This window comes from Triturus cristatus, chromosome 12, assembly GCF_964204655.1.
Source record: "Triturus cristatus chromosome 12, aTriCri1.1, whole genome shotgun sequence".
NCBI classification, from domain to species: Eukaryota; Metazoa; Chordata; class Amphibia; order Caudata; family Salamandridae; genus Triturus; species Triturus cristatus.
In genome coordinates, this window is record NC_140595.1 from 676,756,471 (window position 1) to 676,828,559 (window position 72,089).

The following is a 72,089-nucleotide window of genomic DNA, read 5'->3' on the forward strand; positions in this document are numbered from 1 at the left end:
AGCCCAAACGGCTGAACAGAATTACTTGAAATTTGGCAGAGAGGTAGTCCTCAGGTCAGGGATGTGCCTTTTGCATATCTGGAGTCAATCTGTTCATTCGTTCCTGAGAAAATTGCAGTTAAAAGTACATACATATCTATAGGCGCGCATCGTGCGCGAGCGCAATTCTGATTGGTTGTTAGATGTCAGTAAACATTCAAATCGGTCGAAATCAGGAAGTGCCGGCCGCCATTTTGTCTCTCGCAGTCTGAGACAGTGAAAAACAAAGGTGGAGAACGTGAAAAGGGGGCAGGGTGGACATTTCCTGACCCCCTAGCCTTTGTCAGGGGGTCACTGAAGGACCCCCAAGGGTGAAAAAAACCTTCTTTTTATTTTCAAAAATGCGCTGGGTGCGCGCACCGTGCGCGCACGGCATGCTCAACGCATCGTGGGCGCTCGGTGCACGAAGCGCACCGTAGCGTCCAGAGCGCGCGCACGGTGCGCGCACAGTGAAAAACCTGAAAAAATATATATATATTGATAAATACATAACTTAACATTTAAAAAAACTTACAAATTCACTTAAAAAACCATAGGTTTCACACACGTTATAGTTAGGAATTAGCATTTAAAAAACCTTGCAAATTCACTTAAAAAACCATAGGTATCACACATGTTATAGTTAGCTGGACATTTCCCTCGTAAAAAACCAATGAAATTCCCCCGTTATAGTTAGTGCAGGCAACTATAACTCACGCGACCGCAATCCTCTGCTGATGACGTCAGATATTACATCACTGATTACATATGTGTCTTTCTGAAAAATAAATATTTGTAATATATGTATAGCTAAAGATTAATGGAAGAAGACATGGGTAAATAGGTGTCTAAATACAGTGATGTAATATCTGACGTCATCAGCAGAGGATTGCGGTCGCGTGAGTTATAGTTGCCTGCACTAACTATAACGAGGGAATTTCATTGGTTTTTTACGAGGGAAATGTCCAGCTAACTATAACATGTGTGATACCTATGGTTTTTTAAGTGAATATATATATATATATATATATATATATATATATATATATATATATATATATATATATATATATATTACCTACTGGCGGTCGCCAGTAGGTAGTTATAGTTAGGACCCTGTTTCCATAGGAATACCGCAACATTCTATTTTGAATAACTTTGGCGCCGGTCGATGAATCCTCGCGAAATTTTCAAAACAAATGGGGCGCTACGCTCCGCTCCTACCCTGAAAGTCTCGGGGGGATTCGTCAAGCGGGGGCTGAGAAAAAAGGGGTGTCCCAAAACGCGTTTTCCCCATGCATTTTTCCATAGGACCTTTAGACACAGCTAAAGCCCGAACGGCTGAACAGAGTTATTTGAAATTTGGCAGAGAGGTAGTCTACAGGTCAAGGAAGTGCCTTTTGTAGGTCTGGTGTAAATCTGTTCAGTAGTTCCTGAGAAAATAGCCTTTAAATCAATATATATATCTGTGGCAGCTTACGGTGCGCTTACCGTGCGCTTACGGTAAGCTTACCGTACGCGTACGGTGCCGTGCGCGAGCGCGATTCTGATTGGCTGTTAGATCTTAGTAAACATTCGAATCGGTCGAAACCAGGAAGTGTCGGCCGCCATTTTCTCTCTCGCACTTTGAGGGGGGGGGAGGAAAAACAAAGTCGGATAACATTTAAAGGGGCAGGCTAGACTGCTCCTAACCACCTAGTCATGGCTACGGTGTCCCAAAAGAACCCACAAGGCCAAAAATTTAATTTTTATTTTTTTCGAAAAATCGCCGATTACGCTTACCGTACGCGTACGGTAAAAAATAAATTAAAAAAAAAACAATATCCACGTTTTTCCCACCCCGTGTGCAAAAAGTGTTTTGTGCATGGCATATGTAACTTACAGAACAATTAATAGTCAACCGTTAAAAACGAAGCGCATAATATGTCCTCCGTGTGCGGACGGTGCGCGAAGCGCATCGTGCGTACATGGCCCATCGAGCGTAACGTGGGCACGCGGTGCGCGTAGCGCACCGAGTGCCCACCGTGCGTGCACGGCACTAACTGCGTAAAGTGGGTGCGCAGTGCGCGAAGCGCACCGCGTGCTCACAGTGCGCGCACGGTGCGAACATCATGTCATGTCATGTCATCAGTGATGTCATTTGAGATGTCATCAGTGATGTCATGAGTGATGTCACTGACCATGTCATGAGTGATGTAATATGTGACGTCATCAGCAGTGCATTGCGGGCGCACGAGTTATAGTTAGCTGAACTAACTATAACAGGGGAATTTCAATGGTTTTGTACAAGTGAAAAGCCCAGCTAACTATAACACCCCTGAAACCTATGGTTTTTTCAGTGAATTTCTGAGGTTTTTTAAATGCTAATTCCGAACTATAACGTGCCTGAAACCTATGGTTTTTTCTGTGAATTTCAAAGGTTTTTTAAATGCTAATTTGTAACTATGCCTACAGAGATAGGACATGTGAAGAAATAAGAAAAAATGCACAGAAAGAAAAAAAAGAAGTGCAGAAAGAAGCAACAGAAGTCCTCAAAGACGAAGAAAGGTGCAGGAAGAAGGATAACGTGCAGAAAGAACAAAAAGAAGAGCAGAAAGAATCCTTGTTGCAAAATCATCCTGTACCCTCAACTTTTTCAGACGGATACTGGTGGTAACTGAGTCTGACTAACCAGTCCTAGAGCCAGTGCTATGTTAAAAGACACTTAGAATACAGTGAAAACACCTACATACACTAGGGAACATTATGCGTTGGGGTCCCCCTGTGATTAGCATGACCTCCTCTGTAAGCCCCTAGTATATAATAGGGCAGGGGGATTAAAACTACCTCTTAAAACAGGCTACAGGGCGTTTTTGCATACGTTAACTCAGGCCCCGTCCCCTCCCTTCACCACTGTGTAAACACGCCCTGTGTCCGTTTTTAGTTGGGAGATTAAGTTCATTTGAATCCTGAGGGTCCCTAGGGTCCAACTAGCCCACTAGGTACCTCCAGTAAGTGCCACAGAGCTGCGTTGCAGAGAGGAGTAAAAAGTGGCACGGCCTGCACCACCTCTCTGCAACGCAGAGCAGTGGTGCTTACTGGAAACACCTGGTGGGCTAGTTGGACCCCAGGGTCCCTCAGGATTGAAAGGGAATTATTTCCCCAACTTAAAAACGCGCCACAGGGCGTGTTTGCACACGTCACCTAAGGCCCCGTCCCCTCCCTTCACCACTGTGTAAACGCGCCCTGTGGCCGTTCTGAGTTGAGAGATTAAGTCCCCTTGAATCCTAAGGGTCCCTAGGGTCAAACTAGCCCACTAGGTACCTCCAGTAAGCACCACAGAGCTGCGTTGCATGGAGGTGTAAAAAGTGGCGTGGCCTCAGACCACCTGTCTGCAACGCAGCTCCCTGGCGCATACTGGAGATACCTGTTGGGCTAGTTGGCCCTCAGGGACCCTCAGTATTGAAGGGGAATTAATTCCTCAACTTACAACTGGCCAGGGGGCGTGTTTGCAGAGTGCTGCAAGGAGGGGGCATGGCCTCCGGCGCGATGCCGGTCTTTTATTTATTTATTTTTAAGAAGGAGGGCTGTGTGGCCCCCTTTCTTTTTCTAATTTATTAGCCCTGGGGACCCCATCCCCCAGGGCCTGCACCCTAATTTTTTGTTTTTGAAAAAAATTAATTTGGCCCTCCCAAGGCCTTAATCGGCCCCGGGGACCCCAACCCCCGGGTCATGGCTTTTTTTTTTTTTTTTTTTTAATTCTTTAGGAGGGGGGCTGTGTTGCTGGACAAACCGTATGTACCTATCACCATGACGATTTACGTGATATTCATTAAAAGGCGACTATGCATACAATGAATCCACGTAGAATGTATTCACACCGCTAGTGAAGCTCTGACATGTCTGACACCCTACCGTGCCTAATCCCGGCGCCCCCGCTGGTGGGTACTCTCCAAGTAGACGCCCTTGTCGTTTATTTATACAAACATGGGTAGCTATTGACGGGCACATTTAATACACATGCACACCAAACCATTCAAAGGGGATTCGACAAAAATTCGACCAAACTATGCAAGAAACCCCCTCACAGTTAATAAAACACACATCCACCGCCGGATGTGTAATACTTTTTATTTTACTCTCTGGAAAGGAGACAAACCTCACTTGAGAGTCACAGCGTGCTCCTGGCTGAGCCCAATGCTGTGTTACACCCACCATTGCCTGCCGAGTGCCACACACCTCTGTGTTGTATTCCACCATCTAGTGCTTATGCTATGACACTCTCTAGCCCATGTGCACTGTAACACCACCCCGTGAATATGTCATGCCACACTTGCCTTCGCACGGGTTATATTGCCCCATATAACGTGCCTTCCTCGATGCCTATGTTATAAAGCACAGAGCTATGCCATACTTATTACAATCTGGGATCCATATCTTTGTCACAGTGCATATGCAATGTTACACTACCCAGCACATATTTTATATTACAACTTTAGAGACTACTTAGGTTACACAACACTGCCCTGTGCATATTACACTCCAAGGCGCATATCACATAGCAAGCGCTAGTGCCTGTGCTATCTCGCGCTCTCCAATGAATCTGTCATTGTGCACAATGTATTGCATATTATATTTCACGCCCCGGTTCATCTTATATCACACTTTTTGGTGCATAGTTTATACCATATACTATATCTAGTTTTCATTTTCAATCGTGCTCTCAGGACTATGTTCTATATAACACTGCGTCCACCTACCCTTTTCACGGGCATTACATTTTGCGATGGGGGGTGGAAGGTCAGGGGATGTTTCTGCCAAGTGAGCCCGGAGTCACAGTCCCAAACGTTCTCTTCTTCCTGAATAAAAGTGAGATTATGCTGCATACTTGTTCATATTTTAAGTAGTTCGCACAGACACACATTTTAAAAACAATAAAGTTCCTAATACCCACATTCTATGAACAGTTAGCTTGCTGCCCCATCCACCTCCTCCCTATCCTCTCTTGTCTGAATCCATGGACTAGCCTCCTCTCTCCTGCCATGCATGGTCTGATGTGCTGCCACTGCCCTCCATTTAGCATGATGTACCAGTCCACTCCTCCTGCCCTCCATTGCCCAATTCTATGGGCAATCATTTACCTCCTGCTTAGCCTCTGTGCTCAGCTTGCTGCCCCTATTCTCCTTCCCCCTGCCCTCCGATGTCTTTGTGCATGCCCCTGCTCCATCCTTTTTGACCACCATGTTCCATGGACCTGCCACTCTTATCTACTCTGAGTGTTCTGTTGAGCTGCCACTCCCCTCCCACCTGCCTAGCATAGTCAGATGACTGTAACCTGTCCCTGCCACCTCCACCCTGTCTGTCCGCATGCCATGCCCCTATCCCCTTCATCCTGTCCTTCATGGTCCATTTTACTGCCACACCCTTCTGCCCTCCCTGGTCTGTTGTGCTGCAACTACTCCTCCAGCCTGCCCCCCGCGGTCTGTTGTGAGGCCCCTTCCCCTGAACTCTCTTGTCTGTGCCCAGGTTCTTGTGGTAAATATTTTAATTACCTGTACTATTTTTGATGCGGTATAATACAATAAGAATAACTCAGTAAAATAAGAGGCAGAATCCGTGGTATTAGAGGTTCTGAAAGGCTTTATTCCTTACAAAGGAATTATGGTCCGGACCATGGCAATCAAATTCCATCACCACGAAGGTTCAGGAAGGATAGGCAATACATTATTGACAAGTAACAATATATATATGAAAAGCATTTACATTAAGACAGATGCAGGAGGCGTAACAGCTGATAATACAGATAAGAATACACATACGTAATGAAAAGAGGCGTAAATATAGGCGTAAACTAGAAACGTCATTAAACATGATGTCACAAGTGGGTGGATCCATAAGAGAATCCTGCAGTGTCAGCAGAAATACTTGGCAGAGATGCGCACGCAGCCGCATGACGTATGATTGACGTGCAACTAGAGAGTGAAGGAGACTTGACATTTAGCTCTGCATGTGGAGACAGAAGTCTGGGGGGTCAGGTCAACCTAATCCCAAATCATATCTAATATCTTGTGTTTAAGGAACTGTATTATCCAAAAGGAAAGGTCTCTCGGGCAGAATCTATTCTATGCTGACTGTTAGTGCGTGTACAAGCGTCTAAGTATCTACGTGAGATGCGAGGGGGCAGGAATCTTCCATGGTAACAGGGGCTATGAATTACTTGCATGAAGACTGTGAGGCCGGGCCCTTTGCTCGGTAGCTGGAAGGATGTTTACCTAAACTACTAGACAGGAATGCATTGGATGAGGAGCAGAGCAGATAACTTGAAGGTGAAATACAGATTTTGGCAGGCAACAGGCCGAGTCAGGCACCGTTAGCCGCGCAGGGAGTAGGACAAAGTTCATGGATACAGATGCAGACTCAGGCTGGAGCTTTCAGAAGTAAAAGACAGAAAAAGGCTTGATGGCAGAATTCAGGGCCTACTCGCCTGAACTGTAAAACGTGGAAAGTGAACCACACAAAGTCGGTGGCCTTTCATACTTAGGAACGGAATATCCGACCCATTCATGGCGGATCTGAAAGAGGACATGTTGATGTTGGACGCACATGTATTTGCGTCTTCATAGCTGGAACTGGAGGGAACATACATGTACTTGTAGCGTATACATGGAGCCGTTGGGGTCTAAGATAGGGGACACAACTGATCATAAAATTCATATTTCCTCATTCCCTCCTTGTCCCCTACGGACCCTTCATGAAATATCGATCTTCAGCAATCCATCAATCTGTTCATATAACATCATCTGTTCTTCTTTCTTCTTCCGGGATTTTGAATGAAAACTTGAACGTGGAATACACGAAGTGGCACACAGGCCGCAAATCGCTGGTCCACATTGTAGACATAAGCAGCAACTGAATAGTATGAGAAAGCCAATACCTAGGAAGGATAGGATCCTCCATCCCCAGGCTGACAACACGCTCCAGAGCCAACCGGACCATGTCCAGGTGCCTGGATTCTGGTGTATCTGGCTTACAATTTTATGAAGGCGAGTTATTGCTTTATATACTGACGGCGCGTTTTCCGGTATGAAAACACAGCAACTTGATCCGATGACCCTACAAGCTCCGCCCCTATCGGCCAGGATGACGTCAAGGACAAGACGATTTTGAAGAACAACAATCCGCATCGCAGACTGCTCCTCTGTTAAGTTGCCAAGGGCAGAGGTAGTTTCATTCACTACTGCTTCAAGGGTTCTGGTTAATCTACGTATCAGCTTACTATTAGTGACAACACCTAAGTAGGGAAAGAAACCTTTGTTGAAATCTGTGTATTGTTCCCATGCCGTTTCAGTGTAGTCGACAATCGGGATATCCCTTTGGGGTCTATTGTGTACTAGATGGGTATTCCTATGATAATCAGGAGGGGCTAGGAAAACAGGTGGCAGAAGGAATGCAATGTAACAGGTACCATCCCAATCTAGAGGTAAGCGTATATATGCGGTCTGGCCACATATGAAGTAGGAATGACGAGAAGCTCTAAATGTCGATTTGCTTTGATCACTGAATTCTATTACAGTGGTACATTTACTATGGCCCATGTGTATTGAACCATTCTTTCTTACACATAATTCACCTCTAACTGGAAATACTGACATAGCAGGCAAGATTAGTGTAGCTTCGGATTCAACATTCAGAATCATGAGATTAATGGTAAAATTACCTAATCCATATACTTCATTTTCTAGATCAGTTCCTGTTCTTTTGGGAAGTCCCTCCTTGTTAGGGTAGCAGACTTTAAGTAAAACTAAGTTCAGGTGTCCCCATACCCAGTTGTCTTGATAAACTACTGAATTTGAATCTAGGGAATTGATCAAACTAAACCATGCTCCACAGGAGCCATTGTGTGTGAATGGATACGGAAAAAGAGGCAAAACTCCCTTGTATTTCTGATAGGGAGGGAGTCGGCAACATATCCAACAATTTGTAGCATTGCTGGTCTGATGGGAATGATGTAACATACTAATGAAAGTGTTGTTGCGCAGCGCAAATCTATAGGACAATTCATGCGGGGGTAATTCACTAAAAGAATGTTCAGCAGTAACATTGGAAGCACCCTTGGAAATAGGATAGTATATGTGTAACAGTATACTTGCGGAAATAATCAGAATACATAGAAAAGACATAATCAATAATGTCACTATACAGTGACTACGAAGTGATTTACAGTACGCATGTTGTTTCAGCTGTCTCTGTCTATTTCTCTCTCTATTTCGGTCTAGAGGATACATGTCAGAGACAAATTCAACCGATTCACCTTGGAGAGGACTTAAACAATCAAATTGTCTGACTTGCTAGACCTTAGTTTCAGTTTATAGTTCTCCTTTTCTGATTTTTCAACCAGGGGGAGTTTTGAATCAGTCTGTGAGGGAATGCAGGGCTGAAAGTTCAGATCTGAAGGTAGTCCATGAAATTTCTTGATATGGCTCGAGTGCAACCATCCTTTACGTCCCTCAATCTTCACGGCTGTCCTTGTTGTCAATAAGACGAGTTTAGGCGACTGCCAGCGAGGCTCCAGTTGGCTCCTCCTGTCGAAATTCCTCACAAGCACAAGATCGCCTGGAACCACTTCATGGGGCTTCACCTCAGTGTTATCGGGAAAAGCTGCAGCTACCTGTGAACGACAAGATTGTAGTGCAGACATCAAGGAAGCCAGGTAATCTGTCAGCATATTACAGTCAACATCAGTGATTTTACGAGGTATAGGCGTCCCCCACATATTTGGTGGTCTACCGAAGATCACCTCATACGGGGATAGCCCTGTTCGAGAATGTGCTACCATTCTCATGTAAAAGAGAGCAACTGGTAAAGCTACTATCCAGTCGATGCCTTTTTCTCTACATACTTTGGACAATCTAATTTTCAGAGTTTGATTATGGCGTTCCACGAGACCTGCTGCCTCGGGATGCCGGACACAGTGGAATTTCCATTGATAGCCTAATAGGAGTGAAACGTGTTTCATTAGCTCGGATGAGAATGGCTGGCCGTTATCTGAGTATACAACACGCGGCAAGCCATACCGTGGGAAGAATTCTCGAACTAACTGTTTGGCAGTAGTCGGGGCAGTGTAATCTGAGACTGGATATGCCTCTGTCCAACGGGAAAGAGCGCATACAACTACGAGAACATATTTGAATCCTCGACAACGTTCCATCTGGATATAATCCATCTGGAGGACTTCAAAAGGGTGATCGGGAGGTTGAAATCCACCTTGCTCTACGGGAATGCTTTTACCTGGATTAAACTGGCAACATATCATACAGGTACGTACTTTTTGTTTAGCTGCTGCTCGCAAATGTTTGTTGAACCAAATGTGTTGAATGCTATCTAGCATAGCTTTTTCTCCTAGGTGCGCTGGACTATGTATTGTGTTAATGATGACTTGAACCATGGAGTCGGGGAGAAACCATATAGATTTTCCCTTCGTCATCCATCCTTGATCCGTTTGGATCCCTCCTAATTCAGTCCATTTCTTTATTTCATCTGGTGTAGCATGTGTCTGTATGTCAATTACATCAAGAGCGGGATCCTTAATTGTCATGCAATGTGTTAGTATCGGAACTATTGTCTTTGTCGTGTCAGTTGTATGAGTCTGATTCTGAGCAGTCTGTTTAGCTGTTCTGTCAGCTAGGTCGTTACCCTGGGAAATGATATCGGTGACTTTTGTATGGGCCTTGCACTTCATGATAGATATCGCAGTAGGCAGATGTATTGCATCTAGCAGAGCTTGAATGAGGGGACCGTGTTGAATGTTAGCACCATGGGAAGTTAAATAACCTCTCTCTTGCCAAAGGACTCCGAAGTCGTGTACAACTCCGAATGCATAACGTGAATCTGTGTATATGTTAACTTTCTTATGTTTGGCTTGAATACAGGCTTGTGTCAGAGCGATGAGCTCTGCTGCTTGAGCTGACAAAGTGTTAATACAATTTGTTTCAATGACTTCAGTGTCTGTTGTGACTGCATAAGCGGCCACTAACTCTCCTGTACTTGTTCGCATGCATGAACCATCTACATACAATGTCAGGTCTGGATCTAGTAAGGGAATATCTGTCAAGTCTTGTCTGGGTTTCGTCGTGATAGTAATGACTTCAATACAATCATGTGCTAATGGGTCTGTTCCACTTACTGGCAAAAGTGTGGCAGGATTTAATGTACTACAACGTCTGATTTCTATGTGTGGCTGGAACAGTGTCAATTCATAACCCGTCAGTCTTGCTATAGTCAAGTGTTGTGTTTGTGTTCGGTTCAAGAGAACCTCTACTGCGTGTGGTACTTGTACTGTCAATTGATGTCCTAATACTATGGCATCACTTTGTCTGATTGCTAAAGCTGTCGCTGCCACTGATTTCAGGCACGCAGGAAGAGCTTGAGCTACGGGATCTAATGTGCTAGAAAAATAGGCACATGGTTTGTGTGATCCTGCTTGTTCCTGAGTGAGTACTGACAAGGCAGTACCGTCACGTTCTGTAACGAAAAGTGTAAAAGGCTTACTATAACATGGTGTTGCTAAAACAGGTGCTTGACATAAGGCTTTCTTTAAGTCTTCAAAAGCTTGTGTATGTTCTTGAGTCCAAGGGAGGACAGTCGATGTCGCTGCCTCCTGGGTTGTCAACTGAATGAGTGGTTTTGCCAGAAATGCGTGTTGAGGGATCCACTGTCTACAGTATGAAGTGAGGCCTATGAAGGCCCGTACCTCCTTTTGTGTCTTGGGTGGTGGCATATTTACAATTAACTGGATGCGGTCGGGTGTAAGCTGTCTTCCCTCCTTGGACAGCAAGTGCCCAAGGTAAACAACTTGCTGGACACAGAATTGCAGCTTAGAAGGGGACACTTTGTGCCCCTTGTCGGCTAGAAATTGTAAAACCGTCAGTGATGCTTTTTCACATTCGGGTTCGCTTCGGGCGGTGATCAGCAGATCATCGACATATTGAAGCAGGGCAGTGTTAGCTGGCATGTGGATACTGTCAAGTTCTCGTTTCAGTGCTTGGCTATAGATGCTGGGGCTTTCTGTGAATCCTTGAGGTGCGCGTGTAAATTTAAAGCTTCGTCCGTTTAAACTGAATCCGAACAAATATTGACTTTCCGGATCGATTGGGACGCTAAAGAAGGCGTTCTTGAGGTCAATTACAGTAAAGAACGTGGCTTCTGAATCTATGGCGGTTAGTAATGAAGAGATATCTGGGACCACGGGATATTGTGGTACAATACATTTATTTAATTCGCGCAGATCAATAACTAATCGATACACTGGAGGTGCTTTTGGATCCGTTCTTTTAAGAATTGGAATGATCGGAGAGTTACATATATTGGAGTCAGTTTCCACAACCACTCCTTGTGCAATGAGCTCGTCAATGATTTGCAGCAAAGCCACTACAGCATCTGGAGGTAACTTGTATTGTCGTATTCGTGGTAATACTACTCCTGTTTTAAGTGTGACTCGATATGGTGTAATGTGCATACAACCTACATCAGTGGGGCCTTGTGCCCATAAATGTGTCGGTAAATTCTGTAACCGGTGATCCATGTCTCTGGACATGTAGTGACCTTTAAAGTCACGTAAAAATAATCGTACTCCTTCCGGAGAACAACATATTATAGCTCCTAGAGCTTTCAGTGTTTTTATACCTAACAAGTTTTCTGGACAGGATTTAGTAAGCAATAAATCTGTAGTTCGTGTCAATGGACCAACCGTAAGTGGAAGAGGTAGTGATACTTCATTAATAATAGGCTTTCCTGAGAATCCAAGGGAAATATTCTGTGAGCCTGAGAGGGGTGCCCCTGGAACTTCGCTGTGACTTATAGTTGTTCTGCTTGCCCCTGTATCAAGTAAAAACTTTCTGTCTTTCCCTAATATTTCACTATGTACATAAGGACCTTCCTGATCTACAGGAACCTCAATAAGGGGTAAGCCAACCTCCCTCTCTAGGCTGTTTCATGTGTATCGCTGATAATCGGGATAGTCATTTTGTGCATACTGGTACATCTGTTGTGTCGCTGCTTGTGTTGCAGCAATAGGCTGCGCCTGTGAAGTTGTTACGGTCTGTTGTGGAGCTGGCATAGGCTGTACATTCTGGGGTACTTGTGGTTGGATCTGATCCTGTCTAGGTGGACGTGGTCTCTCCTGAGTTTTTCCAGTAGAGATATTATATTTCAGGACTGCACAATCATGTATATAATGACCTGGCTTTTTACAATAGTTGCATGTCCCTTTAACAGGAATCGCTGAGTTACTGGACTGTGTCGCACCCTTTTTATGGCTGTCAGCTGGAACTGACTGGGCAACGAGCATTTTCATTTTCGTGTCTTTCATACGTCTATGTTCATGTTCTTGTTCCTCTCTAATTCTATTGTGGTGATATTGTAACATTTGTAACATCTGTGACGGGGTGTTACCTTGCCAGGTACTCTCGAATTTCAATACTCTATTCTTAACTTGGGATAGGGAATTTTCAACTAATTTTGTCACAAACAGATGTGGATACGATTCGCTATTCGCTTTTATGCCACTATTAATACCAAAACATTTTTCAAATCGAGAATAAAAATCACTAGTGTCTTCATCTTGCTTTTGTTTACAGGCTGAAATTGCACCCCAGTCTTCCTTTTTCGTAGTTAATAAACGTGGCAATACTTGCACTAGTAATCCTGGTAGTGCTGTAGTCTTTTCCCCGAGCCCTGATCCTGCAGCTCGGGCCTTTTCTTCGTTTTCTAACGCTGTCCAATCTATCTTTTGGTCTCCCACCTCCCATTCCTTTTCTTTGAGTTTCTCGTAAATACCGGCAGGCATTAATACTTTTAATATTTTCATAATGTCAGGGTAGGTATACTCTCCCATGAGTAACATGTCTTTTATCTCACGGTGGAAACCTGCTGGATCTTTGTCATGGCTGGGTACTACTTTCTTCATTTCTAATAATTCAATTTTAGTTATGGGCGTGTACACAAACACGCGTTTAAAATTATTGTCATCTCCTTTAATTGGGTGCACTTCGCGTAAGGGATTCTGTCTATCTATGTGATACATTTTTCTTCCCATAGTGGGAACTGAAACATGTTCTGGGCATACGAAGACAATGTACTGGTTCCGATATTCTAGAATTTCTTTAATTAAATCAGTACCTGAACCTTTCCATTTATTCGTGAGTAATTCTATCAGTATTTCTGGTAGGGGACCAGGATTGGAGTGTTGGCTTTTATATAATATAAGGAGGTGTTGAATCATGTATATACCAGCTAATCGCTGTTCGTCTGGATTGAGATTCAAAAACGTGTGTGCTAGCGCATCATCACTGTATTTTTCAGAACTGTCAGCCCATTGTACTGCTGACCTGGCTAATTCTTGTTCATCCATAGAATCGAGCATATGATACCCCCTTCGGTCTCGGAGTAATTTATCAGCAGCTTGGAATAGGTGTTCAGGAGACCTTGTATTTAACATAGGAGCTTGGAAATTTCTGTTACATTCTGGACGGATCGGACGTATTGGATCATTAAAGCATCTGGTATTATTAAAAGATCTTCCCTTACCTACATAAGCCATCGTTTCTAATTGTCCTGTGGGCATTTCTGATTCTTCCTCCTCCTCTCCCTCTGATTCAGTTTTGTCTGCCTCTAATCTTTCTTTATGTATCCGTTCTACTTCTTTGCGGATCTTTCGGCACATAACTACTATACACTTCTGTTTATCATGTTTTTCTTCTGATATATTCTGACCCCATCGGGTAAGTATTTGCATTTCACCCTGATCTACCCCAGGCCGATCTCTGTTTCTGATCACGCAGTTTATGAAGAAGCGTAACAGTTGTCTCTGTACATCCACTTTCTGGTATTCCATGGCTTCGTCAATACTTTCAGGGCCTCGCCCTGATTGGACAAAATGATATATATTGTCTAAATGTGCCATCATTCCTGGTAGCGTCGTTAAATACATTGAAGCTCGTCGTATACGTAGTGATGACAGCAGCATTCTGTCATTTTTACCGGGCACTGGATCATATCTACAATCCACTAGATGTTCCTTGAACATGTCGGAAGTTGCTAGTTGGGGTGTACGTTGGTATGCTAAATCTCTGAAAGATAATTTATTTCCTCGCGGTGGCGTGGCAAAAATTTCTGTAGTACCTCCTGTAGCACCGTCTGAGGTGCTGAGCACGAAAGGATTTGTTGGATGCAAGGTAGAAACTGCAGATGCAGGAAAAGCGGTAGAAACAGATGGGCTTATTGGAATGTGCGTAGGAGTTTGTTGTCGCGGAGGTATAGGCTGATAATCTTGGCGTTGAGTACCATCGACAGGCGGTGTGTGTGGCGGGGCATTAACATATTCGGGAGCTACATCGTCTAAATAGGAGGAAAGGAAAATATCTTTAGCGGTCTTGGGATGTGCTTTAATCGGGAGTAATGGAGGTGACGGGTCTTTCGGTATTTCCGGGGTAGCCTTAGGTAAACCCTCGGCCAGAAGAGGATACATACCATTCATAAGAGTGTTTCTTTGTCTGTCTACTTGTTCTGTTTTTACTCGGGTACCTTCCTCAATTAATATACTTTCTCGGGCTTTATTTGAATTCTCCCTACTTTTCTCTTCTTGTCTGAGCGCTTTCTCTGTGCGCCTATGCGATTCTTTACGCCATAATTCAATGGCATCTTTCTGTGACTGTCTGGCTTTCTTTTTCCATAATTCTTCTTCTACTCTCATGATGCAATCAGCATCCCATGTCCCAGCTGCGGGCCATCTCTGACTCTCCGCTAAATCCTTGGTGTAGTCCGCCCATAAATCAAGATATAATACGGCATCTAGGCCATGCTTATGGTACATAAAGTACCCTGGAGTGTCCCTAGGTGGAATGGGAACAGCTTCTTCGAGTACCCCCTTTCTAGTTTTGATCTGTCTTAATTTTGAAAAGAACGGCATCTTTAAACCTTGCTACTTGATTCTTACTCTTAATACCTGGACTTGAACACAATTAAATACGATAAACATAATAATGAACACTCATTCATACCACAATTTTTTAAAACATATTAAAACATTTAACATTTAACATTTAACGAACAATGATGCTTAGAAGAAAACCAGTTACTGACATAATACTTAATACTAGATAATACTGGATTATATACGAGACATACTAGATATACTGCTAAACAGTACAGATACACTGCTGAAACAGTGCAGACCGGATCTGTGTACCCAAACCCGTCTTGACTGGCACGAACTATGTGCACGTCTAAACGCCTCCCCGGCAACGGTACTCACCGGGTAGCTCGGAACGGAACAGAAGGCCTCGGAACTGAACTGGACTGGACCGGACTGGACTCGACTCGACTTGGAACTTCGGAACCTGGTGGGCCTCTGTATACCTCGGATCTTGCTCTCTCAGCTAGGCTCTGGTCGGGATACTTCGCACTTCTCACCGCCTCGTCTGGGTGTTGATCGCAGCCTCAGTCACCCCCGCTTGGCCGGAGGGAGATACAGGAAATCCTGCGGGTACGCGTAGTTGTCCGTCCAGCTGTGGCAGGAGACCGGGCCTGCAACGCACCTCCGGCGCGTGAGATGAGAAAGTGTCCCTGTTCGGGCGCCAATTTATGTGGTAAATATTTTAATTACCTGTACTATTTTTGATGCGGTAAAATACAATAAGAATAACTCAGTAAAATAAGAAGCAGAATCCGTGGTATTAGAGGTTCTGAAAGGCTTTATTCTTTACAAAGGAATTATGGTCCGGACCATGGCAATCAAATTCCATCACCACGAAGGTTCAGGAAGGATAGGCAATACATTATTGACAAGTAACAATATATATATGAAAAGCATTTACATTAAGACAGATGCAGGAGGCGTAACAGCTGATAATACAGATAAGAATACACATACGTAATGAAAAGAGGCGTAAATATAGGCGTAAACTAGAAACGTCATTAAACATGATGTCACAAGTGGGTGGATCCATAAGAGAATCCTGCAGTGTCAGCAGAAATACTTGGCAGAGATGCGCACGCAGCCGCATGACGTATGATTGACGTGCAACTAGAGGGTGAAGGAGACTTGACATTTAGCTCTGCATGTGGAGACAGAAGTCTGGGGGGTCAGGTCAACCTAATCCCAAATCATATCTAATATCTTGTGTTTAAGGAACTGTATTATCCAAAAGGAAAGGTCTCTCGGGCAGAATCTATTCTATACTGACTGTTAGTGCGTGTACAAGCGTCTAAGTATCTACGTGAGATGCGAGGGGGCAGGAATCTTCCATGGTAACAGGGGCTATGAATTACTTGCATGAAGACTGTGAGGCCGGGCCCTTCGCTCGGTAGCTGGAAGGATGTTTACCTAAACTACTAGACAGGAATGCATTGGATGAGGAGCAGAGCAGATAACTTGAAGGTGAAATACAGATTTTGGCAGGCAACAGGCCGAGTCAGGCACCGTTAGCCGCGCAAGGAGTAGGACAAAGTTCATGGATACAGATGCAGACTCAGGCTGGAGCTTTCAGAAGTAAAAGACAGAAAAAGGCTTGATGGCAGAATTCAGGGCCTACTCGCCTGAACTGTAAAACGTGGAAAGTGAACCACACAAAGTCGGTGGCCTTTCATACTTAGGAACGGAATATCCGACCCATTCATGGCGGATCTGAAAGAGGACATGTTGACGTTGGACGCACATGTATTTGCGTCTTCATAGCTGGAACTGGAGGGAACATACATGTACTTGTAGCGTATACATGGAGCCGTTGGGGTCTAAGATAGGGGACACAACTGATCATAAAATTCATATTTCCTCATTCTGACCCTCCCTTCTATCCTCCATGGTCCATTGTGCATGCCCCTGCACCCTCCTTCTTGCCCATCATAGCCATTGTGCTGCCACTAACCCTCCCGCTTGCCATGCATGGTCTTCTGTGCTGCCAAGGCCCCTCCCACCTTCCCTGTGTGGTCAGCTAGCTGCTCCTGACCCCCTCCCACCTTCCCTCCATGGTCTGTGTGTATGCCATCAGTCTCACTGTTGCTCTCCATGCTGTGTCTTGTTTCTAGTGCCCATCCTGCCTGACCTCCATGGTCATCTTGCTGCTCCTGCCCTGCCCCCTTGCCCCCAGCCCTCTGTTTCCATGTGCAGACCCCTATTCCCTCCTTCCTGGCTTGTCGGTTCCATTGTAATGCCCCTGATCCGTCCCTCCTGCCCTTTATGGTCTGTTATGTTGCAGCTTTCTCTCCTGTCTGTCCATTATGGTCAGCTAGCTACCATTGCCTCTTTCCCCTCTGTTGTCTGTTGTCCATGTGCATGGTCCTGTCCCCTCCCTATTGCTTTCTATGGATTGTTGTGCTGCACTCCCGTCCCGCATGCCCTGTGTGGTGTATTGTGCTGCTGCAAACCCTGATGCCTGCCCTGTAGGGTCAGTTTGGTGCACCTCTCAATGTCCCTCCTGTCCTCTGTTATCCGAGTCCATGTCCCTACCCCAATTCCTCCTGCCTACCATGATCCAATGTACCATACTTGCGAACATTTTGAACATGGTAAGAGGGAGATTTTGAAATAAAACTGGGGTATTGATTTTCCCCTTTGAGTTACATTGAAAAAGAGAAGATTGTAGACAGGAACCAGATCAAGTAAAGCCCATTTGAGCTTAAAAACATTGGACGTTTCCTGGCTGAAACGGGTCTGTTGGCATGTATGGTTGTATGACCACTGCCTCTTCCTTCTGCCCACAATGGTCTATTACATCCCCACAGCCTCTCTTGCCAGTCCTGTATTGTTGGTTTGTAGCCCCTGTTTCCCTTTCCACTGTCCTCCATAGTCTGTTGTGCTGCCACTGCCCTTCCTGCCTGCCTAGTGTGGTCAAACTGTTGCCTCTGCACTCTCCTACCTGCCTTCAATTTTCAGAGTCCGTGCCCCTGGCCTCTGCCTCTCAGCAGTATCCCAATGAACAACTAGATTGCTAACATTCTATATTTATTACAAAAGTGTGGACTGCCTGACGTCATCTTGATGTAATCAAAACTGTAATGCCTAGAGCATTTCCTTTAGAAATTACATATATAAGATGGTCTTATTTGCATCAAAATTATGGTTAGTGCTCTAAAAAACTAAAATGAGGACATATTTTCTGAGTTTTCAAATAGCGACAAAGAACTTTTAAATTATTTGTAACCTTAGTTTTTTTATCCAGTTGACCACTTGATTAAATGTTGCATCCAAGGGGAGAGGGTGTGGTGTTACTTCCAGAGCTGCAGACTTTGCAACTGGGGAACCAGGTTGGAGTTTCTGCTTCAGCACAACATTCTGTGATTCTGGTCAAATCACTTAATCTCCCCATGTCTACAACCAAAATGAATTTGATCTTGTGTGATGTAACCAATGCTCATGTAAAGCACTCCAATACCTGACAAGTCTGCACTATATAAAACTGGAAATACACAAAAAATAAGTGTTTTGCACACTTCTGTCATTGGGCTACATTTGGGGTACATTTGGGGGATATTTGGGCTACATTTGGGCTACATTTGGGCTCTTTTGTCTCTGGTGGCCATTTTATGAGATTAATTTGTTATGAAGTTTCCTAATTTCCTCATTTACTGCAGTCTCCTCAGTAGGAAATGCTTTCAGTTTTTTACTTTGATTCCATCAAGAAGGTATTCAGATATGTCACACATTTGCCATAAATTCTGTATGTTAGCACTCTAGTTGCTCATAAGATCACTGTAGTAAAGCTACTGCTCACCACGGAAGTCTGCTGCTAGTATTAGAAGTGCATGTTTCAGTCTGCATATCAGAATTTTTTAATGAAATAGAAGAGGATTTGAGAAGTCACTCAAAATATGCCCTAATTTTTCTTTCTTCAGCACTAATCATAATTTCTATGGCAAAATGAACCCCCTCATTGTGTTTCTTTTTAAATTAAATGTTTTAAGTGTTACCAGTTTATTCCAATCAAGATGGCTTCAGGTATGCCATACTTTTGTCATAAGTAAGACAGTAAGCGCTCTAGTTGATCTTAAGAACACTCTGGGACGTTCTGTCATTGGGCTACATTTGGGCTACATCTGGGTGATATTTGGGCTACATTCGGGCTACATTTGGGCTCTTTTGTCTCTGGTGGCCATCTTGGGAGATTTATTTGTTATGAAGTTTCCTAATTTCCTCATTTACTGCAGTCTCCTCAGTAGGAAATACTTTCAGTTTTTTACTTTTATTCCATCAAAAAGGCATTCAGATGTGTCACACATTTTCCATAAATTCTGAATGTTAGCACTCTAGTTGCTCTATTGATCACTGTAGTAAAGCTACTGCTCACCAGGCAAATCTGCTGCTGGTATTGAAAGTGCATGTTTCAGTCTGCATGTCAGAATTTTTTTATGAAATAAAAGAGGATTTCAGAAGTCATTTTGTTCCTTTGAAAATTAAATGTTTTAAGTGTTACCACTTTATTCCAATCAAGATGGCTTCAGGTGTGCCATACTTTTGTCATAAGTAAGACTGTTAGTGCTCTAGTTGTTCTTTAGAACACTCTGGGAAGCTGCAGTAGAACACAAAGGAATAAACTGACAGTCTCTGCCCTTGTTGGATGTACATGTTTTACTGAGAATGTCAGACTTCATTCTCACATGACTGAGAAAGATAATGTGAATTTACAGAAAATATGCTCTCAGTTTAGCTTATAGATCACCTTCCAAACCTCTGTGGGAAAAGCATGAGAAAATAGTTTTCTCTAAAACATGGTTCATGATATCACAGCAGAAGGCTTTTTCACATGGTAAAATCACCTTAGAACACACCACAATTCCTTAAATGAGTATGGTACCATCAACAAATGATTTATAATGTAACTAAAGTCTTAAAACCTTCTATTAACTGCAATGCTTTTTAATGAGGTGCTATCATGTATATTGGTCCCAAGATGGCTGCCAACACTTCTTGGATGAAGTGCTGACAGCCAATCAGATCTCAGGATGAGATATGTGGTTAGGCTCCGCCCAGATATATATATGATTTTACTTTTGATTTTCTCAGGAACTACTTAACAGATTGACTCCATATATGCAAAAGGCACATCCCTGAGCTGAGGACTACCTCTTTGCCAAATTTCAAGTAATTCTGTTCAGCCGTTCGGGCTGTACCTTGGACTAAAGGTCCCTATGGAAAATTGCATGGGGAAAATGCGTTTTGGGACCCCCATTTTTTCTCAGCCCCCGCTTGACGAATCCCCCCGAGACTTTCAGGGTCGGAGCGGAGCGGAGCGCCCCACCTATTTATAAAATTTCGCGAGGATTCATCAACCAGCGCCAAAGTTATTCCAAATAGAATGTTGCGGATTTCCTATGGAAACACGATCCTAACTATAACTATCTACTGGCGACCGCCAGTAGATAATATATATATATATATATATATATATATATATATATATATATATATATATATATATATATATATATATATATATATATATATATATATATATATATATAAAAATATATATGTATGTATATTGTGTATATACTTTTTATACTAGTAAAATAGGAAACCTACAAAAAAGTTCTATAATGTAAAATATATATTTAATATTAGTTGTTTTTTACAGATATGTATATATAAACATACACACACACATAAGTTTGTATGTGTGTATGCTTACATAGTATCTATTTATTTTTAATATTAAATGTTACTTAAATGTATGTACTAGACACTGTAATATAGTTATGTTAAACTGTGCATTTATTGGAAAATTATATTTTTGTTATATTTTAAACGATATTAGTGTGAACTATATTTTTATTTGATATTTTTTAACTTACCTTCATAAGTACAGGAAAATTATATTTGTGTCACTGATAATTTTGACACAATATTTCTGTGTCATGATATTATATATTGTAGTTATATTTAGGATCTAGTTCCCATAGTCTCAGTATTTTTTGACTTGCCTATAACTTTGTAAATTCAAAGAGCACATGTGAAAGCAGACACCATAGCACAATTCAATAATACACATAATATAGTGTAAAGGAGTAGGTGACATTTAGATCCTATTCACCAACCGCGTTCTCCTACATCGATTCCAGAGTGATTTTGCCAAGGTGGTTCTTGTGTCCCCCAGCTCTCCTTTCTCCTATCGATACTATCCCGGTCTTATTGGCCTTAAATAATTAAGCCATTGCACCACGTTGTTTTTTTTGTATTAGGAATTCGCTTGCCACCTTAGTCGCTCTGAGTCCCCTGTGGGACTTTTACCCTCTGCTTGCAAGCGGCATCAGTCTCGGGCATATATGTCTAGGTCCTGATGATGATCCCGGTGCTCCTTGTATGGAATCAAAATGTCTTTGACTCCTTGACAACTTGACAATATATTATGTGTATTATTGAATTTTGCTATGGTGTCTGCTTTCACATGTGCTTTACAATTAACTGATCCTTTCTTCAAGCGCTTGGAAATGCCAGAGCCTCTCTTCTTACTTTGATTCTCACAGCGTTTGTGTTTCCACTTTATTGGTTTGTTCTCTTTGAATATATAAAATATTAAAATAACTTTTGCCTGAATGGACAACACAATACAATATAGTCATACAATCATCCAGGCACTGTGCATGCGCTTATCTAATCATGCATGCACTACCCATACAGTCATGCAAGCACCCTGGCACTACACTTGCACTCATGTTTTCATAGAACCACTGCACTTGCGCTCATCCATTTATTCAGGCACTACACTTGCACTCATTCATTTACCCAGGCACTACACTTGAACATATCTGTTCCCCCAGGCACTACACTTGCACTCATACAATTATCCAGGCACTGCACTTGCACTCATGCAATCAGCATGGCAGTATACTTGCACTCATACAATCACTCAGGCACTACCCATGTAGTCATTGATTCACCCATGCACTGCACTTGTACTCATTCATTCACCCAGGCACTGCACTTGCAAGCATGTATTCATCCAGGCACTGCAGCTGCACATATCCATTCATTCAGGGACTGCAGTTGCTGTAATGCAATCATCCAGGCACTGCACATGTACTCATACAATCACTCAGCCACTACCCATGCAGTCATGCAATCACCCAGGCTCTGCACTTTCACTCATTCATTCACCCAAGCACTGCACTTGCACTTATCAATTCACCCAAGCACTGCACTTGCTCTCATCCATTCTCTCAGACACTACCCAGGAAGTCATGCAATCATCCAGGCTCTGTACATGCGCGCATCTAATCATGCATGCACTACCCATACAGCCATGCAAGCACCCTGGCACTACACTTGCACTCATTTTTTTCCAGAGGCACTGCACTTATTTACTCAAGCACTACACTTGCACTAAATCAGCCATACAATCTCCCAAACACTACCCATGCACTTACCCAATCATCCAGCTACTACCCATACATTCATCTAATCACCTAGGCACTACTCATACACTGACTCAAGCACCCAGGCACTACACATGCACTCATCCAATCACCCAGGCTCTACCCATTTACTCATGCAATCACCCTAGCACTACCTCTGCACTCAAGTGTTAACGAGGCAGTACCCATACACTCATCCTATCACCCAGATGCTATCCATGCACTTATCCATTCACCCAACCACTACCCATGTACTCAAGGAATCACCCAGGCACTACCCATGCACTCATCCATGCACTCAGCCCCTACCCATGCACTCACCCATTCACCCAGGCACTACCCATGCAGTAATCAAAACACCCTGGCACTACCCATACTCTCATCCATTCACTCAGGCAGTTCCTATGCACTCATCCAATCATCCAGGTATAACCCATGCAGTCATACAATTACCCAGGCACTTCTCATGCATTCATAGATTCACCCAGGCACAGCCCATGCACTCAACCAATCACCCACACACTACCCATACACTCATCTGATTATCCGGGCAGTTCCTATGCACTAATCAAATTATCCAGGTACAACCCAGGCACTGCACATGAACTCATGCATTCTCTTAGACACTAACCAGGCAGTAATGCAATCATACAGGCACTGTACATAAGATCATCTAATCATGCATGCACTACCCATACAGTCTTGCAAGGACCCTGGCACTACACTTGCACTCATTTATTCACAGAGACACTGCACTTGACCTCATCCATTTACTCAAGCACTACACTTGCACTAATTTGTTTACCCAGGCACTGCACTTTCACTCATGCAATCATGTAGGTACTGCACTTAAACTCATTCAATCACTCTGGCATTGCCCAATCTGCCATACAATCTCTCAGACACTACCCATGCACTTACCCAATCATCCAGCCACTACCCATACATTCATCTGATCACCTATGCACTACTCATACACTGACTCAAGCACCCATGCACTACACATGCACTCATCTAATCACCCAGGCTCTACCCATGCACTCACCCAATCACCCTGGCACTACCCCTGCACTCCAGTAATCATGAGGCAGTATCTACAGACTCATCCTATCAACCAGACACTATCCATGCACTCGTCCATTCACCCAACCACTACCCATGTACTCAAGGAATCAACCAGGCACTACCCATGCACTCATTCATGCACTCAGCCTCAACCCATGCACTCATGGAATCACCCCAGCACTATCCATGCACTCATGCAGTCAACCAGGCACTACCCATACACAGATGCAATCACCCAGGTTCTACCCTTGCACTCACCCATTCACCCAGGCACTACCCATGCAGTAATCAAAACACCCTGGCACTACCCATACTCTCATTCATTCACTCAGGCAGTTCCTATGCACTTATCCAAACATCCAGGTATAACCCATGCAGTCATACAATTACCGAGGCACTACTCATGCATTCATAGATTCACCCAGGCACAACCCATGCACTCAACCAATCACCCACACACTACCCATGCACTCATCTGATTATCCAGGCAGTTCCTATGCACTAATCAAATTATCCAGGTTCAGCCCAGGCACTGCACTTGAACTCATGCATTCTCTTAGACACTAACCAGGCAGTAATGCAATCATCCAGGCACTGTACATAAGCTCAGCTAATCATGCATGCACTACCCATACAGTCTTGCAAGGACCCTGGCACTACACTTGCACACATTTATTCACAGAGTCACTGCACTTGACCTCATCCATATACTCAAGCACTACACTTGCAATCATTTGTTTACCCAGGCACTTCACTTTCACTCATGCAATCATGTAGGTACTGCACTTAGACTCATTCAATCACTCTGGCATTGCCCAATCAGCCATACAATCTCTCAGACACTACCCATGCACTTGCCCAATCATCCAGCCACTACCCATACATTCATCTGATCACCTATGCACTACTTATACACTGACTCAAGTACCCAGGCACTACACATGCACTCATCCAATCATCCAGGCTCTACCCATGCACTCATCCAATCACCCTGGCACTACCCTTGCACTCCAGTAATCATGAGGCAGTATCTATACACTCATCCTATCAACCAGACACTATCCATGCACTCGTCCATTCACCCAACCACTACCCATGCATTCATCCATGCACTCAGTCTCTACCCATGCACTCAAGGAATCACCCAAGCACTATCCATGCACTCATACAGTCAACCAGGCACTACCCATACACCGATGCAATCACCCAGGTTCTACCCTTGCACTCGCCCATTCACCCAGGCACTACCCATGCAGTAATCAAAACACCCTGGCACTACCCATATACTCATCCATTCACTCGGGCAGTTCCTATGCACTCATCCAATCATCCAGGTATAACCCATGCAGTCATACAATTACCCAGGCACTACTCATGCATTCATAGATTCACCCAGGCACAACCCATGCACTCAACCAATCACCCACTCACTAGACTACCCATACAGTCATCTAATTACACACGCAGTTCCTTTGCATTAATCCAATTATCAAGGTACAACCCATGCAATCATACAATTACCCAGGCACTACTCATGCACTCACAGATTCACTCAGGCACCACTTCTGCACTCATTATAACATCCATGCACCAGTCATGCGCTCAATCACCCATACACAAATGATACCCTCATTCCAACATACATGCATACTTTATCTTTTTTTAACTATAAAAGGCGGTTCCAACAGAAACCGTTTTTTGTATTCTATTTTTATTTTTTTAGTGGTTTTGTAAATTTGTACATTTTGTTGGTTCTTTTTTATGGTATCAAAAATGGTAACTGCGACCAGAGGAATTCAAAAAACATGCACCGAAAATTGCGCAATAAATATAGAAGGGGAACAAAAATGAGTATGTATTGTTTTTTGCAGCATTGCTAAGAGCTGCAACACATTGCTCACTAGTACTTATAATAACACCACAGTCCATGCAGGACGTGGCCATTCTTGAAAACTCTAAAGTCATATCTGTTGTAGTATTCTGCACTTCTGAAGGAACTTTCTGCCTGGGAATAGTTGCTTGCTGCTGCCAGTGATGTAGATGGTCCTCCAGCCTCCCTCTGCTTGATTGCCAGTTGGAGACATTTTCTGTGATAAGTTTTAAGATGATATAACATGGACATTGTCCCACATGAATATTTTTTGTTCGTTCCTCTAGAGAGGGTATTGTCACAGATTGTGCATTGCATTAGTTTTACAGCAGATTTGATTCTCCAGATGGGATTTTAAAAAATCCCATGCCATACTGGCTCTCTTTTGTGGAGACCCCTTTTCTTCTAAATCTTAAGTCTCCACCTCCTCCTCATCCTGGTCCTGTTGTTGTTCCTGCTGCCCCCACCTCCTTCCTGTGTTGCCATTTTTGAAGCAAAAACAGGCCAAGAAATCTCCTCCCCAAGATCGATCCACCTGCTCAGAATAATGTTCTATGAAAGAAGATTCAAGAAGGAGGAGTGGGTGTGTACTTCCTATTCATTTTGCTGAAATGTATATTATCCAATGATATTCATTGCTTTCCCAGTCATGTCATAACCGTGGTGACCGACATAATCGCGGTTAACCACATATCCGCAGTTACCACACAAAAGCAGAAATTCAAACTACAAGTTTAAAGTAGTTTTCTTTCAAAATGGAAACAAAGGTAGAACTTTCGATAATATAATATTGAACAGCTATTCTTAAACTTGTTCACAATATCTCCATAGATATGTTTTAGAGATGTTGAAGAACACGCGGTATCCCTGAGTACCGATGTCATCACAACTTGCGCTGTCTTCGTGTAAACGAGAAGTAAATAAAAAACGATTTAACATTTTTTTTTTATAGGCAGACATGTTTAAACAAGAGAGCAGTAAATAACTAGTGTCAAATATCAATTACAATAGGTATGTATATGTGTTTTAGAGTATCTGTAAAACACACAGTGTCTGCAAAGAATGACGTCATTGTGACTTCCACTGTCGCCCCCAACACAGGAAACACAAAGTAAAAGTAATTTTGTTAAACAGTTATTATAGATAGCCAACTTTAAACAGGACTTCAGTAAACAAATAGTGTCAAACATCAATTATATAATCTGTATATATGTTTTTTAGAGTTTCTGAAAAACACTCGCAATGCCCGGAGTCAGGGCGAAAACAGAAAATAGACTTAAAAGACAAGTTTTCTGGAAACTCACTACAAAAGTATGAGTTTGAAATGTACACTAATAAAGCTCTACTTTTAAATATGCTGTAGAATATGTCTATATATATGTATTACAACTTATATAAGCCATGCGCTCTTCACGGCTACTGACGTCATCGCAATGACGTCAGTAGTTGTTAAAAATATTTTTTTGTAAAGGTGGTTTTCTCTTAAATTGGTTACAGAAAGAAAAGTTAAATCAATATCTTACTAAATATTTAGACTTAACCTCTACTTAAAAATGTTTTAAGTGTATTTTTCAGCATGTGAAATACATTTGTTGATCACAGATTCTCCACAGTAAATGTAACACTGTTGTGCCGCCTCAAAAAATTCTTAAAAATAATACCAGTTATTAATGTACTTTCTAGTGAACAAATACCAAATCAAAAAATGAATGGTATATATCATAAATATAATATACAATATCCGATTATAGAAAGAAAATATGAAAATCTTAGATGCTCACTTAAAAAAATGGCTGTTACATTTAAGAAATAGAATGTAAAAAATCCTTTGAAATTTACTGAAAACACCAAAGGTTACAGGGACTTTATAGTTAGGAATTAGTGTTTAAAAAACTTTAGAAACTCACTGAAAAACATGAAAGGTTACAAAGTGGTTATAGTTAGGAATGAAAATTTTAAAAAATTTAGAAATTCTCAGAAAAAAACAAAGGTTACAGGGATGTTATAGTTAGGCTAACATTTCACTTGTACAAAATCAGAGAAATACAGCAGTTATAGTTAGCTGAGCTAACTATAACTCTCACCCTTGCAATGAACTGCTTATGACCTAACATATTACATCTATCATGACATGGTCAGTGACATCACTCACGACATCATTGATGATGTCTCAAATGACATCACTGATGACATCATCCACAGAATCTGATGCACCCACTCACACCACAATATAATCTTTCGTACACCAATTCCAACTTCCAAAATACCATTCTCAAAACCATTGACACACCCTTTTCTGTACTTACACACCCACTCACTGATTCATAGAAATACACACCTGCCACTCAGTTACCCATACATCCACTCCAACACCAACTGTCTCACTAATATAGCTACTGATATATCCACTTATACAGCCAAACAGCAACTCACACACTGTCAGTCACTCATAGAGCTACTCACACACCAACTCACTCACCTACAAAGTCAATCAGACAGCCATTTACTCACCTATAGAGTTATACATATTGTATCTACAAATGCTGGACAACAAAACAAGCAAATATTCCTCGGAGACCTCAATCTCTACTGGAATGTCCTTAAGGATCCAGAGGTCAATAAGATCAAAGTTTTCCTCTCAGACCTTGACTGCACCCAAATCTGTAACAGCTCCACACATGATAAAGGCTCAATACTAGATTTAGTAATTTTCAAGGCTGATTCCATTCAGCTTGAAACAATCCTCCCCTGTGATTGGTCGGACCACCACATCATCACATTCTTCATCAATGAATCACTAAAACTATACTCTGCTCAACCCATGAGACCTAACATATGGAAAAGAAACCTAAAAAATGTTGGTGCAGACTTAGTCACAAATTCCAGCCCCAACTTCCTGCTTCCCCCTGAAGGACTATCCGATGTTTAAGATCTGACTAACCACTACTTTCACTACATAAACATGGTTTTAGACAAAGTTGCTCCCTTACAATTGAAGAGATCCTCCACATAAGATTCTAAACCATGGTACGATGGGAGACTCAATGAGGACTGAAGATCACTAAGATTAATTAAACGACGATGGAGATCAGCTCCCTCTTCTGACCACCTCAAACTTCTAAGATCCATGAGAAACTCCTACTACAGAAAGTTCAAATGATCAAAAGCAGACTTTTTCAGTAATCAATTAGATCAAGCCAAGAACCGTCCTAAAAAACTATTTGAACTAATCAAAACACAATCTAAGGGTATACCTCACCCCACTCAAGCTAACTCAGGCCCCTTACCCAATTTCAAAGAATTTGCCTCCTTCTTCTTTATGAAGACAAAAAACATAAAGACGGAACTGCTCAACAACTTAATAACCCATACTGACACTCTCATGGACACTGCTTCTCCCCCTCCAGGAACCTTGCCTATATTTTCACCAAAGTTTTACCTCAAAAATAGCGCCTCCTGGTACTCCTTCAATACATACAGTGAAAAAGCTATATTAAAAACGCTCATTTCACTTAACCCCTTCAGTGCCCGCCCCTTTCCCCGCCCAGTGCCGCGCTTTGTATTAGCGGGCGGAGTTCATGACGAGCTGGACTCGTCATGGGCACAGCGCCACCGCAGCCCATGACGAGTCCAGCTCGTCATGGGCACTGAAGGGGTTAATCCCTCAAGCCAAAGCCACTTTACAAACCCCCTTCCTGCAAACTACATGAAAACCTTCATTCCACTGCTACTGCCTCTATGGACCAAGATTATAAATACCTCTTTCTTGCAAGGAATCATACCAGAAATCCTTAAATCTGGGCAGGTATCCCCTATCTTAAAGAAGCCAACGGTTGACCCTTCGGACTTAAAGAATTATCGCCCAATATCCAACACTCCTACTCTGGACAAAATCTTAGAAAAATTTGTTCACACACAGCTTAGCAACGACATAGACCATTTCAACCTGCTTAACCAATACCAATCCAGCTTCCGCGCAGGGCACAGTACTGAAACAGCCATGACCCACATAATAGATGACGCACTAAAAATCCTCGACCATAACGAAGCCTGTTCGCTAATCTTGCTTGACATTTTCTCCACCTTTGATATCGTAAAACATGACAACCTTCTTGAGCTTCTGAAACACAGAATGGGATTATCGGGATCAGTTCTAAATTGGTTCTCCTCTTTCCTTCAAAATAGATCTCAAAGATTCAAGGTTAATCAATCATTGTCCAAGTCACTTTAGGAGTTTCAGAAGGGTCATTCCTCTCTCCTACACTTTTCAACCCATTCATGGAATCGCTCACCGAAATTCTTAACTCCTCCAATGTCCACTATCACATGTACGCAGACAATACACAACTATGTTTAAAAATCAACTCATTAGCAGACATCAAATCTCTCAACCTAACGCTACATAAAACTCAGACCTGGCTGGCCGAAAACCATCTGAAACTAAACACCTTCAAAATGAAATTCCTCCTAATCACTCCTCCCAACCAATCGACCATCATTCAATATTTGCTGAAACACCTAACAGCACTCAACTGCCAACCTCTTATTATCGACTCAGCAAAATCGCTTGGAGTTACTATGGATAAAAATCGAAACATGCATAAAAACGTTGGTATCAAAACAAAAGGAGCACATTTTCAGATGAACACCTTGGGAAAACTCAAACCCTTCCTTCCTTCAAACGACTTCAAAGTGGCAGTTCAAGCATTAGCAATCCCAAGAGTGGAATATGGGTGTGCCTCTCATTGCGGTCTCCCCAGATCAACAACGGACCCCCTAAGAGCTTCAATCAATGCAGCAGCTAGACTCATCACAGGCTCCAAAAGAAACTGTCACATCACCCCTGACCTTAGAGCCCTCAACTGGCTACCTTTTGAAGCCAGAATTCATCTAAAAATCGCATGTATGATGCACAAGGCAATACATCACAACACTCCAAGTTATCTGTCACAGAAATTGGTGCTTTCTTGTGGCAACAGATCCTCCAGGAGCACCAGTAACCTTCTACTAAAACCACAATGATTTGCCAAGAAGAAAACTTACAACCGGGAATGCTCACAGAAACCAGTCTGACTCTCTCTACTGTATCTTTAAAAAAAGAAGTGAAATCTATTCTCTTGTCTAAATTCACATGAACTATGTATATTACCTGTAATACTATTGTTGGTTTGCACTGAACTGTTTTATTTCTTATATTCTGCCTTGTAAAGTGCTCTGATACCCGCAAGGGTCTTGTCCACGCTATATAAAGCCTTCAAAATAAATAAATAAAATAAATACACACACCCACTCACTTATTCATATAGATATTAACACATACTCACTCACCTCTTTAGTCAAAAACACAAGCACATACTAATACATACAGCCACTCTCTCAACCAGTCACTTACACATAGTCACTCATATATTCCTTCACTCAACTATACTGTCTTTCACATATGTAGTTACTTACTCATATACCACTGACACGTCCATTCCCTCACTGACACAGCCTTACACACACTCAGTCACTTATAAAGCCCTTTTCTTACACTCACTAACTCATACACCCACTGACTCACCCACTCACTCAGTCATGCAGGTACTCACACACCCTCTCACCCACCACACAGGCACTCGTACACCCATACAGGTACTCAGACAACCAATCACCCATACAGCTACTCATGTACCCACTCACAAATCCATACAGCCACTTAGAAACAATCTGACAGACTGATACAGACATTTAGGCAACCTAGTCAGTGACCCATACACTCACTGAAACACCTAATCACTCACTTATACAGTCAGGCATGCACCCACTGAATAATCCATACAGGAACTCATACTCCCACTGATTCACCAATACACCATGGTATATATATTTAACACTCATTAACATTTTTAAAACACTCATTCACTGGATGATACCATCAATGATGTAATCCGTGATGTCATTTGAGATGTCATCAGTGATGGCACTGACGATGTCATGAGTGATGTAATATGTGAGGTCATAAGCAGTGAATTGTGGGGGTGTAAGTTACAGTTAGCTCTGGTAACTATAACTGATGAATTCCACTGATTTTGTCTGAGTGAATTATGAGCCTAATTATAACATCCCTTTTTTCATAGTATTTTTAAGATTTTGAAAATTCTATTTCCTAAATCGTCCCTGTAACCTTTGGTTTTTTAAATTCTATTTCCTAACTATGACATCCCTTGAACCTTTTGTTTTTTTAATGATTTTCTAAGGTTTTTTAAATTGTATTTCCTAATTGTAAACTCTAATCTTTGAGAGTGGGTATGTGGGTGAGTGCATGAGTGGCTTAGTGGGTTTGTTAGTGAGTGCATGAGTGTCTGAATGGGTGAGTGAGTGGGTTTTTGAGTATCCAAGTGGGCAAGGGGATGGCTGCATACATATCTCACTGGGTGTGTCAGGAGGTGCATGAGTGTCTGAGTGGGTGTATGAGAGTCTTAGTTGGTGGCTAAGTAAGTGCATTAGTGTCCGAGTAAGTGTTTGAGTGAGTGTGTGAGTGGGTGTGTCTGAGTGGCTGTCTGTGTAGAAATGTGAGTCCGTGAGTGAGTATATAAGTCTCTGACTGAATGTGTGAGTGCATATGTCACTTTTTGAGTGAGTGTGTGACTGGGTGTATGAGGCTCGGAATGGGTCTCTGAGTGGGTACGTGGGTCTCTGAGTGGGTCTGTGAGTGGGTACATGAGTCTCTAAGTTTGTGAGTGGGTGCATGAGTGTCTAACTGAGTCTGTGACTGGGTGCATTAGCATCTGAGTGGGTTTGTGAGTGGTTGTATGACTCTCAGTGGGTATGAGTAGATGCATGAGTATCTAAGTGGGTCTGTGATTCGATACATGAGTCTCTAAGTGGGTCTGTGAGTGTGTGCATGAGTATCTGGGTCTGAGTGTGGATGCATGAGTGCATATGCTGGTTTGTGAGTAGGTGTTTGAATCTCTGAGTATGTCTGTGAGTGGGTATAATTTATGTGAAATTAACATGACCATTTGATTAAAATCTTAATTTTTTAAAAAGAGTCCACAGATTTTGGAAATTTTGTACTCATCTACATTACTCTATACTGGGAAATTAGTTACTATTCTTTCATTGTTGAAATCTGTTCTGCATATTATATAATTCACCTGCATAATAGACCATTTATTTTTTGTTTTCTCTGTGTTATTACTTGTCATTTGTTTCAATGCATAAGTAAGTTTTATTTTTCTTGTCATGTTGTTTGATCTTAAGGAGTTCGGACCAAAATATAGCGACATATTTTTTGGTTTCATGGACAATTCACACAGACTGCATGGTTTAAAAAAATGTATATGTATATATGCACAGGAGATCACTTCACGGAAGAGACCGGAGGACACAGCGGGGAAGTTTGTGGCAACCCTTTATTCACTGTTGCAAGGCATAATGCATTTCGGCGTGTGCATTCCTCAGATGCCTTTCACACTGGGTAACACTCGCTCCCTCCTTTGAATCTTCAAAGGCCCTCCCATTGGCTGGAGTGTAGCTGATTCCGCCCATTATTGAATGCAGCTGCAGCCCTCTGCTAGTGACTGCATATCCCTGCATACATCTTTCCGGTGAGTGGGAAAATTGGAACCACGTTGTGCCACTGTGAGCGCTGTTGTGCCTGGCAAAGGGGGGAGAGGGCTTTATGGCTGCTGAGTGAGTCCCATAATACAAGTGTCCAAGATCGCCTCAAGTCCCCAACGCCTCAACCCCAAATCCAGGTACCAAACCGGGTAATGACGCGTAGATGCAGTGATCATACATATATATATATATTACCTACTGGTGGTCGCCAGTAGGTAGTTATAGTTAGGACCAAGTTTCCATAGGAAGAGCATTTTATATTTTGCTTATAACTTTGGCGTTGTTTGATAAATCTTTATGAAGTTTTCCAAACTAATTCTTTGTTCATATCAGCTCCTATGTTGAAAGTTTGGGGGGGATTCGTCAAGGGGGGGCAGAGAATAAAGGGGGGTCCCATAACGTGTCTTCTCAATGTTAATTTCCATAGGAAACTTTAGACAAGGCTACAGGTCGAACGGGTGAACGGAATTACCCCACATTTGGCAGGGAGAAGGGTCTTGGTCTAGAAAGCACTCTTTTGTTTATTTGGTGTAAATCTGTTTAGTAGTTATTGAGAAATATCGAAATTTACAGATATCGATATTTGGGAATTCTGCCTTCTGATTGGCTGAGGCGTTACGAGCACTAGCTTGCTGCTTATTTGTTGGGAGCGCTGTGAGCGGTTGCAACTAGGAAGTGTTGGCCACAATTTTGTAATTCTGTCGAAGCGAGTAAGGGGAAAAAAGGGCAAAAAATGTAGGAAAGAGGAGGGTAGGAGCACTGTAACCTCTGTGGGGTGTTTAGGGTGTGCTATAGAGGGGGTGCGAAGCAAACTACTCATTCCTACCGGTCTGAAAGTGCTGGGTACGGAAATTAAGTGAGGTATTGCGTAGAGTCTGTTGCCGCTAAGGTGAGCTGCTGCGGGACTCGGGGATTAAAGCGTGAGCCCAAACTGTGTGTCTTATGTTGTGAAGTCAGGTGCCCTCTCCATTGCACCACACCTGTAGAAGTAGTGTCAGCATGTGTTTATACCTACTATGAGGAACTACTGACCCCTACTGGTCTGAAAGTGCTGGGGTACGGAAAATATGTGCGGTATTGTCTAGACTCTCATGCTGCTAAGCTGAGCTGCTGCCGGACTCGGGGATGAAAGCATGAGTCCAAACCGTGTGTCCTATGCTGTGAAGTCATGTGCTCTGGCTGCTGTGCCACATCTGTGCAAATAGTGTCAGCATGTAGTTATACCTACTCGGAGGAACTTTTGTTTCGAATATTGTAAGTTGTGTATGGTGTTTAGCGGGTGTTATACATTGAGTGAGAAGGTAAATTCACTCATAAATTTGGTATTTGGAAAGTACAAACTACTCACTTGTACCGGTCTGATGGCTCTTGGGGCGTAAACTGAGCTGCTGCCAGAATCGGGGATAAAGGCGCTGAACTACTGACCCCTACCAGTCTGAAAGTGCGGGGTATGGAAACTAAGTGAGGTATTGCCTAGAGTGTTATGCTGCTAAATTGAGCTGCTGCTGGACTCGGGGATGAAACCGTGAGCCCAAACTGTGTGTCCTATGCTGTGAAGTCATGTGCTCTGGGCACTGTGCCACATCTGTCCAAGTAGTGTCAGTAATATTTTATATGTAGTAGGAGGAAGTTTTGTTTGGAACACAGTAATTTGTATATGCTGCTTAGGTGGTGTTATACAGGGAGTGTGAAGGTAAATCAATACGGTGTTTGTAAAGTGCAAACTACTCACGGCTATGGGTTTGGAGGCCCTGGAGGCCGGCGTGGAAATTATGTGAGTTATTAAGTGAGCCATTGCCCAGACTCACATGGTGCTGAGCTGAGCTGCTGCCGGAGCAGGGGATTAAACTATGAGGCCTGTGCTCTGAACTCATGTTTTCTGGCTGCTGCAGCACACCTGTCTAAGTAGTGTTAGCATGTGTGCATACGTACTAGGAGGAAGTTTTTTTTAAACAGTGTGATGTCTGTAGGGTGATTGGGGAGTGCTACAGATGGAGTGTGAAGTTCAATTCTGCCGTTTCGAATCAATGCGGTATTTGTAAAGTGCAAACTACTCACTTGTACGGGTCTGGAGGCGCTGGGGGCCGGCACGGAAATTAAGTGAGCTATTGCTCAGAGTCATAGGGTGCTATCCTGAGCTGTCGCTAGAGTCGGTGATCAAAGCGAGAGCTCTGTGCTCAAAAGTCAGATGGTGTGGCAGCTGCGCCACAGCTGTGTGGTAAATAAATTTTGGTGAGGGGGCGGGAGTTGCCGTTACCTGGCCCTAAAATAGCGGGCCTAAGTTGTCAGTTATAAGGGGGCTCTAAAAAGAGCCCTTGTGTTTATTAGTTGGAGTTACATATACGTGCGGATGCACAGCTTCAGGTTATTCCGAAAAACTAACTTTCCCTGATCTGTAAAGTGTACTCCATCACTTCTGTAGATATCAGCCATTTCAAAAAGTATGTTGTTGTTGTAGATCGACCCCATTCTGTGGCCTCTGAGGTATGCAGACACAGCTTTGTTGACGTTCTTCCTAGATTTTTCAACCTGAGGACAAAATTGGTTTGACCATTTCCACTTCTGTCTTTGGCATATATTGGAATATACAAAAACAGTTTGAGGCAAAAGCAACATCAATTGTTGAAAGGTGTCCTTCATTAGCATTTCCAAACCTACCCCAGTCAATGTGCCTAGGCCGTTTCCACCACAATGCACAATCATGAGGTCAGGGTGTTGGAGATGCAAACAGGTTTTAACCAAAGGCAACAATTGGTGCCACTTCAATCCTCTCTGTGCAAACCATTTAATGTCCACATTTTGTAAACCTAGGTCTAAGTCAATACATCTCTGTTCTGCATACCTCTTGCACCAGAAAACATCCTACGATCCACACTGGCATTTTGAAGGTATGGCTGGAAGGTATGGAAAGATGTCTGTAACTCATGCAGTTCCTTCATAGAGTAAGAGATATGTTTAAAGATGGGTAAAAATCTTTTTTTTTCCACAGAAAACGATAATTGATTGGAAGATAAGAAGCATTGGGTACTAAAAACTAGGGTGCATATTAGTTGCCTGAAAAAGCATGTTTGTCATTGGTTAATAAAGAGCAGTCTAAACGTGGAGTCCATACGATAGGACGAAATGTGCTCAGCTCAACCAGACGTGCTACTTGCATTTGGAAGGTACATTTGGAACTTAAAACAATGGTGAACTTTTAACCCACAAGTGCTGTTAAATGTTCGAGAATATGCTGAAAAATAAAACGTTACGTTTAAAAAAATCATGAACTTTCAACCTGCAGGTGTCGTAGAATGTTCCAGAAAGTGTGGTGTTAAATAGGTTGAACTTCTGACCTGTATGTGGCGTGGAATATGAAGTAGCTTTTCAGATGGAAAATTCAAAAATAACCAATGGAGATAAGTTTTGGAATGTCGATGAAGGAATTAAGTATTCTGATTTGTTCTTTACATGTATTTATATGTAGAGCGGCAGAGAAATTGTGCCATTACTGGTTCTATTCATGATGAAAGCAGTGCATTATATGTACTGTGTGACAAAGAAAGAATTGCATGCGTGTGTGACATTTGAAATCTGCATACCAACTACAAAGGTGAGGTAGAAATGAACACGGTGTGTTATGTGTTCTTTAGTAGTGATTAAGTATTTGAGGTGATATTTTTAAGTTTGAAAGTATTTTTTATTTCAAAATAATATACTGTTAGTAAAGTGTGGTGTTTCATATTGGTTCCTACCGGTCTGAAAGTGCTGGGTACGGAAATTAAGTGAGGTATTGCGTAGAGTCTGTTGCCGCTAAGGTGAGCTGCTGCGGGACTCGGGGATTAAAGCGTGAGCCCAAACTGTGTGTCTTATGTTGTGAAGTCAGGTGCCCTCTCCATTGCACCACACCTGTAGAAGTAGTGTCAGCATGTGTTTATACCTACTATGAGGAACTACTGACCCCTACTGGTCTGAAAGTGCTGGGGTACGGAAAATATGTGCGGTATTGTCTAGACTCTCATGCTGCTAAGCTGAGCTGCTGCCGGACTCGGGGATGAAAGCATGAGTCCAAACCGTGTGTCCTATGCTGTGAAGTCATGTGCTCTGGCTGCTGTGCCACATCTGTGCAAATAGTGTCAGCATGTAGTTATACCTACTCGGAGGAACTTTTGTTTCGAATATTGTAAGTTGTGTATGGTGTTTAGCGGGTGTTATACATTGAGTGAGAAGGTAAATTCACTCATAAATTTGGTATTTGGAAAGTACAAACTACTCACTTGTACCGGTCTGATGGCTCTTGGGGCGTAAACTGAGCTGCTGCCAGAATCGGGGATAAAGGCGCTGAACTACTGACCCCTACCAGTCTGAAAGTGCGGGGTATGGAAACTAAGTGAGGTATTGCCTAGAGTGTTATGCTGCTAAATTGAGCTGCTGCTGGACTCGGGGATGAAACCGTGAGCCCAAACTGTGTGTCCTATGCTGTGAAGTCATGTGCTCTGGGCACTGTGCCACATCTGTCCAAGTAGTGTCAGTAATATTTTATATGTAGTAGGAGGAAGTTTTGTTTGGAACACAGTAATTTGTATATGCTGCTTAGGTGGTGTTATACAGGGAGTGTGAAGGTAAATCAATACGGTGTTTGTAAAGTGCAAACTACTCACGGCTATGGGTTTGGAGGCCCTGGAGGCCGGCGTGGAAATTATGTGAGTTATTAAGTGAGCCATTGCCCAGACTCACATGGTGCTGAGCTGAGCTGCTGCCGGAGCAGGGGATTAAACTATGAGGCCTGTGCTCTGAACTCATGTTTTCTGGCTGCTGCAGCACACCTGTCTAAGTAGTGTTAGCATGTGTGCATACGTACTAGGAGGAAGTTTTTTTTAAACAGTGTGATGTCTGTAGGGTGATTGGGGAGTGCTACAGATGGAGTGTGAAGTTCAATTCTGCCGTTTCGAATCAATGCGGTATTTGTAAAGTGCAAACTACTCACTTGTACGGGTCTGGAGGCGCTGGGGGCCGGCACGGAAATTAAGTGAGCTATTGCTCAGAGTCATAGGGTGCTATCCTGAGCTGTCGCTAGAGTCGGTGATCAAAGCGAGAGCTCTGTGCTCAAAAGTCAGATGGTGTGGCAGCTGCGCCACAGCTGTGTGGTAAATAAATTTTGGTGAGGGGGCGGGAGTTGCCGTTACCTGGCCCTAAAATAGCGGGCCTAAGTTGTCAGTTATAAGAGGGCTCTAAAAAGAGCCCTTGTGTTTATTAGTTGGAGTTACATATACGTGCGGATGCACAGCTTCAGGTTATTCCGAAAAACTAACTTTCCCTGATCTGTAAAGTGTACTCCATCACTTCTGTAGATATCAGCCATTTCAAAAAGTATGTTGTTGTTGTAGATCGACCCCATTCTGTGGCCTCTGAGGTATGCAGACACAGCTTTGTTGACGTTCTTCCTAGATTTTTCAACCTGAGGACAAAATTGGTTTGACCATTTCCACTTCTGTCTTTGGCATATATTGGAATATACAAAAACAGTTTGAGGCAAAAGCAACATCAATTGTTGAAAGGTGTCCTTCATTAGCATTTCCAAACCTACCCCAGTCAATGTGCCTAGGCCGTTTCCACCACAATGCACAATCATGAGGTCAGGGTGTTGGAGATGCAAACAGGTTTTAACCAAAGGCAACAATTGGTGCCACTTCAATCCTCTCTGTGCAAACCATTTAATGTCCACATTTTGTAAACCTAGGTCTAAGTCAATACATCTCTGTTCTGCATACCTCTTGCACCAGAAAACATCCTACGATCCACACTGGCATTTTGAAGGTATGGCTGGAAGGTATGGAAAGATGTCTGTAACTCATGCAGTTCCTTCATAGAGTAAGAGATATGTTTAAAGATGGGTAAAAATCTTTTTTTTTCCACAGAAAACGATAATTGATTGGAAGATAAGAAGCATTGGGTACTAAAAACTAGGGTGCATATTAGTTGCCTGAAAAAGCATGTTTGTCATTGGTTAATAAAGAGCAGTCTAAACGTGGAGTCCATACGATAGGACGAAATGTGCTCAGCTCAACCAGACGTGCTACTTGCATTTGGAAGGTACATTTGGAACTTAAAACAATGGTGAACTTTTAACCCACAAGTGCTGTTAAATGTTCGAGAATATGCTGAAAAATAAAACGTTACGTTTAAAAAAATCATGAACTTTCAACCTGCAGGTGTCGTAGAATGTTCCAGAAAGTGTGGTGTTAAATAGGTTGAACTTCTGACCTGTATGTGGCGTGGAATATGAAGTAGCTTTTCAGATGGAAAATTCAAAAATAACCAATGGAGATAAGTTTTGGAATGTCGATGAAGGAATTAAGTATTCTGATTTGTTCTTTACATGTATTTATATGTAGAGCGGCAGAGAAATTGTGCCATTACTGGTTCTATTCATGATGAAAGCAGTGCATTATATGTACTGTGTGACAAAGAAAGAATTGCATGCGTGTGTGACATTTGAAATCTGCATACCAACTACAAAGGTGAGGTAGAAATGAACACGGTGTGTTATGTGTTCTTTAGTAGTGATTAAGTATTTGAGGTGATATTTTTAAGTTTGAAAGTATTTTTTATTTCAAAATAATATACTGTTAGTAAAGTGTGGTGTTTCATATTGGTTCCTACCGGTCTGAAAGTGCTGGGTACGGAAATTAAGTGAGGTATTGCGTAGAGTCTGTTGCCGCTAAGGTGAGCTGCTGCGGGACTCGGGGATTAAAGCGTGAGCCCAAACTGTGTGTCTTATGTTGTGAAGTCAGGTGCCCTCTCCATTGCACCACACCTGTAGAAGTAGTGTCAGCATGTGTTTATACCTACTATGAGGAACTACTGACCCCTACTGGTCTGAAAGTGCTGGGGTACGGAAAATATGTGCGGTATTGTCTAGACTCTCATGCTGCTAAGCTGAGCTGCTGCCGGACTCGGGGATGAAAGCATGAGTCCAAACCGTGTGTCCTATGCTGTGAAGTCATGTGCTCTGGCTGCTGTGCCACATCTGTGCAAATAGTGTCAGCATGTAGTTATACCTACTCGGAGGAACTTTTGTTTCGAATATTGTAAGTTGTGTATGGTGTTTAGCGGGTGTTATACATTGAGTGAGAAGGTAAATTCACTCATAAATTTGGTATTTGGAAAGTACAAACTACTCACTTGTACCGGTCTGATGGCTCTTGGGGCGTAAACTGAGCTGCTGCCAGAATCGGGGATAAAGGCGCTGAACTACTGACCCCTACCAGTCTGAAAGTGCGGGGTATGGAAACTAAGTGAGGTATTGCCTAGAGTGTTATGCTGCTAAATTGAGCTGCTGCTGGACTCGGGGATGAAACCGTGAGCCCAAACTGTGTGTCCTATGCTGTGAAGTCATGTGCTCTGGGCACTGTGCCACATCTGTCCAAGTAGTGTCAGTAATATTTTATATGTAGTAGGAGGAAGTTTTGTTTGGAACACAGTAATTTGTATATGCTGCTTAGGTGGTGTTATACAGGGAGTGTGAAGGTAAATCAATACGGTGTTTGTAAAGTGCAAACTACTCACGGCTATGGGTTTGGAGGCCCTGGAGGCCGGCGTGGAAATTATGTGAGTTATTAAGTGAGCCATTGCCCAGACTCACATGGTGCTGAGCTGAGCTGCTGCCGGAGCAGGGGATTAAACTATGAGGCCTGTGCTCTGAACTCATGTTTTCTGGCTGCTGCAGCACACCTGTCTAAGTAGTGTTAGCATGTGTGCATACGTACTAGGAGGAAGTTTTTTTTAAACAGTGTGATGTCTGTAGGGTGATTGGGGAGTGCTACAGATGGAGTGTGAAGTTCAATTCTGCCGTTTCGAATCAATGCGGTATTTGTAAAGTGCAAACTACTCACTTGTACGGGTCTGGAGGCGCTGGGGGCCGGCACGGAAATTAAGTGAGCTATTGCTCAGAGTCATAGGGTGCTATCCTGAGCTGTCGCTAGAGTCGGTGATCAAAGCGAGAGCTCTGTGCTCAAAAGTCAGATGGTGTGGCAGCTGCGCCACAGCTGTGTGGTAAATAAATTTTGGTGAGGGGGCGGGAGTTGCCGTTACCTGGCCCTAAAATAGCGGGCCTAAGTTGTCAGTTATAAGGGGGCTCTAAAAAGAGCCCTTGTGTTTATTAGTTGGAGTTACATATACGTGCGGATGCACAGCTTCAGGTTATTCCGAAAAACTAACTTTCCCTGATCTGTAAAGTGTACTCCATCACTTCTGTAGATATCAGCCATTTCAAAAAGTATGTTGTTGTTGTAGATCGACCCCATTCTGTGGCCTCTGAGGTATGCAGACACAGCTTTGTTGACGTTCTTCCTAGATTTTTCAACCTGAGGACAAAATTGGTTTGACCATTTCCACTTCTGTCTTTGGCATATATTGGAATATACAAAAACAGTTTGAGGCAAAAGCAACATCAATTGTTGAAAGGTGTCCTTCATTAGCATTTCCAAACCTACCCCAGTCAATGTGCCTAGGCCGTTTCCACCACAATGCACAATCATGAGGTCAGGGTGTTGGAGATGCAAACAGGTTTTAACCAAAGGCAACAATTGGTGCCACTTCAATCCTCTCTGTGCAAACCATTTAATGTCCACATTTTGTAAACCTAGGTCTAAGTCAATACATCTCTGTTCTGCATACCTCTTGCACCAGAAAACATCCTACGATCCACACTGGCATTTTGAAGGTATGGCTGGAAGGTATGGAAAGATGTCTGTAACTCATGCAGTTCCTTCATAGAGTAAGAGATATGTTTAAAGATGGGTAAAAATCTTTTTTTTTCCACAGAAAACGATAATTGATTGGAAGATAAGAAGCATTGGGTACTAAAAACTAGGGTGCATATTAGTTGCCTGAAAAAGCATGTTTGTCATTGGTTAATAAAGAGCAGTCTAAACGTGGAGTCCATACGATAGGACGAAATGTGCTCAGCTCAACCAGACGTGCTACTTGCATTTGGAAGGTACATTTGGAACTTAAAACAATGGTGAACTTTTAACCCACAAGTGCTGTTAAATGTTCGAGAATATGCTGAAAAATAAAACGTTACGTTTAAAAAAATCATGAACTTTCAACCTGCAGGTGTCGTAGAATGTTCCAGAAAGTGTGGTGTTAAATAGGTTGAACTTCTGACCTGTATGTGGCGTGGAATATGAAGTAGCTTTTCAGATGGAAAATTCAAAAATAACCAATGGAGATAAGTTTTGGAATGTCGATGAAGGAATTAAGTATTCTGATTTGTTCTTTACATGTATTTATATGTAGAGCGGCAGAGAAATTGTGCCATTACTGGTTCTATTCATGATGAAAGCAGTGCATTATATGTACTGTGTGACAAAGAAAGAATTGCATGCGTGTGTGACATTTGAAATCTGCATACCAACTACAAAGGTGAGGTAGAAATGAACACGGTGTGTTATGTGTTCTTTAGTAGTGATTAAGTATTTGAGGTGATATTTTTAAGTTTGAAAGTATTTTTTATTTCAAAATAATATACTGTTAGTAAAGTGTGGTGTTTCATATTGGTTCCTACCGGTCTGAAAGTGCTGGGTACGGAAATTAAGTGAGGTATTGCGTAGAGTCTGTTGCCGCTAAGGTGAGCTGCTGCGGGACTCGGGGATTAAAGCGTGAGCCCAAACTGTGTGTCTTATGTTGTGAAGTCAGGTGCCCTCTCCATTGCACCACACCTGTAGAAGTAGTGTCAGCATGTGTTTATACCTACTATGAGGAACTACTGACCCCTACTGGTCTGAAAGTGCTGGGGTACGGAAAATATGTGCGGTATTGTCTAGACTCTCATGCTGCTAAGCTGAGCTGCTGCCGGACTCGGGGATGAAAGCATGAGTCCAAACCGTGTGTCCTATGCTGTGAAGTCATGTGCTCTGGCTGCTGTGCCACATCTGTGCAAATAGTGTCAGCATGTAGTTATACCTACTCGGAGGAACTTTTGTTTCGAATATTGTAAGTTGTGTATGGTGTTTAGCGGGTGTTATACATTGAGTGAGAAGGTAAATTCACTCATAAATTTGGTATTTGGAAAGTACAAACTACTCACTTGTACCGGTCTGATGGCTCTTGGGGCGTAAACTGAGCTGCTGCCAGAATCGGGGATAAAGGCGCTGAACTACTGACCCCTACCAGTCTGAAAGTGCGGGGTATGGAAACTAAGTGAGGTATTGCCTAGAGTGTTATGCTGCTAAATTGAGCTGCTGCTGGACTCGGGGATGAAACCGTGAGCCCAAACTGTGTGTCCTATGCTGTGAAGTCATGTGCTCTGGGCACTGTGCCACATCTGTCCAAGTAGTGTCAGTAATATTTTATATGTAGTAGGAGGAAGTTTTGTTTGGAACACAGTAATTTGTATATGCTGCTTAGGTGGTGTTATACAGGGAGTGTGAAGGTAAATCAATACGGTGTTTGTAAAGTGCAAACTACTCACGGCTATGGGTTTGGAGGCCCTGGAGGCCGGCGTGGAAATTATGTGAGTTATTAAGTGAGCCATTGCCCAGACTCACATGGTGCTGAGCTGAGCTGCTGCCGGAGCAGGGGATTAAACTATGAGGCCTGTGCTCTGAACTCATGTTTTCTGGCTGCTGCAGCACACCTGTCTAAGTAGTGTTAGCATGTGTGCATACGTACTAGGAGGAAGTTTTTTTTAAACAGTGTGATGTCTGTAGGGTGATTGGGGAGTGCTACAGATGGAGTGTGAAGTTCAATTCTGCCGTTTCGAATCAATGCGGTATTTGTAAAGTGCAAACTACTCACTTGTACGGGTCTGGAGGCGCTGGGGGCCGGCACGGAAATTAAGTGAGCTATTGCTCAGAGTCATAGGGTGCTATCCTGAGCTGTCGCTAGAGTCGGTGATCAAAGCGAGAGCTCTGTGCTCAAAAGTCAGATGGTGTGGCAGCTGCGCCACAGCTGTGTGGTAAATAAATTTTGGTGAGGGGGCGGGAGTTGCCGTTACCTGGCCCTAAAATAGCGGGCCTAAGTTGTCAGTTATAAGGGGGCTCTAAAAAGAGCCCTTGTGTTTATTAGTTGGAGTTACATATACGTGCGGATGCACAGCTTCAGGTTATTCCGAAAAACTAACTTTCCCTGATCTGTAAAGTGTACTCCATCACTTCTGTAGATATCAGCCATTTCAAAAAGTATGTTGTTGTTGTAGATCGACCCCATTCTGTGGCCTCTGAGGTATGCAGACACAGCTTTGTTGACGTTCTTCCTAGATTTTTCAACCTGAGGACAAAATTGGTTTGACCATTTCCACTTCTGTCTTTGGCATATATTGGAATATACAAAAACAGTTTGAGGCAAAAGCAACATCAATTGTTGAAAGGTGTCCTTCATTAGCATTTCCAAACCTACCCCAGTCAATGTGCCTAGGCCGTTTCCACCACAATGCACAATCATGAGGTCAGGGTGTTGGAGATGCAAACAGGTTTTAACCAAAGGCAACAATTGGTGCCACTTCAATCCTCTCTGTGCAAACCATTTAATGTCCACATTTTGTAAACCTAGGTCTAAGTCAATACATCTCTGTTCTGCATACCTCTTGCACCAGAAAACATCCTACGATCCACACTGGCATTTTGAAGGTATGGCTGGAAGGTATGGAAAGATGTCTGTAACTCATGCAGTTCCTTCATAGAGTAAGAGATATGTTTAAAGATGGGTAAAAATCTTTTTTTTTCCACAGAAAACGATAATTGATTGGAAGATAAGAAGCATTGGGTACTAAAAACTAGGGTGCATATTAGTTGCCTGAAAAAGCATGTTTGTCATTGGTTAATAAAGAGCAGTCTAAACGTGGAGTCCATACGATAGGACGAAATGTGCTCAGCTCAACCAGACGTGCTACTTGCATTTGGAAGGTACATTTGGAACTTAAAACAATGGTGAACTTTTAACCCACAAGTGCTGTTAAATGTTCGAGAATATGCTGAAAAATAAAACGTTACGTTTAAAAAAATCATGAACTTTCAACCTGCAGGTGTCGTAGAATGTTCCAGAAAGTGTGGTGTTAAATAGGTTGAACTTCTGACCTGTATGTGGCGTGGAATATGAAGTAGCTTTTCAGATGGAAAATTCAAAAATAACCAATGGAGATAAGTTTTGGAATGTCGATGAAGGAATTAAGTATTCTGATTTGTTCTTTACATGTATTTATATGTAGAGCGGCAGAGAAATTGTGCCATTACTGGTTCTATTCATGATGAAAGCAGTGCATTATATGTACTGTGTGACAAAGAAAGAATTGCATGCGTGTGTGACATTTGAAATCTGCATACCAACTACAAAGGTGAGGTAGAAATGAACACGGTGTGTTATGTGTTCTTTAGTAGTGATTAAGTATTTGAGGTGATATTTTTAAGTTTGAAAGTATTTTTTATTTCAAAATAATATACTGTTAGTAAAGTGTGGTGTTTCATATTGGTTATAAAATATGCATACATTTTGACCTGTTGTTAAATAAGTACTTTATATATGTTTAGGAGTGTTTCACAAAGAAGAAATGTAGTTTGTTATCTTTAAAGGACTGTATGGCTTTGAAAATGAGGTACAGTGTTAATTTGGGTTTGCTAATGTATTCAGGCCAGATAAATAAAATGTCCCACGTTTGCAAATTATACTTTTTGTGGAAGTAGTGGGGAAGGGGGGTAGGAGATTTATGTGTTATTAAGTTAAAAGCGATAAAACCAAACCCAGAAATGTTATGTGAACAGGCTGTGGTCTCATTTTTGACAGTGAGAGGTAGATTTGAATATAAGTCTAGGTAGGTTGTTGTACTGTGAGGCCGTCTACAGTGTTTGGAGATTACATGGAGAAGAGATGAAGATAGTAAAAGTGGTACGTTCCTTTTATGTGTACGCATTGTTTGAATCATTTGATCATAGGTTGAGATATAATATGAACATGGTTTCTGGTTTTCATTTGGGTATAGTTAATAGTTTTTGCAGTTTGTGACTAGTGAATAATAAAAAGGTAGATATACTAAAATATATGGTAGTAAACGTATTAATAATTGTCTGTTCTTATGAAATAGAAGTGGTTGGGGAGTGTTTCTTTAGAAGAGATGTATTATAAATGTGTGAGAGATAAAAAAGAAATGAAAATGTTCTGTATATTTTCTGTATGACTTTCTTGACATTAGTAAACTACATGTAATTATAAGTGATACTAATTGTCAGGCTGTGTCCCTGTGCTGAATATACGTAGGTGTTTAAGTGGTCCGGGTTTTACCGGCGCTCAGCTTCACCATCTCTTTTGAGACACTCGTCAATTTTTTCATTCCATTTATTGTCCTTAATATACATACAGTCAGGGCCGGACTGGCCGTAGCGGGCACCGGGCAATCCCCCGGTGCGCCGCACGGGTGGGGGCCAATTTTGGGCCCCTGGAGGCTGTTTTTCCTTCCAAGGCCGTTTTTGCAACATAGCTGCAAAATCGGCCCTGTAACAAAATCGACCGAAAAACGGCCCTGGCAAAGAGCTCAGCCGCACCCCCAACCCCCCGGGGGGGGGCGGCCGAGCACTTTGTCAGGGCCGGTTTTGGTTCCCAGTCCGGTCCTGCATACAGTAAAGGGATGGTATATCAAAAGTTTGGGAATTAGAACTTTGTTTACTCTCCCCATCCTCTGCTATACACTCTACGGAGTGTTTAAAGGACTTTATTAGCATACTGAAGTCTAGCTAGTAAAGGTGGTGTAGTGCCACTGGGCCCATTTATAAACCGTGCTATGGGATGGTTTATGTTTTCCCCGCCAATTTGCATGTTTGAATACTTTTTGCTGATAAGCGTTCCAGAAGACACATGTTAAAATTAAGCCTGTGTATGGGTGTAATGGCACTAATAGGAATGGTGGGGTTTTCTGTTTGATTTCGTACGGTTAAGCAAGGGCGGGGTGGGGGTGGGAGAGGTGGGTATGTTGGTGATTAAAACACAGACTTTAGTAACATGCAGATGTCTAGCTACTAAAGGTGATGTAGTACCACTGGCACCATTTAAAAAGCACCCTATGGCATTGTATATGTTTTACCCGCAAATGTGTATGTTTTAACCCCTTCCCCGCTCATGACGGAACTGCTCCGTCATGAGCCACGGTTGCCATGTGCTCATGACGGAGCGGTTCCGTCATGCCATGACCGTTGGCGGCCGCTCCGCCCACGCGGCGCTGTTTCCCCGCCTGTGCGGGGGGACAACGCAACTGGGCGGAGTCATGACGAAACCGCTCCGTCATGAGCACAGCTCAACCGTGGCTCATGACGGAGTGGCTCCGTCATGAGCACAGCGCCACCGCGCTGCCCCCCCGCACCCCCCAGCGCTGCGGTGGAATTCCCGCCGCAGCGAAGGGGTTAATATGTTATGCTGATGAGTGTTTCGGAAGACATCTGTTGAAATTAAGCCTCTGTATGGCTATAGTGGTGCTTCCAGGTTTGCTGGGGCTCTTTGTTTTATTGCGTAAAGTTAAGCAAAGGGGAGTGCTTTAAAAGGGGCGTGGCAAACCTGTTAAAGGGGTGTGGGCTATCCAAGTAGGGGCGTGGTCTACATCAAGATAACTAGCATTGTGTGCTTAAGAAAATCCCCTCCAATTATCCTATGTTTGGAAAGCACGGTCTTTAAACGTGGATCAGCTAGCATGATGTCTCCACTTCTTAGTAGTGAGCAAAATGAGTATGCGCACATCGATGTGCATGCTCTCACTGCAGTCCAATAAAAAAAAAAGAAAACTGACTACCTTTGCGAGGGCCGAAAATAGAGCCCGATAGAGACCCGTTTCGAGGCCTCCTCAAAATAACTGCCAGTGCTCAGACCCGGCCAACATAAAGCCCTGCATCCATCCATCCTAAGCCAATTTTGGGCCCCTGGGGGCTGTTTTTCCTTCCAAGGCCGTTTTTGCAACATAGCTGCAAAATCGGCCCTGTAACAAAATCGACCGAAAAACGGCCCTGGCAAAGAGCTCAGCCGCACCCCCAACCCCCCGGGGGGGGCGGCCGAGCACTTTGTCAGGGCCGGTTTTGGTTCCCAGTCCGGTCCTGCATACAGTAAAGGGATGGTATATCAAAAGTTTGGGAATTAGAACTTTGTTTACTCTCCCCATCCTCTGCTATACACTCTACGGAGTGTTTAAAGGACTTTATTAGCATACAGATGTCTAGCTAGTAAAGGTGGTGTAGTGGCACTGGGCCCATTTATAAACCGTGCTATGGGATGGTTTATGTTTTCCCCGCCAATTTGCATGTTTGAATACTTTTTGCAGATAAGCGTTCCAGAAGACACATGTTAAAATTAAGCCTGTGTATGGGTGTAATGGCACTAATAGGAATGGTGGGGTTTTCTATTTGATTTCGTACGGTTAAGCAAGGGCGGGGTGGGGGTGGGAGAGGTGGGTATGTTGGTGATTAAAACACAGACTTTAGTAACATGCAGATGTCTAGCTACTAAAGGTGATGTAGTACCACTGGCACCATTTATAAAGCACCCTATGGCATTGTATATGTTTTACCCGCAAATGTGCATGTTTTAACCCCTTCCCCGCTCATGACGGAACCGCTCCGTCATGAGCCACGGTTGCCATGTGCTCATGACGGAGCGGTTCCGTCATGCCACGACCGTTGGCGGCCGCTCCGCCCACGCGGCGCTGTTTCCCCGCCTGTGCGGGGGGACAACGCAACTGGGCGGAGTCATGACGGAACCGCTCCGTCATGAGCACAGCTCAACCGTGGCTCATGACGGAGTGGCTCCGTCATGAGCACAGCGCCACCGCGCTGCCCCCCCGCACCCCCCAGCGCTGCGGTGGAATTCCCGCCGCAGCGAAGGGGTTAATATGTTATGCTGATGAGTGTTTCGGAAGACATCTGTTGAAATTAAGCCTCTGTATGGCTATAGTGGTGCTTCCAGGTTTGCTGGGGCTCTTTGTTTTATTGCGTAAAGTTAAGCAAAGGGGAGTGCTTTAAAAGGGGCGTGGCAAACCTGTTAAAGGGGTGTGGGCTATCCAAGTAGGGGCGTGGTCTACATCAAGATAACTAGCATTGTGTGCTTAAGAAAATCCCCTCCAATTATCCTATGTTTGGAAAGCACGGTCTTTAAACGTGGATCAGCTAGCATGATGTCTCCACTTCTTAGTAGTGAGCAAAATGAGTATGCGCACATCGATGTGCATGCTCTCACTGCAGTCCAATAAAAAAAAAAGAAAACTGACTACCTTTGCGAGGGCCGAAAATAGAGCCCGATAGAGACCCGTTTCGAGGCCTCCTCAAAATAACTGCCAGTGCTCAGACCCGGCCAACATAAAGCCCTGCATCCATCCATCCTAAGCACTGTGCTATCCAACCATCTTTCAATTCATCCATACGTTCCTACCTACATACATACATCTGTCCCTGTACTTATCCTAAGCATCTATCAGCCACTCACCTATGGTAAGCACTGTGGCATCCATCCACTCATACGCCCATATATCCATACATACATCTGTCCCAGAACCAATCCTATGCATCTATCAGCCCAACCATCTATCCTAAGTACTAGTCCATGCATCCATTCATCCTTCCATCCATTCATACATCCATACATCCATCCATCTAGCTATCCATTCATCCATCTGGCCATCCATCCACTCGCACTTTATTCAACTATCCGTCCTTATTTCCGTGCACCCTCCGCCCCCAATCCTAAATTCCGCGTATTATACTCATCCACCTAGCCTCTTAAGGGGCTGAAAAGGCTGGTGACAATTATTGACAGGCAGATGATTCTGATAAAGAACAAGAAAACTTTGAGTTGCTCTTTGGGGACCATAGTTCAGCACCCTTCTCTGGTTGTGTTTTAAACAAAGGTTGATCCAGCGAAAGAGATGTAAAACAGCTTTTCAGTGTAAGACGTTAATTTAGAAACATAACGGAGCAAATTGTCAAGAACGGCGCTAAAATTAATAAGTTCTGGTGTGAAGCTGGCCTTCTATGGGAATTCGCAAGGGCATATTATCAAGCTCATTATCGCCGCTTTAGCGGCCGTTTCCTGTTGCTAAAGCGGCCATAATTTTAACGCTGTTCTTGATAATATGCCCGTAAGTGAGCCAGGCTAAGCGTGTGTTTTTGTAGCACTACAACAAGACACTGTGAAAGGTGAGAGCATGGTTGTGCTGGAGTTGGCTGTGTGTGGTTGTCTCCAAAGGCACAACCACAGCGAAATTTCGGGGGAGTGGGGATGTAGGCGCTCTAAAAAAGGGTGAAAAAGAACAGAGCCTCATTTACAAGCAAATGGTCTTTTGAAGACCTGTGAAGTACTCGGGTGCGGCTCTGTGTGTGCGATTGGAAAGCTGTCTCGGGGAGTCCGGGGCAATGGGCGTTGCGCGCCTGGTGGTCTCTCTGCTAATCACGCCACGATGATGTTGCTCCTACGCTGCAAAAAGAGAAGGGAAATTGTGAGAGAAAATGGCTCTCTTTAAAGGATTTCTTTTCTTCTACAAGGCGACTCACCTGGCATGATGTCTCCACTTCTCAGTAGTGAGCAATGTGCTTGCTTTCACTGTCTCACTGCAGTCCAATAAAAAAAAAACAACGGACTACCTTTGCGAGGCCCGAAAATAGAGCCCCATAAAGATCCATTTCGCGGCCCCCAAAAATAAACTGCCGGTGCTCAGACCCCCACAGACCCCCCCCCACTTAAAGCTTTGGGTGCAGTGTTATGGTTGCGAAGTTGTAGATAAAATTGATAGGCTAATAATGGTAATTTTTCTGTGTGCCGTTTGGTTGATAATATCATCCTAAGTACATAGATTACAATGTTTACAAATACTATCTATAAAGTTGTCTACGGTGGGTTGCAGAGGGAGTGCTGTGGGGTGGTGGGGTGCGGTGGAGAGGTGAAAAGTATGAGGTAGTGCAGTTACATGTAAATTGTAAAGGTGTATGTAAATAATTAAATAAATATGTGCTGTATGTTCAATGGCACTACCCGTCTTCCTACGGCTTCCCTGCTCTGCTCCATCATGTTGCAGCACTGCCTCTGGAAGCCGTCAGTAGAACTTATGTTATTGTATGTTATTATTTTAATATATTGAACTGATGTAAAAAATAATTGAATCTATTTTTTTTTTCAGAAAATTATTTCGTTTGGATTAAAATTTGAAAACGCCTAGAAGAACTGAAAAAAAAGACACGAGAAAAAAATATATATTTGAAGAAAAGGAAACATTTTCAATTAGAAAAAAATTAGCGTACTACACAAACAGTTTTTTCTGGTAAAAACACTAGACAATTTCTGAAAAAAATATTATGAACTTTTAATGAAAATAACATCACAAAGGACAAAGAAGAATTTTTTAAGGAAGGAGAAGGAGACTTCAATTTCAAATACCAGGAAAAGAAACCATGATAAAGAAACAGTATCTGTTACCCGGAGACAAAAACAATTTCAAGAAATTCGTCAGAGACTTTTTCGAACTAGAGTAATTGAGAATTTAATGAAAACATGCTGCAAATATAAAAAGAAAGTGCTGCAATTCAAACAGAAGAAGCATATTGAAAGTATAGTGGATACTGCTTTCACTTTAAAACAGAAGTTATTCATTGTGATTTTGAAGAGGATCAAAGTGTTGGAATACGTAATCAAAGTGTTGAAAGAGAAAAGTAGAAGAAAAAGACTTGTGAACAAAATCTGTTGTGGACATTGGAAACATACTTCTACTAGTGAGCCTTTTTTTAATGAGGAAAGTTACTTCCAGGAAAATAGTTTACCATTTGCAGTTGATACTGGAGGTCGTTGCTACGAAGTTCAGGATGGTTGTCCCCTTTCAAAAGAAGAATTGGTTGGTAAAAGTGCAGAAGAGTTAATAGCTGAAGAAGTGCAAGGGAAACATACACAAGCTCCTGTGTATAAGTGGGGTTGTAGCAGTATTTGTAGTATTTGACAGGAATCTATTGATATAATGCAAAATTTGCTACGAGAATATACACAGAAAAGTATTAAACAGAAGATTAAGTTGTTGCAAGGACTAGATCCATGTAATGTAAGAAAATATACTGAGAAGCATGGGCATTCTCTGGTTTGTCTTTCAAGAAAAGTGTGTAAAAGTGTTTTTCATCACTTGAGGATGTTAGCAGTACACCATTCAGAAAAGGGGAAGTTTGTAAGGAAACTGTACTATGTAAGGAGTCCTGCATTATGTTTAAGTGAACTCAATACAGGCATTTTACATGGTTCATTATCAGATGTTTAAAAAAAGTGTGATGATATTGAAATGCGATATTTTGGTTCAGAAGAGCAGACCATAGAAAGTGAAAGTTTGACAATTACAGATGTTGAAGGAGATGGGAAAGTGAAAGTGATTAGCACTGATCAGTTTGAAGAAGAAATTGGAAAGTTTAATGTAGTGTGCTCTGAAATACCAAACTATGGGGCACATTTATAAGCTGGCGATAAAAAATTATCACCGCCCGAAAAGCGGCGATAATTTTATCGCCTAATTAGCAAGGCCATGCTAACGCGTGAAACCTTGCTTTAGCGTCGGGATTCCTAACGCCCAGCTTTGCATCTCTAATGAGATGCAAAGTGGGCGTTCCTGACCTAACATGACAGGAGAAATGTCTCTAAGCGACATTTCTCGTATCATCAAGCCCCACGCTATGGAGCATAGCGTCAGGAAAAGTAGCGATAACCCCTGTTATCGCTACTTTCCTTACGCCTGCTTCAGGACTGACTTAGCCATAATATCCTATGGAAGGTGGATATCATGGCTAAGTTTGTGAGTCCCTATCAGCAAGCTAACGCCGCACTACGTGAGATTATCGCTGTGTTTCCAGCGATAATCTCATGTTAGGCAGTTAGCGTGAGGATTTTTATCGCTGAGGAGATAAGCGTTGCTAATAGCACGCTATATCAGCGTAAAAATCCACGTTACCCGGCGATAATTATCATCACGCTTAGAGCGCTGAGCGATATTTATCACCGGTTCTTGCTGATATGCCCCAATGTTTGAGTTTGTTATTGACGTACTCATTGTAAAAGTCAAACTAGGAATGTTGATTTGTATTTGAAAAGTGAAAAGGAGAACAATAGTAAGTGGGAAGAATTTGCAACTTACTAGTTGGTGGAAGGTCGATTTGAGTTAGGTAGTGATCAACGTACATGTAAATATTGTTATAACAAATTAGAAGAGAACAAAATGACTGCTAGAGCAGTACATAATAACTTAGAATTAGTAGCTATTCCGGAGGAACTCGCAGAATTGAATACATATGAGTCGGTTCTAATTCAATCTGTTCATCCTTTTCAAACTATAATTCGGATGGAGCCTAAAACAGGTAAACTGCCACCAACAGACTTGCAAAGAGGGCTGAGAGGAAGAGTGGTGTACTTACCTTTGGATTTTAAGAAAAATATTGAAACTGTTGCTGGAGAGAAAGAGGAAAATGAGGCAGTAGTCATTCTAGTAAATGGTGTACCAACAAAGAGTCGGAAAATATGGCAAGAATTTGTGGATGTTAATAAAGTTGAAAAGTCTACCTTATATCTTATAGAGAACAATATTTATTACAAAACTGTAAATGTGGATAAAGCGGTACAAAAGGGGGTGGTGATGGACGGAGCATCAGAACCAATCAAACACTCACACCCAGTCAACAGATCTGGGTTTAATCCATCACCGTTCTTTAGCCCACTCTGCCACCCCAGTTCAGACATGGCCATATGCAAATCAGTCTGACCCTGTGCCTCATGGGAACAGTCCAGCCCGAACTGCCAAGCCATGCCTTCCCTGGACCGGAAACAAGCTTCCTAGGACCGGTTTCTGGCATTTCAGCCGTCTTCAGCCAGACTTGCTTGAATCCAGTGGCAAAGTGAGCAAGGGACTCACGTCTGAGCATACCCTGCCAACTTATGGCGAACAAAGCGGTACAAAAGGGGGTGGTGATGGACGGAGCATCAGAACCAATCAAACACTCACACCCAGTCAACAGATCTGGTTTTAATCCATCACCGTTCTTTAGCCCAATCTGCCACCCCAGTTCAGACATGGCCATATGCAAATCAGTCTGACCCTGTGCCTCATGGGAACAGTCCAGCCCGAACTGCCAAGCCATGCCTTCCCTGGACCGGAAACAAGCTTCCTAGGACCGGTTTCTGGCATTTCAGCCGTCTTCAGCCAGGCTTGCTTGAATCCAGTGGCAAAGTGAGCAAGGGACTCACGTCTGAGCATACCCTGCCAACTTATGGCGAACAAAGCGGTACAAAAGGGGGTGGTGATGGACGGAGCATCAGAACCAATCAAACACTCACACCCAGTCAACAGATCTGGGTTTAATCCATCACCGTTCTTTAGCCCACTCTGCCACCCCAGTTAAGACATGGCCATATGCAAATCAGTCTGACCCTGTGCCTCATGGGAACAGTCCAGCCCGAACTGCCAAGCCATGCCTTCCCTGGACCGGAAACAAGCTTCCTAGGACCGGTTTCTGGCATTTCAGCCGTCTTCAGCCAGGCTTGCTTGAATCCAGTGGCAAAGTGAGCAAGGGACTCACGTATGAGCATACCCTGCCAACTTATGGCGAACAAAGCGGTACAAAAGGGGGTGGTGATGGACGGAGCATCAGAACCAATCAAACACTCACACCCAGTCAACAGATCTGGGTTTAATCCATCACCGTTCTTTAGCCCACTCTGCCACCCCAGTTCAGACATGGCCATATGCAAATCAGTCTGACCCTGTGCCTCATGGGAACAGTCCAGCCCGAACTGCCAAGCCATGCCTTCCCTGGACCGGAAACACGCTTCCTAGGACCGGTTTCTGGCATTTCAGCCGTCTTCAGCCAGGCTTGCTTGAATCCAGTGGCAAAGTGAGCAAGGGACTCACGTCTGAGCATACCCTGCCAACTTATGGCGAACAAAGCGGTACAAAAGGGGGTGGTGATGGACGGAGCATCAGAACCAATCAAACACTCACACCCAGTCAACAGATCTGGGTTTAATCCATCACCGTTCTTTAGCCCACTCTGCCACCCCAGTTCAGACATGGCCATATGCAAATCAGTCTGACCCTGTGCCTCATGGGAACAGTCCAGCCCGAACTGCCAAGCCATGCCTTCCCTGGACCGGAAACAAGCTTCCTAGGACCGGTTTCTGGCATTTCAGCTGTCTTCAGCCAGGCTTGCTTAAATCCAGTGGCAAAGTGAGCAAGGGACTCACGTCTGAGCATACCCTGCCAACTTATGGCGAACAAAGCGGTACAAAAGGGGGTGGTGATGGACGGAGCATCAGAACCAATCAAACACTCACACCCAGTCAACAGATCTGGATTTAATCCATCACCGTTCTTTAGCCCACTCTGCCACCCCAGTTCAGACATGGCCATATGCAAATCAGTCTGACCCTGTGCCTCATGGGAACAGTCCAGCCCGAACTGCCAAGCCATGCCTTCCCTGGACCGGAAACAAGCTTCCTAGGACCGGTTTCTGGCATTTCAGCCGTCTTCAGCCAGGCTTGCTTGAATCCAGTGGCAAAGTGAGCAAGGGACTCACGTCTGAGCATACCCTGCCAACTTATGGCGAACAAAGCGGTACAAAAGGGGGTGGTGATGGACGGAGCATCAGAACCAATCAAACACTCACACCCAGTCAACAGATCTGGGTTTAATCCATCACCGTTCTTTAGCCCACTCTGCCACCCCAGTTCAGACATGGCCATATGCAAATCAGTCTGACCCTGTGCCTCATGGGAACATATGGCTATGTCTGAACTGGGGTGGCAGAGTGGGCTAAAGAACGGTGATGGCTCAAACCCAGATCTGTTGACTGGGTGTGAGTGTTTGATTGGGTCTGATGCTCCATCCATCACCACCCCCTTTGTACCGCTTTGTTCGCCATAAGTTGGCAGGGTATGCTCAGACGTGAGTCCCTTGCTCACTTTGCTACTGGATTCAAGCAAGCCTGGCTGAAGACGGCTGAAATGCCAGAAACCGGTCCAAGGAAGCTTGTTTCCAGTCCAGGGAAGGCATGGCTTGGCAGTTCGTGCTGGACTGTTCCCATGAGGCACAGGGTCAGACTGATTTGCATATGGCTATGTCTGAACTGGGGTGGCAGAGTGGGCTAAAGAACGGTGATGGCTCAAACCCAGATCTGTTGACTGGGTGTGAGTGTTTGATTGGGTCTGATGCTCCGTCCATCACCACCCCCTTTGTACCGCTTTGTTCGCCATAAGTTGGCAGGGTATGCTCAGACGTGAGTCCCTTGCTCACTTTGCTACTGGATTCAAGCAAGCCTGGCTGAAGACGGCTGAAATGCCAGAAACCGGTCCAAGGAAGCTTGTTTCCAGTCCAGGGTAGGCATGGCTTGGCAGTTTGTGCTGGACTGTTCCCATGAGGCACAGGGTCAGACTGATTTGCATATGGTTATGTCTGAACTGGGGTGGCAGAGTGGGCTAAAGAACGGTGATGGCTCAAACCCAGATCTGTTGACTGGGTGTGAGTGTTTGATTGGGTCTGATGCTCCGTCCATCACCACCCCCTTTGTACCGCTTTGTTCGCCATAAGTTGGCAGGGTATGCTCAGACGTGAGTCCCTTGCTCACTTTGCTACTGGATTCAAGCAAGCCTGGCTGAAGACGGCTGAAATGCCAGAAACCGGTCCAAGGAAGCTTGTTTCCAGTCCAGGGAAGGCATGGCTTGGCAGTTCGTGCTGGACTGTTCCCATGAGGCACAGGGTCAGACTGATTTGCATATGGCTATGTCTGAACTGGGGTGGCAGAGTGGGCTAAAGAACGGTGATGGCTCAAACCCAGATCTGTTGACTGGGTGTGAGTGTTTGATTGGGTCTGATGCTCCGTCCATCACCACCCCCTTTGTACCGCTTTGTTCGGCATAAGTTGGCAGGGTATGCTCAGACGTGAGTCCCTTGCTCACTTTGCTACTGGATTCAAGCAAGCCTGGCTGAAGACGGCTGAAATGCCAGAAACCGGTCCAAGGAAGCTTGTTTCCAGTCCAGGGAAGGCATGGCTTGGCAGTTCGTGCTGGACTGTTCCCATGAGGCACAGGGTCAGACTGATTTGCATATGGCTATGTCTGAACTGGGGTGGCAGAGTGGGCTAAAGAACGGTGATGGCTCAAACCCAGATCTGTTGACTGGGTGTGAGTGTTTGATTGGGTCTGATGCTCCGTCCATCACCACCCCCTTTGTACCGCTTTGTTCGCCATAAGTTGGCAGGGTATGCTCAGACGTGAGTCCCTTGCTCACTTTGCTACTGGATTCAAGCAAGCCTGGCTGAAGACGGCTGAAATGCCAGAAACCGGTCCAAGGATGCTTGTTTCCAGTCCAGGGAAGGCATGGCTTGGCAGTTCGTGCTGGACTGTTCCCATGAGGCACAGGGTCAGACTGATTTGCATATGGCTATGTCTGAACTGGGGTGGCAGAGTGGGCTAAAGAACGGTGATGGCTCAAACCCAGATCTGTTGACTGGGTGTGAGTGTTTGATTGGGTCTGATGCTCCGTCCATCACCACCCCCTTTGTACCGCTTTGTTCGCCATAAGTTGGCAGGGTATGCTCAGACGTGAGTCCCTTGCTCACTTTGCTACTGGATTCAAGCAAGCCTGGCTGAAGACGGCTGAAATGCCAGAAACCGGTCCAAGGAAGCTTGTTTCCAGTCCAGGGAAGGCATGGCTTGGCAGTTCGTGCTGGACTGTTCCCATGAGGCACAGGGTCAGACTGATTTGCATATGGCTATGTCTGAACTGGGGTGGCAGAGTGGGCTAAAGAACGGTGATGGCTCAAACCCAGATCTGTTGACTGGGTGTGAGTGTTTGATTGGGTCTGATGCTCCGTCCATCACCACCCCCTTTGTACCGCTTTGTTCGCCATAAGTTGGCAGGGTATGCTCAGACGTGAGTCTCTTGCTCACTTTGCTACTGGATTCAAGCAAGCCTGGCTGAAGACGGCTGAAATGCCAGAAACCGGTCCAAGGAAGCTTGTTTCCAGTCCAGGGAAGGCATGGCTTGGCAGTTCGTGCTGGACTGTTCCCTTGAGGCACAGGGTCAGACTGATTTGCATATGGATATGTCTGAACTGGGGTGGCAGAGTGGGCTAAAGAACGGTGATGGCTCAAACCCAGATCTGTTGACTGGGTGTGAGTGTTTGATTGGGTCTGATGCTCCGTCCATCACCACCCCCTTTGTACCGCTTTGTTCGCCATAAGTTGGCAGGGTATGCTCAGACGTGAGTCCCTTGCTCACTTTGCTACTGGATTCAAGCAAGCCTGGCTGAAGACGGCTGAAATGCCAGAAACCGGTCCAAGGAAGCTTGTTTCCAGTCCAGGGAAGGCATGGCTTGGCAGTTCGTGCTGGACTGTTCCCATGATTCACAGGGTCAGACTGATTTGCATATGGCTATGTCTGAACTGGGGTGGCAGAGTGGGCTAAAGAACGGTGATGGCTCAAACCCAGATCTGTTGACTGGGTGTGAGTGTTTGATTGGGTCTGATGCTCCGTCCATCACCACCCCCTTTGTACCGCTTTGTTCGCCATAAGTTGGCAGGGTATGCTCAGACGTGAGTCCCTTGCTCACTTTGCTACTGGATTCAAGCAAGCCTGGCTGAAGACGGCTGAAATGCCAGAAACCGGTCCAAGGAAGCTTGTTTCCAGTCCAGGGAAGGCATGGCTTGGCAGTTCGTGCTGGACTGTTCCCTTGAGGCACAGGGTCAGACTGATTTGCATATGGCTATGTCTGAACTGGGGTGGCAGAGTGGGCTAAAGAACGGTGATGGCTCAAACCCAGATCTGTTGACTGGGTGTGAGTGTTTGATTGGGTCTGATGCTCCATCCATCACCACCCCCTTTGTACCGCTTTGTTCGCCATAAGTTGGCAGGGTATGCTCAGACGTGAGTCCCTTGCTCACTTTGCTACTGGATTCAAGCAAGCCTGGCTGAAGACGGCTGAAATGCCAGAAACCGGTCCAAGGAAGCTTGTTTCCAGTCCAGGGAAGGCATGGCTTGGCAGTTCGTGCTGGACTGTTCCCATGAGGCACAGGGTCAGACTGATTTGCCTATGGCTATGTCTGAACTGGGGTGGCAGAGTGGGCTAAAGAACGGTGATGGCTCAAACCCAGATCTGTTGACTGGGTGTGAGTGTTTGATTGGGTCTGATGCTCCGTCCATCACCACCCCCTTTGTACCGCTTTGTTCGCCATAAGTTGGCAGGGTATGCTCAGACGTGAGTCCCTTGCTCACTTTGCTACTGGATTCAAGCAAGCCTGGCTGAAGACGGCTGAAATGCCAGAAACCGGTCCAAGGAAGCTTGTTTCCAGTCCAGGGAAGGCATGGCTTGGCAGTTTGTGCTGGACTGTTCCCATGAGGCACAGGGTCAGACTGATTTGCATATGGTTATGTCTGAACTGGGGTGGCAGAGTGGGCTAAAGAACGGTGATGGCTCAAACCCAGATCTGTTGACTGGGTGTGAGTGTTTGATTGGGTCTGATGCTCCGTCCATCACCACCCCCTTTGTACCGCTTTGTTCGCCATAAGTTGGCAGGGTATGCTCAGACGTGAGTCCCTTGCTCACTTTGCTACTGGATTCAAGCAAGCCTGGCTGAAGACGGCTGAAATGCCAGAAACCGGTCCAAGGAAGCTTGTTTCCAGTCCAGGGAAGGCATGGCTTGGCAGTTCGTGCTGGACTGTTCCCATGAGGCACAGGGTCAGACTGATTTGCATATGGCTATGTCTGAACTGGGGTGGCAGAGTGGGCTAAAGACCGGTAATGGCTCAAACCCAGATCTGTTGACTGGGTGTGAGTGTTTGATTGGGTCTGATGCTCCGTCCATCACCACCCCCTTTGTACCGCTTTGTTCGCCATAAGTTGGCAGGGTATGCTCAGACGTGAGTCCCTTGCTCACTTTGCTACTGGATTCAAGCAAGCCTGGCTGAAGACGGCTGAAATGCCAGAAACCGGTCCAAGGAAGCTTGTTTCCAGTCCAGGGAAGGCATGGCTTGGCAGTTCGTGCTGGACTGTTCCCATGAGGCACAGGGTCAGACTGATTTGCATATGGCTATGTCTGAACTGGGGTGGCAGAGTGGGCTAAAGAACGGTGATGGCTCAAACCCAGATCTGTTGACTGGGTGTGAGTGTTTGATTGGGTCTGATGCTCCGTCCATCACCACCCCCTTTGTACCGCTTTGTTCGCCATAAGTTGGCAGGGTATGCTCAGACGTGAGTCCCTTGCTCACTTTGCTACTGGATTCAAGCAAGCCTGGCTGAAGACGGCTGAAATGCCAGAAACCGGTCCAAGGAAGCTTGTTTCCAGTCCAGGGAAGGCATGGCTTGGCAGTTCGTGCTGGACTGTTCCCATGAGGCACAGGGTCAGACTGATTTGCATATGGCTATGTCTGAACTGGGGTGGCAGAGTGGGCTAAAGAACGGTGATGGCTCAAACCCAGATCTGTTGACTGGGTGTGAGTGTTTGATTGGGTCTGATGCTCCGTCCATCACCACCCCCTTTGTACCGCTTTGTTCGCCATAAGTTGGCAGGGTATGCTCAGACGTGAGTCTCTTGCTCACTTTGCTACTGGATTCAAGCAAGCCTGGCTGAAGACGGCTGAAATGCCAGAAACCGGTCCAAGGAAGCTTGTTTCCAGTCCAGGGAAGGCATGGCTTGGCAGTTCGTGCTGGACTGTTCCCTTGAGGCACAGGGTCAGACTGATTTGCATATGGCTATGTCTGAACTGGGGTGGCAGAGTGGGCTAAAGAACGGTGATGGCTCAAACCCAGATCTGTTGACTGGGTGTAAGTGTTTGATTGGGTCTGATGCTCCGTCCATCACCACCCCCTTTGTACCGCTTTGTTCGCCATAAGTTGGCAGGGTATGCTCAGACGTGAGTCCCTTGCTCACTTTGCTACTGGATTCAAGCAAGCCTGGCTGAAGACGGCTGAAATGCCAGAAACCGGTCCAAGGAAGCTTGTTTCCAGTCCAGGGAAGGCATGGCTTGGCAGTTCGTGCTGGACTGTTCCCATGATTCACAGGGTCAGACTGATTTGCATATGGCTATGTCTGAACTGGGGTGGCAGAGTGGGCTAAAGAACGGTGATGGCTCAAACCCAGATCTGTTGACTGGGTGTGAGTGTTTGATTGGGTCTGATGCTCCGTCCATCACCACCCCCTTTGTACCGCTTTGTTCGCCATAAGTTGGCAGGGTATGCTCAGACGTGAGTCCCTTGCTCACTTTGCTACTGGATTCAAGCAAGCCTGGCTGAAGACGGCTGAAATGCCAGAAACCGGTCCAAGGAAGCTTGTTTCCAGTCCAGGGAAGGCATGGCTTGGCAGTTCGTGCTGGACTGTTCCCATGAGGCACAGGGTCAGACTGATTTGCATATGGCTATGTCTGAACTGGGGTGGCAGAGTGGGCTAAAGAACGGTGATGGCTCAAACCCAGATCTGTTGACTGGGTGTGAGTGTTTGATTGGGTCTGATGCTCCGTCCATCACCACCCCCTTTGTACCGCTTTGTTCGCCATAAGTTGGCAGGGTATGCTCAGACGTGAGTCCCTTGCTCACTTTGCTACTGGATTCAAGCAAGCCTGGCTGAAGACGGCTGAAATGCCAGAAACCGGTCCAAGGAAGCTTGTTTCCAGTCCAGGGAAGGCATGGCTTGGCAGTTCGTGCTGGACTGTTCCCATGAGGCACAGGGTCAGACTGATTTGCATATGGCTATGTCTGAACTGGGGTGGCAGAGTGGGCTAAAGAACGGTGATGGCTCAAACCCAGATCTGTTGACTGGGTGTGAGTGTTTGATTGGGTCTGATGCTCCGTCCATCACCACCCCCTTTGTACCGCTTTGTTCGCCATAAGTTGGCAGGGTATGCTCAGACGTGAGTCCCTTGCTCACTTTGCTACTGGATTCAAGCAAGCCTGGCTGAAGACGGCTGAAATGCCAGAAACCGGTCCAAGGAAGCTTGTTTCCAGTCCAGGGAAGGCATGGCTTGGCAGTTCGTGCTGGACTGTTCCCATGAGGCACAGGGTCAGACTGATTTGCATATGGCTATGTCTGAACTGGGGTGGCAGAGTGGGCTAAAGAACGGTGATGGCTCAAACCCAGATCTGTTGACTGGGTGTGAGTGTTTGATTGGGTCTGATGCTCCGTCCATCACCACCCCCTTTGTACCGCTTTGTTCGCCATAAGTTGGCAGGGTATGCTCAGACGTGAGTCCCTTGCTCACTTTGCTACTGGATTCAAGCAAGCCTGGCTGAAGACGGCTGAAATGCCAGAAACCGGTCCAAGGAAGCTTGTTTCCAGTCCAGGGAAGGCATGGCTTGGCAGTTCGTGCTGGACTGTTCCCATGAGGCACAGGGTCAGACTGATTTGCATATGGCTATGTCTGAACTGGGGTGGCAGAGTGGGCTAAAGAACGGTGATGGCTAAAACCCAGATCTGTTGACTGGGTGTGAGTGTTTGATTGGGTCTGATGCTCCGTCCATCACCACCCCCTTTGTACCGCTTTGTTCGCCATAAGTTGGCAGGGTATGCTCAGACGTGAGTCCCTTGCTCACTTTGCTACTGGATTCAAGCAAGCCTGGCTGAAGACGGCTGAAATGCCAGAAACCGGTCCAAGGAAGCTTGTTTCCAGTCCAGGGAAGGTATGGCTTGGCAGTTCGTGCTGGACTGTTCCCATGAGGCACAGGGTCAGACTGATTTGCATATGGCTATGTCTGAACTGGGGTGGCAGAGTGGGCTAAAGAACGGTGATGGCTCAAACCCAGATCTGTTGACTGGGTGTGAGTGTTTGATTGGGTCTGATGCTCCGTCCATCACCACCCCCTTTGTACCGCTTTGTTCGCCATAAGTTGGCAGGGTATGCTCAGACGTGAGTCCCTTGCTCACTTTGCTACTGGATTCAAGCAAGCCTGGCTGAAGACGGCTGAAATGCCAGAAACCGGTCCAAGGAAGCTTGTTTCCAGTCCAGGGAAGGCATGGCTTGGCAGTTCGTGCTGGACTGTTCCCATGAGGCACAGGGTCAGACTGATTTGCATATGGCTATGTCTGAACTGGGGTGGCAGAGTGGGCTAAAGAACGGTGATGGCTCAAACCCAGATCTGTTGACTGGGTGTGAGTGTTTGATTGGGTCTGATGCTCCGTCCATCACCACCCCCCTTTGTACCGCTTTGTAAATGTGGATAAGCAGGTGATAAATTTAGAAGATGAATGTGAAATTTCAAGTGGTCACATAGAGAAAGTGGACAAGTCAAGGACTGAAGAGATTTATGAGCATTACTAGGCCTGGGCAAAATTTTCGTTCCGTTTGCGGAATTTGCGATAATTTGGCATTTCCGCGTTCCGCGGAGAGCGCGGAAATGTCAAAATTTCCGCATTCCGCAGCTTTGCGATAATTTGGTTCTTGCTCGCGCTGTAAAATAATACATTCTCGCACGCGCGCGATCGCCTTACCTGAATCCCCGCGTTCGCCGACAAGTTTTCCCGATCCGGTCGCATTCTCCATGAGATGTTGTATTGTTTTAGCCATTTGCGCTGTCTCGCGACAGTTCGCGTCTGCAGTGACGTCATGCGTCGCGCGATCACGTCTTTCTTCTCGCGATCATGCACCGCGAGACAACTGAAAACAAGATGGCCGCGCCCGCGAGCAACCGCAGGGGTAAGTTAGCGACCCGCAACCATGCAGAAAATATCGCGAACGGGCGGGAAAAAAACTTCTGCATCTTCGCGATATTTCCGCTTGTTTGCGGAGATTTTTAACATTTTCGCGATAATTTGCGAAAGTCGCTTTCGCAAATTCCGCCCACCCCTAAACATTACACAATATGTCCTTTGCATTCAAAAGAAGTAATAGGAAGCAGCATTGAGTTATTTTAAATGAAAAAAGCAGAGGGAACTCCAATAAGTGTATGGGAGAAGAGCTTGGAAGCTCGTTGTTTTCTACAGCTGTTTCCTACTGGAGAAGGTGGACGATATAATGACCAACTTGTACGGATTCCAACTTCAGAATATCGGTCAACAAGATTATATTCTGAAGATCCTAGATTTCAACAGTGCATTCCATACATATTTCATCTTGTGTTTGAAAGTGATCTATCTTCTCTGTCATATGCAGTGAACCACATACTTAAAACTGGAGTTCATCAATCACTTCTTTCTGCAAAAGAATTTGTGGAGAAAGTTCAAGAAACAGATGAAAATTTAGAAGCACAGTTAATCAATTTGATGGCATGTCAACGTGGAATAAATGAGTATTGGTATCGTTGTCATGGAGAACTCAAGTGTATGTTACGGAACTTAGATACACCAACATGGTTTGTCACACTTAGTTGTGCAGAGTATGCATGGGAAGATTTGCTTGAGTTTCTAAGAGAAGTGAATTCCAATATAAAAAATGTTGAAATAAAGACTCCTGGTGAACTGTGTTCATTGGATCCTGTAAATGTGTGCAGATATTTTAATCATAAGTTTCAAGCTATGATGTCTTTTATCTGCAATAAAAAGAATCCACCTCTTGGAGAAGTTACTGATTTCTTTTGGAGAAAGGAGTACCAAGCAAGAGGTGCACCTCATATACATATGCTACTATGGGTGAAGGATGCACCTAAATTTGGAAATGATTCTGATGAAACAGAATTGTCTTTCATTGAACAGTATGTGACATGTGAGTTCCAAGAGAAGAAGGAGATAGAAGCTTGAGGCAGCAAGTTTTACGTTTCCAAAGTCACCATTGTGGAAAGTACTGCAGAAGAAAATCCAAGTCTAAAGGGAAATTTTATACCAAATGTTGGTTTGCTTTTCCATGCCCAGTCATTTGTAAAGGAAGAGTAATCTTTTTTTTCTCCTGTAAGGCCCACAATAACTCGGAAATCTCCAAAGAATACCTACAACTTAAAAAGAACAGAAGTGTCAAAGTATATCAATGACCACAATCCAGTCATTTTAAAAATGTGGAATGCGAACATGGACATCCAGTATGTTGCAGATAACTCAAATGCTGTTGCACATTATGTTACATCGTACATAACAAAATCAGAAAAAACAGAGATGAAACAAATGTGGGAAGAAATTGCATAAGAGAGAAGCCTTAGCAAAAAATTGTACAGCTTTACTTTGAAAATGCTTTTCCACCGAGAAACTGGATCCTGTGAATGTTCAGACCACTTGTGCTCTTCAAGTTTATATTCAAAGTCATGAGGAATCATTTGGGTAAGTTTAGGTCTTGCCTGCTCACGGAATTTAGTGTTGAAATCATTAGAAGAAATTGAATACTTAGCAGCAAATGAAACAGACAGTACAGACATTCTTAAAATTAATATGTTGGACACATACTATCTGAAATGGAGTCGACATCTGGAACAGCAATATCTGTATGAAGTACTGCAACATTACAGCTTCAAAAGAAATGTTAAACAGAATTTAAAAGAAGGAAAATATGCAGTAGTTGGATGTCATGGTTGTCTAGTAAAACATGCAAAGGGTAATCTTATCAACCACAAGAAACTCAGTTGTGAAACTACAGATAAGCGCAAGTTTTACTATTTAGCACTTCTCCAACTCTTTAAACCATGGCGTAGCGAAAGTGAATTACTTGGAGACGTTGACTGCTACGAAGATTCTTTTAATGCATGTAAAGATAGCATTGCATGTACAATTTTCCCTGCATATTTAAAAATGTTGAATGATGAAGTTGAACAGGAAAAGACTATTACAGCTGAAATAGCTAATGAAAGTTATCAAGATAGTCAAAGTAGTGGTCAATGTAGTCAAGATCCTCTTGGACAACCAATACTGAAAAATTAAGCAGCGATTGCTATGCATGAAGTCAAAATTGCAATGCAACAAGCACACGAGGAGAATATTACATTGGAAAACTTAGAAGAACAACTAAATGTTGAACAGAAAGAAATATATGTACAAGTGAGAGAACAGATAGAACATGGTTTGTTGCATGAAAAAAAGAATGTGTTTGTTCATCTTTTAAACCTCTTCTGATGTACATGAGTGGTCAAGCTGGGACAGGTAAAAGTTTTTTAATTAAAGTTTTGACCAGTTATCTTCAAAAAACTACTGGTTCACATTTGTGTTCTGTGGTAACTGCTCCAACTGGATTAGCTGTACACAATGTTAAAGGAGTTACTTTGCATAGATTACGGATGTTACCAGTTGAGCATGATAATAAATTACAATATCAGAAGTTGTCTGGAGAAGCTTCTTATGAAGTGTCAAGAGTGCTGAAGAAAATGAAACTATTAATTATTGATGAGGTGAGCATGGTCTCAAACGTAATGCTTGCTTTTATACACTTAAGATTGCAACAGGTATGAAAAACAGATTACGACATTCTCTTTGGAGGAAAACATTTAATTGTATTTGGAGATCTGCTACAACTAACCCCTGTAAAAGGAGAACCAGTGTTTAAAACCCTTCTACATGAATACACAAAGAAATGTCTGGGAAAAATTGGAAATGTGAATCTGTGGTTAAGTTTTGAATATAAAGAACTCACTCAGAATATGCGACAAGCAGGAGATGAAGATTATGCAAATATTCTAAAAGATGTAAGAATTGGTGTTCTAATCAAACATGGTAAAGAAGCTTTTCAAAGTCGTCTACTAAAGAACTTGTTTACAAATGAATACTAGGCCTGGGCGAAAATTTCGTTCCGTTCGCGGAAATAGCGATAATTTGACATTTTCGCGTTCCGCGGAGAGCGCGAAAATGTCAAAATTTCCACTTTCCGCAGCTTGGCGATAATTTGTTTCTTGCTCGCGCTGTAAAATAATACATTCTCGGGCGCACGCGATCGCCTTACCTGAATCCCTGCGTTCGCCGACAAGTTTTCTTGATCCGGTTGCGTTCTCCATGAGATGTTGGATTGTTTTTAGCCATTTGCGCTGTCTCGCGACAGTTCGCGCCCGCAGTGACGTCATGCATCGCGCGATCACGTCTTTCTTCAAGCGATCATGCACCGCGAGACAACTCAAAACAAGATGGCCGCGCCCGCGAGCAACCACATGGGTAAGTTGGCGACCCGCAACCATGCAGAAAATCTCGCGAACATGCGGGAAAAAAAATTCCGCATCTTCGCGATATTTCCGCTTGTTTGCGATAATTTTAAACATTTTCGCGATAATTGGCGAAAGTGGATTTCGCAAATTCCGCCCACCCCTAATGAAAACACACCAGCAGAAGTAATGTACAAGAAAATGAATGAAAAAAAGTCTGTAGTTTGATTAATGCCTACAGTGGAAGAGTATTATACATTTAATAGAGAGCTTATGAAATTAGAAAATCAAGAAATAGTTCACATTGAAGCTATTGATAAAATCGAGCATCAAGGAATAAAAAAAAAAAATTCAGAAAAACTACAGATTAAATTGGATTCTCTGGAAAAATTAAATGTATGTTTAAACTGTCGGGTAATTTGGAGGTGTAATCTGAATGTAGAAGAAGGTTTAGTGAATGGACCAATGGGGAAAATTGTTGATTTTGTGAAATATCAAAATTGAAATGGAATTGAATTCTTGAAAGTTAAATTTGATCAGATTACAGAGGTAAAACAGATTGCGCGTTGTGCTGTATATTTTTTGCTTGTAAAAGACTTGTATGTTCGTAGAAAACAGTTTCCCCTCTGTTTAGCATATGCAATAACTATTCATAAATCCCAAGGTTTAAGTGTAGATAATGCTTTGGTAAATGTAGGAAGAACTTTGTTTAAAGAGGGAATGGTATATGTTGCATTACCTCAAGTTAGAACATTGTCTGGTTTGTATTTAATTGATTTTGTTGAGAAGGCTTTATACTCCAAGTTTAGGTGAATATCCTATTTATGAGAAACGTGTTGAGTGTTCAAAACGCAAACATGTTGACGAATTAACTATGGTTGGAAAGCAGAAGCAAAATCAAGAGAAAAAAGATGTAAAGAAACTGAAAATACAAACAAGTGATGATGTTGTCGGATACCGATTAGAAAATGCTTCTGGTGTCAACTGCTATGGTAATGTTATTCTAAACGTTATATTTTATCTTGAAGATGTTTATGGTGAAATTATGGAAAGTCAGGAAAAAAGATTATGTTCGGCACTTTATACTTTATTTCAAGAATTGAGAACTGATAGAAGAAAGATCCATTCTGCTTCTGGTATTCGCCAACTGTTGGATACATGTACTGGATCTTTAACCTTCAGTGTAATATATAACAAGATGCACAAGAATTTCTGATGGTTATGCTTGGAGTACTAGAAGATGAAGGAATTCAGATTGAGAGTTTATTTGGACTCAGTTACAAATGGGAAGATAAATGTGAACAGTGTTCATTAACTTCAAGCACTATAGTTGACAGAGAACGATTTCTATATTTGACAATACCTGACTGCAAATCTGTACCATTTTCCAAATTAGTAAAAGAAGCTGATCACAAGATGATCTGTTCTCATTCTAAATCAACAATGCTATCTACATTATGCCTACAAAGATATGGAACATATTTGATTATAATGCTGCAACGCTGTAGACCAAATGGAAGAAAAGTGGAAACCAAAATTAAAAATGTTGTTGCTAGTCAAGTATCTATTTCTGGAAGAACTGTTGCAACAGTTGCTATTGTTTTCCATGCTGGAAGTACTACCATAAGTGGACATTATACAGTGTATTTAAAGTGTAATAATGGTTGGAGTCACTGCAACGATACACACTTGGAAATGAAACCGAGATTGCCTTACGAATTATCCAACTCATACTTGGTATAACTGAAACAAAGATTTTAGATACATCATTTGGCCTAGTGGGAAGGTGTAAAGATACTTTAAGGAATTCATACTGGATGTTTTCATAGTAAAATTTTTGATACATTTTTTTGCGTATTGCAAAATGTAAACAGAAACTACAAAGTAAAGGTAAGATTTGAAGATTGGAAATAGTATTGGATGTGTTATTTGTGTTGATTTTCTATTATATTTGCGAGAATTAGGGATTTGTTTTTTTTTAACAATCTATTTGATTGTTTTTTTCCCCTGCTGTTTACGATGAATCTACCCTGACATCACTGTGAATAGTGAAGTTAAGTAGAAGCTGATGACAGCAAAAAAAGGGAGAAAAATTGTTTTCTGAATGTTAAATTATTCTGTTTTATTTAAAAACTCACTGTAATTTGTGAAATATATTACATTACATAGCAGTTTAGCAGTTTATTTTATGTAGTGGAAAAGTTAGAATAAACAGTACTAATGACAAATGGCACAATAGTAGTTCGATATTTAAAAAGCTTTGAAATTCACTGTAAAAACCATAGGTTTTACAGACATTATAGTTAGGAATTAGCATTTAAAAAACCTTAGAAATTCACTGAAAAAAACACAGGTTTCAGGGATGTTATAGTTAGGAATTAGCATTTAAAAAACCTTAGAAATTCACTGAAAAAACCATAGATTGCAGGGACGTTATAGTTAGGAATTAGCATTTAAAAAACCTTAGAAATTCACTGAAAAAACCATAGTTTCAGAGATGTTATAGTCAGTTGGAGATTTGACTCATATAAAACCATAGAAATTCGCCTGTTATGGTTAGTTGAGCTAACTATAACTCGCGCGCCCGCAATGCACTGGTGATGACGTCACATATTACATCACTCATGACATGGTCAGTGACATCACTCATGACATCACTGATGACATCTCAAATGACATCACTGATGACATCAACCACGTGATAGTCTGACACACATCCTCACACTCTAATATAACCTTTGATACACATATTCTAAAATACAGACTACGATTTTCGAAACCATAGACACACCAATACCAGATACTAGATACCCATCCACTGATTCCTAGCTATACAATGTAAGCTAGACACAAACTCATAGAGTCAGTCATACATGCTGTCACTCATCATTACATCAGTATAATATCTACTCATACACCTATACACACATTCACACAGTGTTACTGATCCATACAGTTACTCACACATCTACCCAGTCATGCCAAAAATCAATCACACTCATGTACTCACCTATGCAGTTATAAACACACCACCTGACTTATTTATACACACACCACCTTTCTTATTTATATAGATACAAACACATACTTACTCTCTCATATAATCACTAATACAAGTACACATTCATGTATGTAGACACTCTTGCAATCATTCTCTCTCTCACGTATAGTCAATTATACACCCCAACACTCACATATACTGTCTAAAAACATATATAGTTACTCACATATATACAACTGAGACATCAATTCACTAATCAACACACCTGTACACACAGGCAGCTACCCATACAGCCCTTCCGAGATTCACTTTTGAATGTATACAACCAGTGAATCAGCTATTCAGACATGTATGCACAGAGTCAGACACCCTCTACCCACCCACATAGACACTCAGACACCCATACAGATACTCATACAATCAATCAATAACCCATATAGACACTGATGTAGCTACTCACCATCCCATGCACCTGTTTCCACACCAACTGAGAGACTAATATAGAAATTCACACAGTTTAGTCACGAACCCATGCATTCAGTAACATATGTTCAATCAGTGACTTATACAGTCAGTCATGCATCTACTAAATAATCCATTCAGGCACTTCTACATCCACTCATTCTTCAATAGACCTTGGCATAGATATATATGAAAAATATTTAACTTTACAGAAACACACATTCAATGGATGCCAGTACCTACATTGTCCCACCTTAAGAAAAGAACGTTCTTACAGGGTAGAGCACCTGGGAGACAATAGGATTGATACCAGGACAAGATGCCAATCGCACAACTGTGACCCCCTCGACATTTCTGAGCAGCAGATCACTATCACCAAAGGGCACCAGGCCAGAAGCTCGAAAGCGGCCGATAACCAAGACCATGAGCTTAATTCAGAAAAAATACAAATAACAAAAGGCGTAGATAATTCAATCCAATCCAACCCCCTAATAGACATCGGCAATCCGATCTATTCCACCGAGATATCAAACACGGCCAACGCACCTCCCATAGAAGGACAACACTTGTCCAGAAAAAACAAGAATAGACTAAAGAATTTAAATAAGGTCAGGAAAAAGGACAGTGCATTGCTACTCTGGCCCAGAACAAATGACATCGAATTGAAAGCCAAGATAGCCTCCGCACCCAACAATAACATCCATGGAGGAGAATCTGTAGCCACTTGTTCTCCAGAACAAACCATTGAAGTGCAAGATGCGGGCCAAAACAAGGTTGAGGTCGACCGATACACAGCGCTTGATCCAGAGGAGACCTTAAAGAAGCCTAAGGGAAAAAAAAAGTAAAAAAACACAGTGGAGAATTCCCTAAGACCCTGGACAAATATATATAAAACCATCAAGCAATCGACCACTCTTCCAACATGGTGCGAAAAAGCCCACGGGCAGGGGCTATCCCACAAGTTGTCATGATTTATCATAGCCACTTAAAGTCGAGGGAGAAGGTATTAAAACAAGAAAACTCACAGAGGAGATAGTCACACAAGTAAATCTTAGGGACGGGTGGAAAAAAAAACGAAAAGAGAAGGCATTGAACCCCCTCGATATAGCCGATCACAGGCTACAGCTCCCTCAAGGAAGTGCAAGAGGGTTAGAATCATCCCATGATGCCACCCTACACTGCTCCAACGTGAACAGAACAGAATGTCTAAATCAATCACCCAAGATCAAGGTTCCCAAAGATGAATCAGTGGTAAAACTCTTACAACAGCCGAATAAAGCTGTATTGAACACCACAGGGACAATTCAGTTGCCGCAAGAAGTCTTAAAATTAACGCTGTACCCAGAGTATGCATCCCAAGGGAGATGGGACACCCTCAATAGAGGAAATATTCTAAAGCTGTGTTCGTACATTCCGGGTTTAGAAAATATAAAAACAACGGATATTGAAAGCGTGGCTTTCATCGCTCCAAATCAGGGCAAGACAAATGAGGCAACGGTAGTAACCCTCTACAGTAAAGACCTCTGCTCTAATGAAGAACAGAAATCGCCTGGGTGACTGGGGCATCCAGGTCAGTCTTGCGACCAAGGTCAAGTATCCCGCTTTCTTAAAGGATGGAGCTCTTAACCTCTTAACGGTGTTCTACAACAAAACGTGTCCAACAGCAATACAACCAGGCAGCCGCCTACCTTAGTTTAGT